General features: G+C 37.9%; 7 protein-coding genes and 1 non-coding gene across 9 annotated transcripts; 4 read left to right on the top strand and 4 right to left on the bottom strand.

Annotated features, from left to right (window-relative positions):
- Positions 1 to 1,057: 1,057 nt before the first annotated feature.
- Positions 1,058 to 4,374, top strand: cd74b (CD74 molecule, major histocompatibility complex, class II invariant chain b). The gene is made up of 6 exons (XM_060891154.1): positions 1,058 to 1,218; positions 2,005 to 2,171; positions 2,608 to 2,684; positions 2,870 to 2,894; positions 3,307 to 3,506; positions 3,993 to 4,374. The coding sequence occupies exons 1-5, from the start codon at positions 1,151 to 1,153 to the stop codon at positions 3,504 to 3,506; spliced, it is 537 nt and encodes a 178-aa protein (XP_060747137.1). The 5' UTR covers positions 1,058 to 1,150; the 3' UTR covers positions 3,993 to 4,374.
- Positions 4,375 to 5,487: 1,113 nt separating this feature from the next.
- LOC132860322 (SLC35A4 upstream open reading frame protein) lies at positions 5,488 to 9,110 on the bottom strand. The gene is made up of 3 exons (XM_060891489.1): positions 9,040 to 9,110; positions 7,776 to 7,874; positions 5,488 to 6,532 (listed from the first exon to the last, which is right to left on the bottom strand). Exons 1-3 carry the CDS (start codon positions 9,052 to 9,054, stop codon positions 6,338 to 6,340), a joined length of 309 nt encoding a protein of 102 aa, XP_060747472.1. The 5' UTR covers positions 9,055 to 9,110; the 3' UTR covers positions 5,488 to 6,337.
- Positions 9,111 to 10,885: 1,775 nt separating this feature from the next.
- Positions 10,886 to 33,508, top strand: apbb3 (amyloid beta (A4) precursor protein-binding, family B, member 3). The gene is made up of 12 exons (XM_060890826.1): positions 10,886 to 11,623; positions 20,576 to 20,763; positions 20,939 to 21,012; positions 22,762 to 22,813; positions 24,630 to 24,776; positions 24,982 to 25,109; positions 28,071 to 28,185; positions 28,400 to 28,487; positions 28,637 to 28,720; positions 30,965 to 31,080; positions 31,351 to 31,530; positions 31,669 to 33,508. The coding sequence occupies exons 1-12, from the start codon at positions 11,575 to 11,577 to the stop codon at positions 31,891 to 31,893; spliced, it is 1,446 nt and encodes a 481-aa protein (XP_060746809.1). The 5' UTR covers positions 10,886 to 11,574; the 3' UTR covers positions 31,894 to 33,508.
- A 2,941-nt stretch (positions 33,509 to 36,449) lies between these two features.
- Positions 36,450 to 36,521, bottom strand: trnac-gca (transfer RNA cysteine (anticodon GCA)). Its single transcript has one exon. It is a non-coding gene; the product is annotated as a tRNA-Cys (tRNA).
- A 227-nt stretch (positions 36,522 to 36,748) lies between these two features.
- pomp (proteasome maturation protein) lies at positions 36,749 to 39,419 on the top strand. The gene is made up of 6 exons (XM_060890886.1): positions 36,749 to 36,825; positions 37,251 to 37,351; positions 37,465 to 37,525; positions 38,696 to 38,797; positions 38,929 to 39,022; positions 39,234 to 39,419. The coding sequence occupies exons 1-6, from the start codon at positions 36,823 to 36,825 to the stop codon at positions 39,299 to 39,301; spliced, it is 429 nt and encodes a 142-aa protein (XP_060746869.1). The 5' UTR covers positions 36,749 to 36,822; the 3' UTR covers positions 39,302 to 39,419.
- A 96-nt stretch (positions 39,420 to 39,515) lies between these two features.
- On the bottom strand, positions 39,516 to 43,093 carry ccdc82 (coiled-coil domain containing 82). Of its 2 annotated transcripts, XM_060890885.1 has the most exons (8): positions 42,992 to 43,093; positions 42,223 to 42,822; positions 41,116 to 41,362; positions 40,942 to 41,034; positions 40,548 to 40,672; positions 40,273 to 40,443; positions 39,957 to 40,163; positions 39,516 to 39,852 (listed from the first exon to the last, which is right to left on the bottom strand). In XM_060890885.1, exons 2-8 carry the CDS (start codon positions 42,778 to 42,780, stop codon positions 39,787 to 39,789), a joined length of 1,467 nt encoding a protein of 488 aa, XP_060746868.1. In that variant the 5' UTR covers positions 42,781 to 42,822; positions 42,992 to 43,093; the 3' UTR covers positions 39,516 to 39,786. The 2 variants fall into 2 exon arrangements, with proteins under 2 accessions (XP_060746868.1, XP_060746867.1); XM_060890884.1 differs by having other exon boundaries at positions 42,223 to 43,016.
- Positions 43,094 to 44,622: 1,529 nt separating this feature from the next.
- On the bottom strand, positions 44,623 to 46,365 carry LOC132860069 (sperm-associated antigen 16 protein). Its single transcript, XM_060891130.1, has one exon. It carries the CDS (start codon positions 46,363 to 46,365, stop codon positions 44,623 to 44,625), a length of 1,743 nt encoding a protein of 580 aa, XP_060747113.1.
- Positions 46,366 to 48,840: 2,475 nt separating this feature from the next.
- On the top strand, positions 48,841 to 52,931 carry arxb (aristaless related homeobox b). Its single transcript, XM_060891607.1, has 5 exons — positions 48,841 to 49,024; positions 49,841 to 50,327; positions 50,969 to 51,014; positions 51,906 to 52,201; positions 52,666 to 52,931. The coding sequence occupies exons 1-5, from the start codon at positions 48,841 to 48,843 to the stop codon at positions 52,904 to 52,906; spliced, it is 1,254 nt and encodes a 417-aa protein (XP_060747590.1). The 3' UTR covers positions 52,907 to 52,931.
- The last annotated feature ends 6,483 nt before the right edge of the window (positions 52,932 to 59,414 follow it).

The following is a 59,414-nucleotide window of genomic DNA, read 5'->3' on the forward strand; positions in this document are numbered from 1 at the left end:
CAGGCCCAGGGTTAGGAACATGAGGTTTAAAAAAAACACTTGATTACTATTTAAAAAAAAAAAAATCTATTCAGTCAGGACTGTGGTGAATCCTTAAAAAACGACAGAGAGAAAGAAGAAAAGTGAGCGGGAGAGAGATAGAGAGATAAAAAGACAGAGAGAGAGATAAAGAGAAAAAAATAGAGGGACAAAGAAATACAGAGAGAGAGAGAGAGAAAAAAGACAGAAAGAGAAAAAAGACAGAAAGAGAGAAAGACGGAGACAGAGAGAAAGACAGAAAGATAAAGAGAAAAAACAGAGAGGGAAAAAGAAATACAGAGAGAGAGAGAGAGAGAGAGAAAAAGTCAGAGAGAAAGACAGAGAAAGAGACAGAGAGAGAATGACAGAGAGAGAGACAGAGAGAAAGACAGAGAGAAAGTCAGAGAGAAAGACAGACAGAGTCAGAGAGAAAGACAAAGATAAAGAGAAAAAACAGAGAGGGAAAAAGAAATACAGAGAGAGAGAGAGAGAGAAAGTCAGAGAGAAAGACAGAGAAAGAGACAGAGAGAGAGACAGAGAGAAAGACAGAGAAAGAGAGAGAGAAAGACAGAGAAAGTGAGAGAGAAAGACAGAGAGAGAATGACAGAGAGACAGAAAGAGAGACAGAGAAAGACAGAGAGAAAGAGACAGAGAATGACAGAGAGAAAGACAGAGAAAGAGAGAGAAAAAGACAGAGAAAGACAGAGAGAGAATGACAGAGAGAAAGACAGAGAAAGAGAGAGAAAAAGACAGAGAGAGAATGACAGAGAGACAGAGAGATAAAATGATAAAGTTAAACCTTTTGCTATATATATTCGTGTCACACTTAAAGTCACGTTTACAGAAGCCTTTTCATTATAAATTATTTTATTTTACTAAAATAAACCCTTTTTTTTTTAAAGAAACACTTTAATTAGCGCTATAAAAACGGTGCTGATTGAATCCGGACTGCTCCTAGCGACCGATGACGTAGTAGCCGCACAGCCAATCAGAAAAAATCAACGGCTTCATGAATATTAATTTATTCAAATTTGGGACTTTTCCTCTTTTGTGTTGATCAGTTCGGCTTCAGTTCTACAATTTCTCTTTGTCCGGCTGTCGAGATTTCCTCCAAATTCGATCTTTATCCAAAATGTCTCAAGAACAGCTAGTTTCTGCTCAAAATGAGCAGCCTGCCATCACTGGGAGATCTTCCAGAGGGTGAGAAACTTCATTTATATAGTCATTTATTTGTATTTATAAATCTTTATGTTAATTTTATTATCTAATTAACCAAAAAAAAGTCGTTTTTTTCTATTATTTTGAGCAGAGCAATTTCAGAATGCTCAAATAAAAGAATTATAATAAATATATACTAAACTCAAAAAAAGTGCAAAAGTTTGTTTATAGTTGAACTTCATAAATTCATAAATTTAAAAGACATGATTGTAGAAATATATTTAATATTTCTTTAATCATAGTCTAATGACTTTTCTCCACCTATTACTAGGTTACTTTTAAGTTTGAAGACCTAAACAAAGATAGCTAAGGAAATGAATATCAATAAAATAAAATAAAAAAAGTCATCTATTTATCATTATGTATTGTCTTAATAGTATAAATGTAAACTAATATGAATGTAAAAGCAATTTCAGGTGAATTATTTATGCACATCGGTTCGACTTCCTGTCACAGACGACATAAACATAACACAATACTGATCAACTCTTCAGGCCTCTAACACAAATGAGAGGTTTTCTGAGTGTAGAAGAAAACACTAAGGTGCATTGAGGGGACGTCCGAGATATGTGATGACATTTTATTCAGCTATGACATTTTACTCAGCTATGACATGTCTACGCAGTTAGATAGTTAATGGTTAAATAATAGCTAGAGCAGGCTGAAAGGAAGGGGGGAAATGGTATATTCAAAAAATGGTATATTTTGGTTAAGTTGTGTTCACATTCACAATTCTGTGATCCTAATTCTTCCTTTTTCCCGTCCCAGGGGTTCCAATAAGAAGGCACTGGTGGTGGCTGGAGTGACCGTGTTGGCCACCTTGCTCATTGCAGGTCAGGCCTTCACTGCCTATTCTGTGTACAAGCACAGCGAGAAGCTCAGCATGCTGGAGAGACGCTCGGATCGTCTGCAGGAAATGACTGTCAGGGCCAGGGGTGAGTTGGCCGTGTGCGAGACACGTCGTATACCGAGCTGAGGTTTTTCTACTGCTCAGTTATTACTGTAGTGGTGTTAAAGGATCGATACGCAACATTCCCCAATTAACTTCTCTTTTTTATTCAAGGAACGGATCCAATATTACTTATTTCCCTTTAATACATTTTGGTATTTTATATGTCTGATGTGCTAAATAAAGTTAAATAAAGCTAAAGACAAGCAGGAATTTTAAAACGCGTTTGAATTAAAATAAAAATTTGATATTTATTCGTATAGCGCTTTTAACAATGGACATTGTCTCAAAGCAGCTTTACAGAACATAAGACAAAAAGTTTAATATTATACAAAGATTAATATAATACAAATTCAAGATGTTTGTATTTATCCGTATTTATTCAAAAGTATTCATCGTCTCACTTCCTCTTCTGTATTCAGTTAATCAAACCCCAATGAAGATGGCCGTACCCATGAGCGCCGTGCGGTTGATGGCTGCTGACTTCTCCGACAAGAAGGTAAAAGATACTTCACCTGAAATGTGTAATGAGGAAATTTAGCCAGTATGTGGCAGGATTGAACTAAAATCCTCTCTACTGAGGAAACAGGCTGTATCCCAGTCAGACAGCTCCCAGTTCTATCTCCAGTCTAACATGCATTACACAGTAGAAGCTTTGATTTGATACGCTGATGTATTTTCCAGGTGGAGTCCACTAGTCCTCCTAAAGGTAAGATAGACAGTTCCTACGTTTCCTTTCATTCTTCTGCTCATTCATATTTTTAACCCTGTGAGATTTCATGATTTTCTCGTTGATAAATGACACGGCAAAAATCCTAATGAATCAAACGACACGGGCGTCTCTTCGTCAGTCGGTCACGTGACACGGATTGTTTGGATATAAGAAAACAACCAAGCTATAGTTTATATAATTATGTAATATAGTTTAGTGACTTTATTCTGATCAGATTGAACATCATTTATGTAATCAATGTCTTTCCATATGGACTATTTGGATTTATTAAAAGCAAAAAAAAAAATGAAAAATTTAACTCTTAATTCCTGCCATATAAAACTAAATTAAATAATCACATAATTTAGTTTTAAGGTTCAAGGTTAAAATGAGAGTTGTTTTTCCTCAGCACCTCTGACTAAGTGCCAGAAGGAAGCTGCAGGTTTGGCTCAGGTCTCTCTGCCATCGTTCAAGCCCGAGTGCGATGAGCTCGGTGCCTACAAGCCTGAGCAGTGCTGGCAGGACGTGTGCTGGTGTGTGGACAAGAACGGAGTCGCAGTGGATGACTCTATGGTGCATGGCCCTGCTCAGTGCACTGCTAAGTTTTAGGTAATGCAAAAGAAATCATCAATCAACACGAATGCTTTTAATCAAAGCTGTGTGTGGAAGTTGTACCGTCACAGATCTTCTAGAACAGAGGTTCGTATTCTGCAGAAAAAGAAGCAGCATAAGAAGTAGTGGGTCATACGTAGCAATTTATATTTTTATGATTTCATTTTATTTTCAAGTACAAAGCGAAACTCACGTATGAAGCTCGTTTCCATTGTGAACCGTCCGACATCCTCTATCTGAGCCCAACCCTCCCACTGAGTGACTCCGAAGTTGTTTTATATTATATTAATCTTTATCCGTCAATCTGAACTCGAAGCGTAGTGAGTAAGAGGGTAGACGGGGTCACAGAAAACGGGTCACACTTGCAGAAAAGGTTAAGAACCTCTGTTCTAGAAATTACAGTTTTTTTTTTTAAACATTCACTGTTACATTATTTTACTGCTAATATTTTTCTCTGTATAAATGACTTTCTAATCTTTCCAGATTCTACCCGTAAGAACGAGGGATGAATCCGAACCTACGCGAAGATCCTTCTTCCATTTACTTTTTTCTGCCTTTCAAAAATTAAAAGTGGTGTGAAACTTTATTATTAGCAGACATTTAAGCATTAAGAGCATTCTTGGGTTAGTTAAAGCTTCATAAGCGTCATCATATAACGATAAGTATAACGCACTGTCTTGGTTAGTTGGTCATGTTTCAATAAACTGTTCTCACTGTTATTATCTACAGATTATATTCTTTAACATATATATGCTCACTTATCTGCTACTTTTGATTTTTTATCTAAAACGATGAGTAGTGCCAGAAATGAATGAGATCTATGTAAAAATTTGGAAGAGGTGAAAATAAATTTGTACTAACAAAACGTGTGTGTGTTTTGTTGTTTTTTTTTACTGTGCACAAAACCAGTATATAATGTGTAAGATTTAATGTTCAAAACGAACAGGATGCTTTTGAGTCAGTGATGATAAAAAGAAATGAAAATAATTGGAAAAGAAAACTAATAATATAATTTTAAAACGATATTATAGCAATTGGATTTTATTCACATATATTTTTGACACTGCATAAAAAATATAATGAGACACCACCATGACTGGCATTTAAATCAATCCTTTTTTAATGCATTTATTTTAATATATATTTAATAACTGATGCCAGATTTGCAGATTAATGGAATATTTAATCTTATACGTGTAAAGTTGACTCTTGAAGTTAGTGGTTAGTGTGTATCTGATGATTAATGGTTTCTGTAGACATGATATTGGCGTCTCTGAAGCCGAGGCGTAAACTAAAGCTTCGTCTCAGTGGATCTGTTTCAGTGCCGCACATCACGTCGTGCAGCACGTTAACTGCTGGAGCTCAGACAGAAAGACGTCACAGTTCAGTATTTAAACTCGTACACTCTTGAGCTATAACCGCAAACCAGAAGTGTGCCAGCTCAACGTTTAGTGAAGAGGAATTGGAACAAGAACAAGAAGTTCGACAGGAACTTTCAGGAGGAACTGCAATTCCATTCAAGCTCTTGGCTTTGTTTGACGAAAGCAAAAACAAATTTAGAAACTTTTGATTTCTTGTGCACAGGGTTGCCAGGTCTTAGCTAAATTTCCACTCCAAATGTAGTGCAAAAAGCCTGAAACCAGCCAAATACCAGGAGAAAGAGTAAAAAAAAAAATCAGGAATAAGAGCTGCATTAAACTTATCTTCTTTTTCTAGTCTTTGCTTTGAAAACAAGTTCACGTCGTTGCATTTCTGCCTTCCTTAAACAAATCGTGCTACACCATCATATTGATGCTGACTGACTTTTTTGAAGAATTCTGAACAGACAGAATTGCCTCGTTTTTAGCTGGTCATCAATGAGAACTCGTTTGACATCCCACGTATTCTAAGCTTCAGGCATTTAGTTTAAATTTATCCCACAGGTTCTGATTAGAATACTGCAATTTTTAAGACAGATTTTAAGAAGTGAGACGTATCAGAAAGTCATTAACAGTTTTATTAAAGAAACAGCCATGAAGTAAACAAAATGCCTCCTGAAAATATCTTACCTCTAAATGAAATTATAGGCAACGATAAAGTCGACGAAAACGATGTAACAGAAAAGAAACGCTTGGCGAGATTTTTAAAACAAGGCGTCATTCAAAAGAATACGCTTAAAACTTGGCAAAGCAGTAAAATGAGTTCTTACTTTTAGCCTAGGAATATGAGATGCATGATGAATGGCAACGTCCACTGGTTTGAACCCTTATAACATATTTGGTATATGTAACTGTTTAATGTTCTTCCATTTTTCTACAACCAGCAGGGATAATGTGCAAATGAGCTTCCAGCATCAGTGTAGTAACGCTTGTGCACAGCACTCACATGCCTGGACATCACCCCGTCTGCTGCTACGCTCAGAGGCTCAAATCAGCACCGACTGTGCTGTAATTACACCCTGGAGACACAGTAGATGCTGTGAATAATTCAACCAGTTTGCAGTACAAATTTCAACAGAAGCTGACTGGAATGTTAGGGGGAATAAAAGGAGAAAAAAAAACCCTCTCTACTAGTCAGGTTCCAGTGAAGCTTCATAACATTTAGTTCACTGTCTTAAATATCAGTGAAAGTGCTGAAAGTGATACCGGCTTGATCATCGTGTTACATCGATTTAGGAAAAAACAGCCCTGAGCTTTAAGTGTATGTTTCTTTCATACTGCCAACCAAGTAACGTCTTTTTAAAGGTGCTTTAGAATTGCAAGTCGCTCTAAAACACGATGACTGGATATTTGGGATACAGAACTTCCTGGAAAGGCATTCGAGGTTGCGTAATCTTCCCCGGTCGGCATCTATTTGCTTTTCCGAAATGAGCTGAGATAGCCCTTGATGGTCTGTGCGACGTTGGGCATGTTATAGTTCTGTGCAGCGTAGATGCCAGTGCTTGTTCCCACGAGCACGCCCATGATGGCTGACGAACGCAGCTTCGCTACGACGTATCCAGCCAGGAAGCCTTTGAGGAAAGGAGAGCCCAGAATACTCCCACCCTGAAGAACAACAGTAGGTTACATTAGGTTCAGCGTATTTTATTCCAACCTGTGTACATGCATTGGTTTGTACTCATCCTAATTCAGCACTATAATGAATTTACCCAGATTTTATTATGGATTTCAGACAACAACAAAAAAAAACAACATAAAAACACAACACTCAGGCAAGGACGGGCTTGATAAATACTTCTAATGACCAACAACAGTTTCAGTGTCTTTAAAATTGTTTTGTGAATTATTATTGAATTGAAATATTTTACACCTGTTATCAGGGGGCAAAATAGAGAAATAAGTTTGGAGTCATATCGCATAACACGTCATTTCTAAACCCTTAACCAGGATAAAGCAAAGTAAATGCCCCTTAACTTGGAATTCATCCTCAGAGAAACTCTAGATGGTCTCTTCAACTTTGAGTTCCTCCAAATTCACCAAGTGACATCAAATAAACTCAGCAGCACTTCGTACCTTTAAATAAGTTGATACTCATGAGTTAATCGATACTGTTTATACTAGTGAGTGATTTAGATAAATTAGCATAGATATATTTGCTTGTATAAATCTGTTACACTGACTATATAGCTTGCCATTTTGAGGAGATAAATGTGCATAAGTAATCAGAGATAGATTGTTCATGCAATATTTTTTTCCAGAATTTCGTTGTTTAAATAGAAAGACTTCGGAAAGGACATCGTTTTGAGACACGCAAGTCGAATGTAGCCTAAAATATAATTGCTAAGATATATAATTTTTCATTAGCAAGCCGCTGCTCACATAACATGCATTAGATGTTAGATGGACATGATGTAGAGGTATCGCTGATGTGTTACTGGTCTACTAAACTGATTTTTGGTCTGTTACTTTAAAAGAAGTTTGACACCCCAGGCTTAAACAGGTTAATTAATTAAATAAGTAACAGAACAAGAAGCATAAAAAAAGAAGAAATGTATTAATTGTTTAGTCCCAACTGCATGCTAAAAGATTCAGATTGATTAGATACACTTTCTGATGTTATGTGGTGTAGCCTACATTCTTTTATTCATTGTGGTGAATTAAATATGAAGAGAGTCACGTTCCTCTGATGCGGACCTCACTAATATTTTCTCCTGGTTATGGACCAGGCTTTGAGAGTGCAGAGATGAAGCACAAGGTAAACTTTTGTACAAATTGTGTACTCAGGAAAAAATTATACAACAGGCAGAGAATGACGTCAGGTCCGAAGTCACACTAGTGGTCGGTTTACCTGAGGAACTCCATCCTGCACCTCGCTCTCCACTCGCCGCCGAATGTCATCCAGCTGGCCTTTAAGCAGCGTCAGATCCTTCAGCTGCCTGAAAGGGTCCTAAAACACAATATGACACCGATAAGCTGGGAAAAACCCTCCAGGAATCAGAAAATTTGCTCCAGACATCAGACCTGCTGTTACTTTTAACAAAAAACACTACAGCTTCAATACAGAGAAGTGACAGGAAGATATTTATAACTAACTTTATATGATATTATATATTTATAACAAATGTACCATTTTACATATTCACTATATTGCATGTGTACCTTTAAAAATTCAATATCTTATCTATTTGACACAGAGGTTAATCTAATTGATAAAAAAAGTTTAAAAACAAAACAAAAAACACACACAATGTTGAACGATCCGCTCTGAGTTTGATTTAGTTGGTCTAGGATACGTTTTTGAAACGTCACTAAATATTATTCGTTTTTCTTTTGAATGCTCATTTATAATATTTTGATCTTCGAATTCATAATTAAATTGACCATTTTTGATCAATTTATCCACAAAAGAATCACATTCTAAATCGAATGAAGAGGACGATCCGCTCTGAGTTTGATTTAGATGGTCTAGGATCATTTTATGAAACATCTGTCACTAAGATTTATTCGTTTTTCTTTTGAAGGATCATTTATACTTTAATATTTTAATTATATTTATATTCTTTATATTTTGATCTTCGAATTCATAATTTAATTGATCATTTTTTATTCATTTATCCACAAAAATCACATTCAAAATCCATTTATTAGTTCTAAATAGTTTTACTTAGAATATACATATTTATTACAATTAGAAGATTTATTTATTCAAAGACATAATAAATGTTTCATCAACACAACAGGACTGAAAGATGTACACAAACTAAAGTGGAACAATGAGTCATTACAGGCCAAAAGTTTAAAACAATCAATATACAAAAACGCTTTAAACAACATAAACATTTAAACATTTGAGACACTATGGACAGATCTAAATGGACCAACAGGACAAAATGACCTGCTGTTTACACAAAACATCAACTTTATACCCAGAAATCCACACAAACACGTTACTGTGTAGTTTAACTTAATAAAATACGTATTTTTCCCGAATTTAATAGTTTTATAATGTGGCCTACGTGTAACAAAATAGAATAACATGAGCATACACCAAACACAGGAATAAATATTTTATTTTTCAAAAGATTTAAATGCGTTTAAAAACATTTACAAACCTTGTCGTCCGCCATGTTCGCATGTGAGAGATAGTCGGGTTGCCACGTCCGGACAAAACGCGCATTTCTAAACAAGCTGAAAATAAACTAGAGATTAAATATATATAATGATAGAGATTAAATTCGACTTCGAAAATAATAATAATAATAATAATAATAATAATAATAATAATAATAATAATAATAATAATACATACATACTACTACTACTACTACTACTACTACTACTACTACTAATAATAATAATATTATTATTATTATTATTATTATTATTATTATTATTATTATTATTATTATTATTATTATTCCCTCTTTGATGGAAGGCTTTTTTTTTCCAGACAGCCAAAACAGACAGTTTTTTCCAGACAGTTTTTTACAGTAATATCGATTAATAGTCCAAAGCAATAGTTTGAACGTTTAAAGTAACATGTATACTTTCTAAATTATTATGTTTATGTTATAAATTTCCTGAGAACATCGATAGTAATGAACAATACAATATAGAAGTGTATGTGCAGGATATAAAAGAAGTGCACTTTTTAGTGCATATAATATTATAGTGACACTACAGTCTACAGTCAGAGGTGTAATTGTTCAATAGTTTTAAAGCAGCAAGACTGATAAATTTGATACACAAAATAATAATGTTTTATGTTAGGAATTATTTATGTGGTGTCATCACAGAGTGGTAACAGAATCATATTCATTTCTGCAGTAGTGATAGAGTAATTGCTCTAATATTATGTACTTATTCTAATAGTGTGCAGTTACTGTAGAATTATTTCCACCAATTCACTATATAGCATGTGTATGTGTGTGCATGTCACTAAATATTATTATTCATTTTATTTTTTAAATGATCATTTGTAATATTTCGATTTTAGAATTCATAATGAAATTGATCATTTTTTATTCATTTATCCACAAAAATAATATTTAGAATAATAGATGGTGTGAGCTAAATAAGGTGGGTGGGGGCGCGCTTCAGATGAAGCCGCCGTTGCTATGGCAACCCAGTGACGACGTGCATGATGACGCAAATGGAGGCTGGTGCATGTCGGACCTTGTGACGAGTTAAGGTGGACCAGGGCGCGGGCGCGCGCACACACACACACACACACACACACACACACACACACACACACACTATAGAAATAGGAACTGCTATCTGAGTCATTTTGTTTCTATGCATTTCGTATTAGAGTCAAACAGCTCCAAATATGTCATTACTGTTCTTCCAGAGTTCCAGATATCCAAGTTGAGGGACATGAATTGGGAACAGGAAGGACAGCACCTAGTGATGTAGAGAACAAAACTGTATTTGCATAATATCTGATTCATTAGTGCAAAAATCAATGGTGCCTTTACTGTCCTGGCTTCATAGCTGCTTTATTTCATAATACTTGAGAGACCAAAACAAAGGAAAGATATGATATGAGGTCAGAATGTGTACAGATCACCCATGTGTCTACACACACCCATGTGTTCTGGACGTTCCACATAATCATTTGCATTCAACATGTGTTCCATATGATATTTGGACTATTTTTTATCACACACACACACACACACACACACACACACACACACACACACACACACACACACACACACACACACAAAGAGAGATACTAAGGATCAAGGTTTAAAGAGAAGTAAAGAGGTCAGATCCCACAGTGCACAATTTGACAGATGGAGGTTACTCTCTGTCTCTGCTCCTCTACGTGTGGGTCAGATAAGAAGTCATTAATCCCCATAACAGATGAGATTAATGACCTCAAATGGAAAGTTCAATCCCAATTACCTTTTCTCCCTCATAGACTACAAGAAGGCAGATACAGTACAGTGCAGTTAATATTTAGCTCTAGGATTAAAGATTTCAAATTTAGAGTCTTATTTTTCTCATTTATGCCTCATTCACAGGGGGCTTTTCTAGTGAGTTTTTCTTTTCTGACTGATGCTCTGATGCTCAGGCATCCTTAAGGCATCACCATGACCACCATGGAGACTGAGAGAGAGAGAGAGAGAGAAAGACAGAGAGAGAGATGGGAAAAGGAAGAAGGGATGTCAGTGCTGCAGGATTTAATGAACACAATCACGATAAGGTAAAGAGAGGAGGGGCTGCGATACCTCAGGATCTCACCAACAGCCTCACTTTAATCTCAAACAGAAAGAGAGAGCAGCAAGATAGAGAGAGAGAGAGAGAGAGAGAGAGAGAGAGAGAGAAGAGAGAGAGAGAACAGAGTAGAGAGAGAAGGAGGAGTCAGTGAGTCAGTCAGTCAGTAAGACAAAGCTGTTGTGGTTTTGACTGCTGTTATTGAGACAGTGCAGGTGTTGGACAAAAAAAATTGGATAAAGACTAAGAGAAAAGGGTAGAGTAGAAAAATAAGAGAGAAAAAAAGGGAGTCCTGTAATCTGCCTGGCATGCGACCGTGTCCCTGGCTTGCGTGTAAGTGTGTGCAAATGTACGGGACATTTTGGACTGGAATGTATCTCAGCTAACCTCAGGGGACCTCCGAGAACATATACCTCACCATGCTGGGAAAGGATTACATGCTCGCCATCATCATAGTCAATTACGAAGGTGAGTGCCCTTCTCCTTCTCTCTATTCTTTTTCATCCTAGAACCTGAGATAAGAAAAGGAAAGACAGTGTTCACTTTGTTCTGCTCTGCAGGTGTGTGATTCCCTTTGCACTAAACACTGATGCATTATTGTCCAGACTCACATGCAATCAGTAATCACTGGCAAGTTTTGTGAACAAGTTTTGGATATTAACTGGTAAGGTTTTTGCAACTCTGCATGAAGTCCAAACACGACTACATACATACAGGACCTGAGAGTTGTCATTATAAAGTATTAATCATGGTTAGCTTGATCACTGATACGTCGCTGTGTAATACCCTCGAGGGACAACAAGCAGTAATGTACCAAGCAGTAGCAGTAATCAGGAGATGGATACAGCAGTCACGTTGCCTGTATTGCAGGTAGTCCCTAGTCCCTTGATTTGTGCTGTCAGCTTAATGCAATTTCCTGACTCTATACACAGCAATCCTGGATGTGGGTGCGCATTAGCTCTCACAGATGCCCCCTCATCTAACCCCAATACTGTCTCTTTTTCTTACATCAGCACACATACACGAGACAATGCGAAATGTCAAGAGATTCATTTAAGGGTGTGCTTTAAAACCTTAGGGACATGCAAGCATTTGGTTGCACATTGTACAGAGATGGGTTGTCTAGGTAACTGTTGCCCCAAGGATGATTTGCACTGCTAAGCAAAAAAACCCTTGGAGGAGTTGCCTGTTGTGCAACAATGGAATTTGCACTGATATAAAAATATATGTTAAAAACAAAATTCTGTGAATGTTGAAGTTGTGTAGTGACATCATGTAATGTGATGCTCATGAGATGTTAATGTGTGTCAGGACTGTAACTTACACCTCTCTCTTTCTCACTCTCTCTCTCTCTCTCTCTCTCTTTTTCTCTTTCTCTATCCATCTGTCTATCTTTCCACTACGGTCCCGGTGCATGTTCCAAAAACAGTGATGTTTTTAAATAGTGTTTTAAAAGATTTTAACATAGTAACATCCTGTACTAATGGTCATTATGCTATTTTAGCAAGGGTGGAAAAACTTTATACGTATGTGAAAGTATAGATATAGATAAAGTCCCAAAAGCTTAGTTTGGAGTGGAAGGCAAAAAGAAGTCAAAACGTTGTTACTTGGCCGGTTTAAATATTTCTAAGTGATAGACTTAACTTTACCGTTAACTAGAATTGATTTGCTAGTCAGTAATGTTAGCGGCTGGAAGGGATGCTATTCTAAACTGGTAGTAAAGAAAACATGCTAAAACGTATATATTTTATATAGCAAGTTAAAGGTAGCAGATTAGTGAAACTTACTCATCATGCTGTTTGATATTAGAAAGAGTTCATGCTTTCTATGGAGGTAAAGGACATGACTCGTTTAATACGGCTTAAGTTCCACACTGCAGTCCTGTGGTTTATTCATCTTCAAACGCACATGGACAGCTTCAGCTTTAACGACAGTTAGTCAAAGGAAGATGATCAATTGTTATGAATCTTGACACTTTTCTACACCGATGAACTCGTCTGGATGAGTTCATTCAATTGACCTGTAATGTACATGTCATTGGCTAGAAAAAGGAAAAAAAGTTCTTTGTGAAAAAGATGTTCAAGATTTGTAATGAGTACTTTGACGATCTAAATAAAACTTGTGGAACAAGTTTTCTTGGAAATGCAATGAAGTAAGAATACAGTGATTCAATTTCAGTTACAATCAATTAAATATTCTAAAAATTATACTTAAGTATAGTAACAGTGTACAATTACTCAAGTATTTTCCGGCTCATGGAGGTTAACGTGATAATGAAAAGTCAAGTCAATAATAAATGCGTGAAGCCATCATGCTTATTCAAATTGGCTTTGTGCATTTAGGATAATGTTGCAGTTTTATGATTATAGAAATGAACACAGAATCGAGCAAACTCTGCAATTTTAGAAGGAGCTGGATTTTTTTCCCCCTAAAATGACCGCAGATTTTCTGAGATTTTCAGATTTTCAGACACATTAAGAGATGCCAAAGAATTTCATTCATTTTCGCTGAACATTATATAGAAAGTCATTATTAACATGTCTTTACTATTAGGAGTTTAAAAGATGTATCCTGTGCTATTTATCCGTTTCAAATAGTTTCCTGCAAAAAAACCCTAAAAATGATGCAAGTTCAATCACAAATTCTTTTAAGGTTTCTTTTTTTAGCTTTTTAGGCTAAAAAACAAATTCCTAAACTACTTTATAAAAAGCTAGAAATGTAAACATTTAGAAAAACAGATGGTATTTGCATTGTGTTTAAATACATTCTGATGTTTTTGTCCATCTCTATCTACGTACATGCTTGTGCTTTTGAGTAAATTTGCTTACAATTAATTGTACCAGCATGACATCATACCCCAGTAGTCTCCATTTTAGCAAAGCAAAGCTTCTAAAAATGACTTCCATTACATGCACTGAGGGAGAGACAGTTAGACAGTGACCTAGGATGGCAGTTCCTCTGAGAGTCTTTCAGGAAGAACGCATCCACTAAATGGCGGAGTCACCTTCGGTTTACGAGCTTTCTGTGCCGCTCGTACGTTTACATCCGTACATATAACGGCGCTTCTTTCTTTCTTGCCTAACTAAAAGCAGATTTGATTCTGATCCTTAATCTCCCTCATTTGCTCTGGCTCCATGACTGCCACTGGGCTTTCACACTCCTCCAGACAAAAGTCACATCAAGTGATGGAAAAGCTTTCGTCTCATCTCGACTTGTCTCGTCTCGTCTCATCTTATCTCATTTTGCAATTGAATCTCCTTCTTGTGCTTTTAATTTTTCCGTCCCATTGCTATCTATTTGTCATAATTTGATATAACATCTTAATACTAAACACTAGGGGGTTTCTTTTCAACCCCTTACCATCACCTCTGTCAAGATTAAGAAAACCTTGACATCTGTGGACGATTGAGCTCTTCTGAGAAGTTGAGAAGTCACAGCTATGTTAAAACTAGCCACCACAGTAGCCGGAAAAAAAAAAATCAAGCTTAAAGGGAACTAGATATCAGAGTCAGAGTCAGAGTCCGTGTCTGAGTCATCTTTATTGGCAATTCTGCTATATACACAGGACATACAGATATACAGAGGAGTTAATTGTGTTTCTCTCAGTTCTACTGTGCAGCAGTACACTAAACATACTAGCTATCTAAATATAAATATATACATACATCTATAAATATGTATAAATATCAATAAAACATTACATGTAATTACATGTAAGTCAAAAATTACACGTAAGATATACAGCGTAGAAATAGAAACATTTTCTATACATATGAAACTGGGGGCATAGAAGACTTTCTAATGCACATATCCCAGCTGAGAAGCTTGGGGTCAGAGTGCAGGGGCAGCTACTGTATGATACAGCACCCCTGGAGCAGGGAGGGTTAAGGGCCTCGATCAATAGCCCAACAGTGGCAGTTTGTCAGTGCTGGGGCTTAAACAATTTTCCAATCAACAACCCAGAGCCTTAACCACTTGAGCTTTGGGTTCAGCCCAGCTTTCTTTTACCATTTAAACACGGTAGAAAAACAAATATATTCATTAAGTTCAATTACAAGCAAAACAAGTATTTATGAATATTATCAACGAGGCTCTTGAGGGGGTTACAATATAAGACACATACATAAAGATCTATACAGTATAAGGCATGACATTGTCCTACCTTAATGGCCTCTAGGTGACACGTCATGCTTAGGTGTGCTTTTAGAAGGTCTTAAGTTCAGCTTGACTAAATTTGTAGGAGGATTGGTTAGAAACAATGCCCTTAGGTAGTGTGTGTGTGTGTGTGTGTGTGTGTGTGTAGGACTGGTTTTCTATGCCATTGTTTTACTACTTGCTCATAGTCTCTTCACAGACATGCACCTCACAACCTGTAAGAGAACACATACATCTTTTATGCATATATGTGTTACATTATATATATATATATATATATATATATATATATATATATATATATATATATATATATATATATATATATATATATATATATATATATATATATATATATATATATATATATATAATGTGTGTGTATACATTCATTTCAGCTTGATAGCATATCTAAAACAATTCAGTCTTGAAGTACATTAGTGCATTTTAGTTTACATGGAAATGCTTGCTAGAGTGGTTGAGTGCATACGTTTGCGTACTACAGGAAAATAATGAATGTGCTTGTGCAAGGCTACTGATTTTTCCTTCGAACCTTCTTTAGATATTAGATTCAATTTGAAAATGATAGAAAAAATGATATAGCTATGTTTCTAATTAACTAGGAATTGAAGAAAGGATGTAAGTATTGATACTTGCTCATTTACTATGATAAAGTAAATGACAAATAAATGATAAAGTTCTACCTTAAAGGAAAAAGATATATTTAGTTGGCAGCGAGAACTTTATGACTATAATGAGGTGAAAGTCAAATGAATGTGTTCTCTTTTCTGACAGTTTAAGCATTATTTTAAGACTCTACTATGCACTATGGCACAAGCCTTATCTGTCTTATCTATCTTTTATTTTATCCTTTACATGCTGCACAACTCAGAATTTAGTATTCACTTCTTGTATTTCACATGTTCACCGTTGAGCTGAACTACTTTCAACCTTCCTGTGAGCTTGCCGGTGCTACACATGTAATATTTATCGTGTACTTTTGACATGCACTTGCAATGATCGTGGAAGAGAAGTGAAGAGATTCCTGTCAAAACTAGGCTGAATCAATCTAAAATTCTCATCAGATTTTCACTGATGTTCTTACCTCATTCCTCTTCTTCTCTCCTGCGTGCTCTAAATCTTCCTGTAATGTAGCTCAGCGTATTGACTACCACACACTAATGACAAACACTTGACAAATGACTTTTTTCTAAGGTGCGATTACTTTTGTCTTAATTGAATAGCTAGTTAAGACTTAGTTTTCTTAATTTCGCTGATGATTGAGCTTCACATACAGCATCACATCGATCACATATTGAGCGTCTTTATATGTATAATTACATGTACAGTAACACAATCGGAGGAAAGGGATATCTGCCCTCTTCTGCATACACAAGCTCATTGATGGCCACGATTAGTTTAGTTCTATGATTGACAGGAGAGAGAAAAAGAGAGAGAGTGAGAGAGAGAGAGAGAGAGAGAGAGAGAGAGAGAGAGAGAGAGAGATCAATTTTGCTCTCTTTCTTCCACAGATCACTGTGAGGTTGTCATTTAAAATTGTGATCTTGCTGATGCAGTAAACTCTTTTCTTTGGCTCACTTGCAGTGTCAAGACTTAAGACTTAAAATTAATCATTAAAAAACCTAATAAAAATATTGTGTGGTCAAAATAAACTTTAATAACTGGAAGGAATAACTACATAATATGCGAGCCTAAATGCTCAAAGCAGTACTTCGCACGTTGTAGAACATTCTACAAGTTTGTCCTTCTTCTATAAGTAATTCAGGCCCGTTCGATGAAACACTGTCGATGTGATCCATTAACAATTAATAAAAGATATTCCAGCAATAAAAGATTTCTTTTGCGAGAGTCTTCACTGTGAATTAAACATTTTAGTTCTACGACCAGGGGGGCACGGTGGCTTAGTGGTTAGCACGTTTGCCTCACACCTCCAGGGTTGGGGGTTCGATTCCCCTTGTGTGTGTGGAGTTTGCATGTTCTCCCCGTGCCTCGGGGGTTTCCTCTGGGTACTCCGGTTTCCTCCCCCGGTCCAAAGACATGCATGGTAGGTTGATTGGCATCTCTGGAAAATTGTCCCTAGTGTGTGATTGCGTGAGTGAATGAGAGTGTGTGTGTGTGCCCTGCGATGGGTTGGCACTCCGTCCAGGGTGTATCCTGCCTTGATGCCTGATGACGCCTGAGATAGGCACAGGCTCCCCGTGACCTGAGGAAGTTCGGATAAGTGGTAGAAAATGAGTGAGAGAGAGAGTTCTACGATCATGCAGAGACTAAGGTTTTTCGAATGTGTAAAGTATGAATATTTATATGTATTTAATTAGCCTCATTTGCATAAATACATGTAGATTTTTGACAATGGTTCCAGCTTTATTCTGGTCAGAGTGGTGGTGGATCATCAGATTTTACTGGGAAGAGTGTGAGAGAGATGTACACTGTTTTACATTCCATCGCAGGCCATCGTACATGCATGCATTCACACGCTCGTTCATGCATGACGTAATTATTCTAGATATTTCTAGCTCCGTCTGAATTCGGGTCACTGTAAAAATCACCTTTATGCATCTGATTGGATACTCGCTCGAATGAGCAGATGTACGAGTGTTCCTAATAAAGTGGACGATAAAGTAAGTGCATGGCTGAATTCTCTTTAACTTTAATCTCTAATACTGCCGTTTCCTCAGGATCACTGTAAGAACTTAATAAGAAATTGACATCAAAACATTTTCTCTATCATGTTGATTATGCATAATTTACGATTCCTTTCTGCTGTCTTCATTTTTATTTAACTTTCTCTCTCTTGTGTATTAATACAGCCTTTTTGAATTATACAGCTGAAGAACTTGATATGTTGCTGGATATAATATATAATTGAATGTCTGTATTACGTAAGATACGTAAATATGTCTGTGTAAATATTTTCTGTGAATTTAAGAATAAAAAATATAGAAGAAATGAAAGAACGCATAATTGTAATAATAACAGTCAGGTTTATCCCAGCATGAAAGAGAGATGAACGAAGATGAATAGTAATTCGATTTAAACCGCTCATGAGTTTGCTGGAATATTTTTGCACTAATTAAAAGAGCATGTTAGCTTTAAAGGGAAAATGTGAAAGGGTGCTTATGCTCAGCAAAAAATCCAAATAAACTGCTCTAAGGCTTCCCTTGCTAATGATGTGTGAGACAGAAGATGTCAAACTGAGCAGCATGACTGTAAACGCATGAATAAGAAGTGGTGTTATTGTGCATTGTTATTGTTCCTTTCTTTAATTTTCCTCCACCAATTTCCTCAAGAGCAAAGCGTCTGATACATACTGTAATTGTGGGAGTTAATCTGCCTGGAGACTTAAGAGTCGATGACTATGAATTAATTCACATTATTTCAGGTTAATCCCGGACCAGGACGGCAGTATGGATTTTTTATCATTACTTTGCTATGCTTTGCTGCGGCTTGCTCAATGATTTAAAATTTCAAAGCAACAACAATGCCTTTTTTTTAAGATGGCTATGCTGAACGTTTCCTTTTCTCTTGGATTTATCAGTAACACGACAAGCTGTTAAACGTTGAACAAACGGAAAAAAGGAACGGTGTGTTGTTCTTGTCAGGTGGATGGAAGACAAATGCGAGTGCTGCCTTTATATTTGATAACGGGCAAAAAAAACAAAGAAAGTCCAAACACGATTCACAAAACAAAGTAAATAAGAACTTGAAGAACACAGAATGAAGCAAACAATGAAAGGTGAAATAGATTTGTGGGATTTTCATATTTTATAAAACAGCTGTCTTTTATGAATATTGGGAAATCATCAGGGCTACAGCACAATGTGAGGTTTTGTCAGGATTTGATTCACAATCTTGGCTCTCATACATTTTTCACACTCTAGTCTTCTTCATCCAAACAAAACTTTGACATGAATAATGTATCTCTCACTGTCAGAAAACCCGGGTGTCTAGGTGGATAAAAGACCCAAATGCAGGACAGTTAAATAAAAACAGATTTATTAAACATAACAAACAAAACCAAAACTCAAAAACCAAGACCGAGCCACGCGAAGACAAAACAAAGACAAAGCAAAGACAAAACAAAGACAAAACAAATAAGGACGACAATTAGACACAGGTGTGCTGAGGCGGGAAGGAATTAGACAAGGGCGGGTCAGAAACGTGAACACAAAACATACTGTAAACCAAAAACACATGTCAAACTCCGAGGTAGATCCTGACACTCGATTTTCTCTCTCTAACCCACTTTTCATCTACATTTATTAGCACACACACATACACACACACACACACACACACACACACACACACAGTCTACTCACACAAGATCTTTGTAAAACCCTGCGCTCTATGACAATGTTTACAATATTATAGACGGCTTTATATAATTTTCACCTATTATTTGACACAAAAAAATAAAAATAAAAGAATTATACGTCTAAATTATACAGTAATCTGCACTCTGACCCCAACCTCCTCAGTTGGGGTATGTGAAGAAAAGAATTCCACTGTGCTGTAATGTATATGTGGTGATAATAAAGGCTTCTATGCCCCGTTCTATTCGATTCTATTCTATTCTAATCTTCATAATCTTTATTTATACATTTTCAGTAAGCACTGCTCAGTAATCTTGGTCAGGGTAATAGTCAAGGTTTGAACTTTCACAGGAAATCTTTGTGTGACATACTGTAAATACACCCAGGATGGGATGCCGTCCACACACATATTTACACCTATAGACAGTTTTAGTGTGCCTGATGCTCTTGGGAGGTGGGAGGAAATCTAAGAACTCCAGAAAATTCGCTCGGTCATCATGCAATGCATGTAGAACTCGGTATAGACGGAAATCCGAGCTCAGGATCGAACCAGGGACAATAGAGCTGTGAGCTGCTGCCTCTAAACTATGAATTATTAAAATGCCTATTGTGTACATTATAAAATTAAAGTATGAAATGATATAAATGAAGTACAAAGCAATGACAGTATGGAGCAATTTATGGGAGCAATTAGCTGTGAGTGTACAGATTGTCATTATAGGAAGTTGAAGGGCTGTGGTAAGCTAGTGGTTAAGGTGTTGGACTACTGATCGGAAGGTCCTGAGTACCGCTCCCAGGTTTATCAATGTGCCACTGTTGGGCCCCTGAGAAAGGCCCTTGAGCAAGGCCCTTAACCCTCAATATCAAAGTCACTCTGTCTGATAAATGGCAGAAATGTAAATGTACACCATTGTGCCTTTGGTCATAGATGATATCTGGAATGATCAGAACCTGACGCTGGATTCAGACCTCCCTCCAGGATGGCGTACTATACGGGACAGCACCGGTACCTACTACTGGCACGTCCCTTCAGGCACCACACAGTGGCAGCACCCTTCATACAGCACAGAGGACGAACCGAGCGTCAGTAACGGACTCCCAGCTAACCCGCTCAAGGTCAGTGTTTTTTCTGAGGTCACACTGTTACTATCCACACCATTGTTATATTTCTGTGCATGTAAAGACAAGATCGATTGCACATCCAACACCATACACTCCTCCAGGAAATACACGTGCACATTTCCAGTTTGTGTTTGTGTTACGCTGACGATTCCCCTGTCTTTTCTGGCAGAGTGTGGGAGCAGATGGGAGGTGTGAGTCTAGAGGGAGGCTAACAGAAAGCCCCATGCATTCCCTCAGTGATGGGTAAATTTTTAATTTCTACATTATTGGCAAAGGAACTGATCATACAGCCCACAATAATTCAACCTGTTACTGTACATCGATACAGCAGTGTCTCAGTGCAACACATTTTTTAATGCAGCCTCTGTGCTAAATATGTGCCCTAAATTTTAAATATTTTAATTGATTAAAACAAAAAAATAAACTTAATAATGAAACAGTGTTTGCGCGATTCATTTAGACTCCTCACTGTGGTTCACATTAGGTTCTAAAAATTCAGGCATACTGTAGATAAACTCAACATATCAGGCCAGGATTTTGGTAGTGTCCAGGGTTGCCAGGTCTCAGAAAATCTCAAATTCAACTATATCTAAAAAAAAATAGATAACCGAAATGAACCTAAAATGTTCAAAGGAGTTCAAATCCTAGTACTGCGCTCACTCCAAGACCCTGCTTATAAATGTAAGTCACTCGTTTATAAAGGGTTTATAAAGGGTTTATAAATGTAAACTATACCCATTTGGCGTTTTAACCCTTGTGTGACTCAAATGGAGAATAGGTTTATTTTATTTTATTATAATTTCTTTATTCCTTACTGATTATGAGCTTGATTAGATTATTCAATGTGATTATTCAATATAAGATTACTGCTGCTTTGCAACATGCACTCTGAAACACATTTTGTAATTGTCCTTTAGGTCGTCCAGCTTTTGTGTTTAAGACCACAGTAGCAAAGTAGCTTTTCGCTACTTTGCTGTAATTAAGCGACTGACAGTAAATCCCACTTGTATGCCCAAGAGAAAGGACAGAAAACACCTGGTGCTCCAGTCAGCAGATGTCCTCTCAAACGGCTAATATAGCACCAGAAGAAGAATCTTATTTTAGACCGATAGTCTGTGTGTGTGTGTGTGTGTGTGTGTGTGTGTGTGTGTGTGTGTGTGTGTGTGTGAGAGAGAGAGAGAGCAAGAGAGAGAGAGAGAGAGAGAGAGAGAGAGAGAGAATAAAAAACAATCATCAGTTTTGCTAATGGCTCCAAATGGAAAATTTTTATTAGGTCTTTATAGTTCATTATATATTACAAATTATTTCACCTTCCTATAAAAATATTCTCCTTTAAACCACGGTGCATTTGGAATCTCCAATTAAGAATGAAGAAAGGTGTCTGTTTATTTTTATACCAGCAGCTCAGACAGTAGTTCTATCTGTCGGTAACATAAATCATACGATTGCATTAACGTGGTCCTTTTAATAGCGCATTCGCACATACAGTGACAAAGCGAACAAAATAAATTTATTTGGAATGTTAGTGGCTCCACCCACTGATAAACGTTATCACTATGGCAACCAGTAGTCGGAACGCCTACCTGCAACCTCATAGTGCAGTGGCTGGTGACTTGCAGTGATAAAATCAGTGTGGTATATTAATAAACCTCTAAAACACCAAAGTTGTGTTGATTAAATACACATACACCATTTCCAATTGTCCGTAGTTCGTTGATATCCTGCTTTAAATGATCTTTCTTTCAGATTCAGATGTATTATTAGCTCAGCTGAGGTCTAGTTTACTGAATCTTTGCTATCTGCTTGAAAGGAAAGAAAGAAGCCGTTGGATGGAGATCCTTGACGGTCAGCTGATAAAAGCACCAATAATCAGTACATGCTACACGACCCCCATGCCAATTTTTCTCCTGATAAAAAAAAAATATCGGATTTATGGCATAGATATCACATTGTAGTAGATTAAAGCCTAATGCTTTTCTCCCTCTCCATTAGAGCGTCCTGGCAGGAAGAATACTTCTGTGCAAACATGGACCCAGACTCTAAGGTACCATTCTAATGCTAAACATTTAAATGACTGTTAATGAAATCCTGAGATGAAAAGCATTTTTCATAAGACAGACAGTAGGAAGGTGAGATTAAGGGCAGAGGCCAGATCAGCTTTTGTTCCCTCATTGGAGACGCTATTGATGTGTGTGAAAGGTGTGTATTGTATATGTGTACTGACCCCTATCGAGATATGAAAAGGACTACTGAGGGCGTTGTTCCATTAAGCTTGTGTAAGAGGATGCAGGTCACTGCAAAGACAAACACAAATAGGTTCAATAAATGCTTGTATCTCATGAATTGGGGCATTTTTGAGGGAAAAAAATACATGCATAAAGGTGACATTGGATTAATTGCTAAAATACATTTAAATACATAAGATATTAAATTAGGGGGCATGGTGGCTTAGTGGCTTAGTGGTTAGCACGTTCGCCTCACACCTCCAGGTTCGGGGTTAGATTCCCGCCTCCACCTTGTGTGTGTGTTGTTTGCATGTTCTCCCTGTGCCTCGAGGGTTTGCATGGTAGGTTGATTGGCATCTCTGGAAAATTGTCCCTAGTGTGTGAGTGCGTGAATGAATGAGAGTGTGTGTGTGCCCTGCGATGGGTTGGCACTCCTTCCAGGGTGTATCCTTGATGCCCAATGACGCCTGAGATAGGCACAGGCTCCCCGTGACCCGAGGTAGTTCGGGTAAGCGGTAGAAGATGAATGAATGAATGAATGAATGAATGAAGATATTAAATTATATATGCAGTTGAGTGCAAAGACTCCTCTGTTACTCATACATATCATTTTAAGCTGTTTTTCTCTTTTTTTTTTTTTTTGCCTTATGCTTTGCACCATTTTGCTCCCCAGCATTACGTTACCTAAAAAGAGATGAAGAACATATGCTTACTCTGAAAAAAAAAGCCGGCCATCTTCATAAACTGTTACAAGGCAGCCAATCGTCCTATATTTTGGCTTCTGCCTACCAAATATGATCGACGGGGAGAGATTATGCCCCTCCCACCCAGCTAGCACAGCTAACATCTTAGAAAAACATGCTCACAACTACAGGAGTCCAAGCATTGGCTTTTAACAGAACGGGGGCATTGAAGCCTTTATTATTGCCACATATACATTACAGCACAGTGGAATTCTTTTCTTCACATACCCCAACTGAGGAAATTGGGGTCAGAGTGCAGGGGCAGCTATGATACAGTGTCCCTGAAGCAGGGAGGGTTGGGGGCCTTGCTCAAGGGCCCAGCAGTGGCAGCTGTACATATACAGTACATATATTGTAGGTCTCCAAGTCTAGAACAGGAATTTTCAGATTTTCTAGATTTTTTTAATACATTATATGGCTAAATATATGTGGACACCAGACCATCACGCCGATATGTGTTTTTTCCTCAAACTGCTGCCACACAACTGAAACCAGACAGTTGTATAGAACGTCTTCGTACGCTGCAGCATTACAATTTCCGTTCACTGGAACTAAATCGAGGACGAATCATGTCCAGCATGACGATGACCCTGTGCACAAAGCAAGCTTTATGAAGAAACGGTGTGTTAAGGTTTGAACTTGAACACTGACTACACCACAGGCATCATTTACTGATCTCACTAATACTCTTGTAGCTGAATGAACACAAATCCTTACCAACATCTAGTGGAAAGCTTTCTCCCAAAAGATTGGAGTTTATTGTAACGTCTATGGAGGGCATGTCATCTTGAATGGGACGTTCAACAAAAACATATAGGAGTCATTGGTCAGGTGTTCACATACTTTTAGTAGACTACTGCATGATATTTAATGAGGTCGTCGTGTGTCCCAGTGTTTCGCGGTACGCTCGCTGGGATGGGTGGAGATCCCAGAAGAGGAACTGGTTCCAGGAAAGAGCAGCCTGGCAGTCAATAACTGCATCCAGCAGCTCTCTCATAGCAAAGCTGAGGGCCGTGACGCCGTCGGAGCTTGGGGAGAGGTGAGTACGTCATTGTGAGTATGTAAAGGTTTGGCATCTAAGAGATCTTAATAAGCCCTTGATATTTATTATAGCTTTTTATTTAGAAGGTCGTGTGAGCTATAGGTTAGTGTTAAAGGTATATTGTTCCTGAACATTTTGATGTGTATCTTTATATATGTGTGTGTGTGTGTGTGTGTGTGTGTGTGTGTGTGTGTGTGATAAGGGTCAGGACATGATGATGGTGCTCAAAAAGGATACTCTAAGCCTCCTGGATCCCATAGACCGCAGTCTTATCCACTGCCAACCCATCGTCAGCATTCGAGTGTGGGGGGTAGGCTGCAACAACGGCAGGTCAGTAACAGTAATGAATGTGTTTTTTTTCTCCTCCTTTTTTAGCCACTCTGTGCCACTAACTTCATTTCAGTCCAAGTATTTGCGCCAGTGTCAATGCAATCGACCCTCGCCTTTAAAACGGACCTGCTTATACAATCCAGTGCTTATGCAACTCATATATTTTATATTTCAATAGCAAAATCAGGTTCTTGATCCGAGACATGCTTTCATTCGATATGTCTCCATGGCTGTGGTCAAGCTAGCTCTATACACTTGCTGATGATACGATCAGGTGCTCATGTGGAGTTAATTTAAGTCCTGCTATTTCTGGTTACACTCAGCAGGGCTTCCGGGAAAAACCAAGCCCCATAGTCTGATTTATATTTATCATCCGGACTTAACCTGCTCTTATTTTTTCTCTGCCTGGAAAAAATGTGTTGTATCTTCTGTGAATATTTTTCAAATTGTTAGCAATTCATGAGTGCCCACAATCCGTATAATTGTTCATGATATGTAAGGTGTCTACAAATTAAAATAATTATGGTAATTTTTTTAGCATCCTTTAACAATTCTTTCTTTTCTTTTCTTTTTAAATCGGCACTCGTGAATACAGAGACAGGTAATCACTGCACCTTTTTTTATTTTCTTAACCAGATGATATAAACATGTCGTTTGTGGGATTGGCGTCTTGCATCCCAGTTTATTACTCTGTCATGTATATTTCATGTCATTTTTAATTCTTCATCTCATTTCCTGCCTTCTCTCGTCTAATCTGTTGGCTTGTTCATGTTCTAAGTAGATAGATGGATTTCAGAACGGTGCTGTTGCTGTCTTCCTTTTCTTTCCTATGCATGAAGCACATCTTTTCTCGTCCTTTCCGTTACCTAAAAATGTAGAAATCTTCATGCTTCATTCAACCAACAAATGCATGTAACGGTATTTTCGACCCTGTCCTGAAAAATCAATAACAGTTCCAGCTTGAAATATTTTGTAGATATAATTCATTATGGGTCAGGCCGACTGGGACACACTGGGCCATCATTAATCCTGACAAATCCATGCAGATTTAATTACAAACCACTGATGAAATCCCTACAGAGCAAAACACAGAACATGCTGATGTGTAAATTAATTGAACCAGTTTTAATTCGGGGGTCCAGTTTGCGGTTTCAGACGAACGGATGAGGAATAGCTTGTTGCTAATGCGTCCTACTGATAGCCCTTGTTGCATAATAGAGTCAAGGTCAACATCCGTGTGGGTGTGAAATAGCTGTACTGTATAATTACTGTATATATATATATTGTTTTTCTCCTAAAATCTCCAGATTAGTGCTCAGAGGGAAAATAAAAAACATTTTTAAGAAACCATGGCTGTTAAACAACAGCTATAGATTGATTACTGGGTTGTGCATGCAAAATGTATAAAAGTGGCAGCTTGCATAATGGTAGAGATGAGTCATATTGTTTGCAAAGCCTTCACATCATGCCAGGAAGCAATGTCATATCTGACAGCACACGGCATATGAAATGTCTAACAAGATTTATCTGTAGGTTCTTCTTTTCCAACATACTGTACTGTAGTTTAGCTGAATTTGCAAATCAAATTGACCTCACTGGCTATTTCATATTTTAAACATCTTTCTGCATATTCAGCATGCTACATAGACGAAAGCGTACCATATACCTTATCCGGATGAAGGTCTTATGAAAAATAAATGCCGTACTTATCGATCATTTGAGTCTGACGTTTCCTGTTTTACACTTCTGGTACCTGGGATATGTTGCCTATAAGGTAGGAACTATACTCTGTGCTGCATCAAGGCAATATTCATAAAAAACAGTGACTTATTTTATACCTGAAAGGTTCCTCTGTTTGCTTTAGAATCACAGTAAAAGATGATGGGGATGTGGTAGACTAGTGGTTAAGGTGTCGGATTACCAATAGGAAGGTTGTGAGTTCCAATCCCAGGTCTACTAGGCTGCCACTGCTGGACCCCTGAGCAAGGCCCTTAACCCCAAACTGCTCAGTTGTATAAAATGTAAGTCACTCTGGATTAGGGCGTCTGCTAAATGCTTTAAATGTAAACGTATATCACCGAACTGTCAAACATCAGCAAGAGATTATAAGAGAGGTCTTCACAAATTTTTAATTGTCTTGAACATCAGACAAAAAAAGGGGTTAAAGGAAGAGAATTCATGAGTGAGTCAGTGTTATAGAGCTGTAACTCAGATGCAAAATAGGAAACACAAGTGATGGAATGAAAAGAAAGGCAATAACAACTGTCTCTTCTCTTCTCTTTTCTTTTCTTCTCAACTCTCTTCTCCTCTCCTCTCCTCTCCTCGCCTCTTCTCTTCTCTTCTCTTCTCTTCTCTTCTCTTCTCTCTGTCTGTCTATCCATCTCAATGTTTTCTTATCTCTTCTATGTCTTCTCTTTTCTGTCTCCCTTTCTTTTTTCCTCTTCTTGCTGCCTACCCATCTCTTTTCTCTATCTTTCCTTTTCTGTCTTTTCTCTTTTGTTTTCATTTCTCTCCTCTCCTCTCCTCTCCACTCCTCTCTGCTCCTCTTCTCTTCTCTTCTCTTCTCTTCTCTTCTCTTCTCTTCTCTTCTCTTCTCTTCTCTTCTCTTCTCTTCTCTTCTCTTCTCTTCTCTTCTCTTCTCTTCTCTTCTCTCCTCTCCTCTTCTTTTCTCCTCGAGAGAGAGAGAAGTCTTGATGAACAAACTCATCCTTGTTAATGTACATTCATTTCTACTGTTTAATAAGAACCCACATTAACCTGCTATTTCACTTGAATTAACAGTATTAAAGACTGTTAGTGAAGAAATATATAAGATATTCTCCTTTAAAGCTACTCTTTAGAATAGAGTTTTATATTTATCATGAAGTGTGTTATATTTCTTAAGATTACTCCTGGACCATAGATGTAGTTCTGTGTGTTTGGAGTAACAAAGTTCTGCCCTGGTCTGTCATCCTGCTGTAGGGACTTTGCCTTTGTGGCCAGTGATAAGGATACGTGCATGCTGAAGTGCCACGTGTTCCGCTGCAACGCACCAGCTAAGACTATAGCCTCTGCCCTGCATGAGATGTGCTCCAAGGTGAGAGCTTGCTTCTAATTCTTCAGTGTTTGGGATTTGATCTTTCATTTAAGGAACATGCAGGAAATACAGGGTTAAAAATAAAAAAAAACTTCAGGGAACTTATTAACTCGACAAACAAAGAATACGTTCTGAAGATAAAGTGATTCGAATGAATTATAATGATCCATTATGACAGTGTTGTTATTGAGTAATTATTTGTACATGTTTGCAGATCATGGCAGAGAAGGCGGCAATGCCACCATCCGTGCCACGATCGCTTACAATGGAGAGCATTTCTCCTGAGGATCTGCCTCACCAAGGTAAAAAACCCAGCCTTGGATTTATATATCTGTTTAAATTAGTGATGTTTGACATATTGCTATGGTTTTATTTTAACCAAAGCATCCATTATATACATACATACATACATAGCATTCTTTAATTTCCTGGTTTATGTGTATTTTTTTAGTCAACTTTTTAGATGCAGTGAGGCAGAGGGTTCAGAGATTTGAGGCTGAGTACGTCGGAAACCTTCCCGTCTCCAGAGCGATGGGTGAGTGGTGCATTTCTGTAAAAATCCATTACTGTGATCAGATATTAAATCGATTCACTTAAATTTTATTTCAACCGTGCTTTTAACAATAGGTCAGTACCTGTTTACACAGCACTGCGGAAGCTCCGATAAGCTAATGACACTTTAATCTCCAAAGAGAATTCTTTATTAAGGGAAAACAAAATCCAAACCTACATGGCCTTGTGTGAAAAAGTGCTTGCCCCCTAAACCTAATAACTGGTTGGTCCACCCTTAGCAGCCAGAACTGCAATCAAGCGTTTGTGATAACTTGCGATGAGTCTGTTACAGCGCTGTGGAGGAATTTTGGTCCACTCATCTTTGCAGAATTGTTGTAATTCAGGCACATTGGAGGGTTTTCGAGCATGAACCGCCTTTTTAGGGTCATGCCACAGCATCGCAGTAGGATTCAGGTCAGGAACTTGACTATACCACTCCAAAGTCTTGTTTTTTTCCATTCAGAAGTGGACTTGCTGGTGTGTTTTGAATCATTGTCCTGCTGCAGAACCCAAGTTCGCTTCAGCTTGAGGTTACGAACAGATGTTGCACTTTGTCCTTCAGGATTTTTTGGTAGACAGCAGAATTCATGGTTCCATTTATCATAGCATCTCTTCCAGGTCCTGAAGCAGCAAAACAGCCCCAGACCATCACACTACCACCACTATATTTTACTGTTGGTATGATGTTCTTTTTCTAACATGCAATGTTACTTTTACACCAGATGTAATGGGACACACACATTCCAAAATGTTCAACTTTTGTCTCATCAGTCCACAGAGTACCAAAAGTCTTGGGGATCATTAAGATGTTTTCTGGACGAGGCCACTCCTGGGAAGGTTCACCACTGTTCCATGTTTTTGCCATTTGTGGATAATGGCTCTCACTGTGGTTCGCTGGAGTCCCAAAGCTTTTGCAATGACTTTATAACCTTTTCCAGACTGATAAATCTCAATTACTTTCTTTCTTATTTGATCTTGAATTTCTTTGGATCTCAGCATGATGTGTAGCTTTTGAGGATCTTTTGGTCCACTTCACGTTGTCACTCAGGTCTTATTTAAGTGATTTCCTAATTTCGAACAGCTGTGGCAGTAATCAGACCTGGTTGTGGCTAGAGAAATTGAACTCAGGTGTGATAAACCACAGTTACGTTATGTTTTAACGAGGGGGCAAACACTTTTTCACACAGGCCCATGTGGGTTTGGATTTTGTTTTCCCTTAATAATAAAAATAATAATTTAAAAACTGCATGTTGTGTTATCTTTGACTAATATTTACATTTGTTTAATGTGAGACAAATGTGCAAAAAAATAAAAAATCAGGAAGGGTGCAAACACTTTTTCACACCACTGTGTGTGTGTATATATATATATATATATAAATATATACACACACAGATGTACAATTCTAAAAGATGTACAGTACTAAAAGAGGTACAATTACGAAGCTGAAAAGACACAGTGGAGGGAAAAGTGATGCTGCAGAGCAAGGACAATGCACAGGCACACAGCTTTGTTTGTCCCAGGGTTAGTGTGTCATGAACGCTCTCAGAGAGAACAAGAGAGCTTTCATCAAATACTGTTAAGAAGATTTATCTATCATAGCTCCCTGGAGATAGAGGCAGCTCTGTAACGGCTAGTGTTGTCCCTTTAAGCACCGACTCTTTATAGAGAAAACATGGCACAATGTCATTGGCCTTTGTTATCTTTACAGGAGTGCTAGTGGATTTAATCTTCTATGTTTTGTGGTCACCTGATGATCAGTGATTTTTCTAGAAAATTTTCTGCTATGCTTTCAAGGCATTTTCCTTCTCTTTCTTTCTTTCTTTCTTTCTTTCTTTCTTTTTTTATATTAATTTTACTCTTGTAATTTAGTTTTTGCCAATTCCCATCTATAATGAGGATGGGCACCTACCAATCCACATAGATGAAACCCACAGCATGCTTCTAAAACATGTGATGCTATAGATATGAGCTTACTGATATCCTTGATTAGCTTGATAAGTTTCAAAAGTATCTTCCCCTGATGGATGGGAGCCACGGGTGGTTTTTTTTTTTTTTTTTGCACATTTTGGTGCCCTAATACTTTAAATAAAAAAATTGGTACTGTGTTTGAAGGAGGGCACCAACTTTATATGTTTCTTTTCATAATTCTGGCCACAGGAATGTGGTATGTTGGAGGCTGTAGGATTTCACTTTGTTCCTAATGTTGTGTTTTTGGTCCTGCCAGGGATGGAAGTGCTGAACAGGGCTATAGAGAGCATCATGCACTCCAGAGACAGAGACGAATGGGAGCCGATTGTCATTCACGTGTCAGACAAGGTGCTGTCGCTATGGAGGGGAGAGGTACGGAAGGATAAGTGTCAACATCGATCCATAGACAAGGATATTCTGACTAGAAATCTCTCGTTTAGTCTCATCAGCTGGTGAAACAGAATACAGTAACAACAGAAGCCCTATAGGTGTTAAATATACGCTTGAGTTGATCATGGCCTAGCCTTGGTAAAGAATAAAAATAGGATCGAATTAATAAGGACACTGGTTCTCTTTTATGCAGTTTATATTAGTGACTCGGTAATGATGGTATAATCTCTCTGTTTGTTGTCTTTGCTTTAGGATGGCAAAGACCCTTTTTGGGAATCCCAGGTACGCTATCTGACCTTCCTCGGGGTCGGTCATGACACACATACCTTTGCAGTGATAGTAGATGCCGGCACTCAGCGCTTTGAGTGTCACGTGTTCTGGTGTGAACCTGACGCTGGGATCGTATCCGAGGCAGTCCAGGCAGCATGTATGGTAAGTTGTTTTAAATGTACTGCAAAACCTTTACTACTATCCTACAACTTTTACTTTTTGAGTAAAGTAATGCACTATAATCTATACTCATGCTATTAGGCTTACTCAAGTCTAGCATCCATTATGTTTGGTATTCAGGTCCAGTACCAGAAGTGCTTGGTTTCCCAGACACCACCTTTGAGGTCCAAAATGTGGCGAGCCGGCTCCAAAGTCAAACGCGCCAACTCCATGGATGGCTCCAGCTTCCCTCCATGCCAGCATGGATACACACAACCCAAAATGGCTTCGTCTAGCATAAAGAAAGGCATGCTGGCTTTTTTCGAGACATTCCGAAATAAACCTCCTGTGGTTCCTGCACCATAGCAACAGAGATTGGGAGAGAGCATGGGGAGAAAGTGTTGGGCTTGGGCGGAGGCAGGCTGAAGGATGTAAAGAATGAGGAAAGAGATGAGTGTAAAAGAGCAAATAAAATACTTATTATTCCCCAGACAACCTTAAAAAACATGGCAAAGGAAAACCGCCTACACTGCAAGTACCTTTAGTGCTTATACATATCTGACTACAACAGGTTAACAACTGTTAAATGAGAATCCTGAGGTGCTGTGCTCTCACATTCCATTCTTGTACTGAGGAGCAAATATAGATATACACCGATATAAGAGTTTTCCTATTAATAAATTAGGACAGAGATCACCATGACAAACCATAATCTATTATGTCTGATGTTACAGTAGGTCAGTGTAGGTGAACTGGAAACTGGAGAAGCGGAGAATGTAGAAATGTATCCCAGTGTCAAAATATTCTAGATCTTTCTCCTGGGACGTTCAGGATAATGTGCAATAACGTGTCTCAGCATGTGACTTTTTCTTGATATGTATTGATGTACAGTATAGGATAGTGACCTTATTCTGGTACGACAAGTGTTTAGAGGTTAGACATGTTCTATTTAGGCCACCTGTGTTCAAATAGAAGAAAGGTTCACTTTCACCCATCATCCTGGTTTAGTAAAAAAAATAATCAATGGAAATGTTCTGACACTCAGATGACTAAAGGAGCAAGTCAGAGAGAGAACATATCTGGATATACTTTAGACATGAGCACACATTTGATGTACTCTGTTAGAATTAGAATTACACCAGGATTAAAACTGGTTTTCAAAACTGAAAGAGAGGAAGAAAGATATTCGTAAATGCCAAAAGCCAAAGAATACAGAATACATTGGCTATGCTCTGTGATCCTGGAAGCTTGGTGAGACAGTTGCATGCATTTGCTAATGCTTGGGAATGAAAGGCTTTGCTACAGGCACATTTATATTGGGAAAAAAAAAGTTTGGCCAAATCTTGAGTATGTTAAAAATAATTGATCGTATTCGATGCAAATAAAAAACAACAACAACACATTACAATAACCAGGGACAAAGTGCATCTGTGATAGAACGCTAACCTTATTACAACACGAAAAACAGCGAATAAAGAAGAACTGTATTCAAAATTTTTATCTTTTTTTTTTTTACCGTCAACAAAACTGAATGCAGAACAATAAGCTTTTGAAACGTTACAGCGCATGTCGATTGGCCATTGGAATGGCATTAGGAGAAAGTCCTATGACGCTGCAAAAAGATATGCAACCGCTCCTTTCCCTTAAGCATGTATTATAACACCAAAACACTCAGGTTTCCTTAAGACACCAGTGGAATCATGGGTAGGAATGGAATACACTTTCAGCATAGCCTTTCTTCACTGAAACAAGCATTTGTGGTCAAAGATACGGTCATAATACTGTTCATGTAGCACCGTTCTTATTTTCTGCTCTTTATACTATGTAAAGAAATCTTCTTTGTATATACTTGCAGTTTGTTAGCACAGAAATAGGATGTCATGTAAAATGAGTTTTTTTTTTCTTTTTTAATTGTTATTTATATTAAGTTGATAGTATTGTTGCATTATGTATTGAAACTGATTCCACTTGTGGTTTTGAATGGGACAATAAAACTGCTCGAATCTCTCTTGGTTTCTTCTGCTGTGATCTATTTATAATATACAAATCAATTTTATAACCAGCTGTTTTAAGGAACTAGTTTAACAAACACTACGGCAAGGATTTTGTAAAATTGCTATTTGTCTCATACAGTTTATTCTGATGTTCCTTTGATTTGCTCATCTTTCTAGATGTTGCGCAATAATGGTGCTGGTTTTTCATTGTCCCATTTATAGAGTTAGTATCACACCTAGTGGTAAAAAATGTAAACTGCAACAAAGGCCTGTAATACCTATTGGTTAAGAAGAAGAAGAAGAAGAAGAAGAAGAAGAAGAAGAAGAAGAAGAAGAAGAAGAAGAAGAAGAAGGACTTATTATTGCCTCTCATTACTGCAGAGTGGAATTTGTATCTCCCATTTTTTGGTGTTGAAGTCGTGTCACAGGGTCGACCTTTATGCAGCACCCCTGGGGCAGCAATAGGGCAGGGGGGTGCAGTGGTGGCTTGGCAGTGCTGTGGCTTGGACTCCAATCTTCTGATAAACAACCCAGTGCCTTAACCCCATGGGCCACCAATACCCCCAATTTGCAGCAGAAATGAGCCCTTAACACCAGTTCATCACAGGGCATTTACATTTACATTTATATTTACAGCATTTGGCAGACGCCCTTATCCAGAGCGACGTACATAAGTGCTTAAATCTCTAACATTGAATACATTAATGCTGGCTCACTAAGTTACATACTTAAGATACCATGATTTTTTTTTTTTTTTTTTTAATGCAAAAGATAAGGAAAGAAGTGCTAGTTGAAGTGTTTCCTGAATAAGTAGGTCTTCAACCGTCACTTGAAAATAGCCAGTGACTCAGCTGTCCGGACCTCTAGGGGAAGTTCATTCCACCACCTTGGTGCCAGTTCAGAGAAGAGTCTTGTAGTATACTTGCCTCTTACCCTGAGAGATGGTGGAACCAGTCGAGCAGTGGTGGTAGATCGGAGGGTGCGGGGTGCAGTGTGAGGAGTGATGAGGGCTTTGAGGTAAGAGGGAGCTGGTCCATTTTTGGCTTTGTAGGCCAGCATCAGTGTTTTGAATCTGATGCGTGCAGCTACCGGAAGCCGGTGGAGGGATCGCAGCAGCGGGGTGGTATGTGAGAACTTTGGCAGGTTGAAAACAAGCCGTGCAGCTGCATTTTGGATCATTTGCAGAGGACGGATTGCGTTCATCGGTAGACCTGCCAGCAGTGCGTTGCAGTAATCCAGTCTAGAAATGACAAGAGACTGAACAAGTACCTGAGCAGCATGCAGACTCACACTTGGAGCAAAGGATAATGACAATAATGACCTAACCCTAAATCTAACCCTAACTCAAAGTGCTAAACCTAATGCTAACTCTAAACATATTTGGTATTGCCAAGGTACATATCATCATGCTTTATGAGGTGTGAGGAAGCCAGAGAAACCCACACAGATACAAGGAATACATGCCAACCCCACATATACCCAGCTTAGTGGTGAACCATGGAAACATTACAGCATCATTATTATAACTTCAAAATCTCCTGAAGTACTTTGGGAATCTGTTGTTCTGGAGTATATTTGGTGATCTACTCATCCATCCAACCACAGAGAGAGGAAATGTCTCTGTAAATCCAGAGTCTTTTGTATATAAATACACAGTGTCTACATGCTACATACTACAGTATATACAGTGTTCGTATTTGAATTGCTATACTTTACATAATATAGTAATATAGTACAATATAGTAAATCTCCACAGCCACACTCTAAATTCTATAGGAAAGCCCAGAAAAGTGGATATTATTATATCAGAAAATGGAGACTAAATCTGGAATGGGATGTGAAGAGATCATTTGTCAAATCAAATGAAATAAAAAGATGAATCAAACTTCATTCCAAAATAACCAAGATACACCATGGGTTGTGGTTTACGCAGTTAAAGGATTGAGTCCAATCCAGATGATGCGTTTGGTGAGCTTAATTAAATGGTTTGCAGGCAAACAGACAGTTTTTCATCTCCTGGTCCTTGTGCCCAACTTTCTTGACAAAACGTAAAAAAACATAGGCCCATCCAGGTGCATTCTGGGCTGCCACAACCGAACCCCTTTTATCCCCTAGGTGCACATGGCCTAACCCAATAGAAAAGAAATACTATAAAGTGCTAAACCAATCAAATTAGCAAAATACTAAGAAAAGTAAACATTCTAATTAACATACAAAATTAACACAAAAGACCAAAAAATAGAAATTCCTTAACAAATAAACTAAATTTTAACATTACACAAACAAAAATAGACAAATAGCTCCTACAGGATGTTCAACAAACAACACATTCGTTGTGATGGTCAGGTGTCCACAAGCCTTTCTATACAGTCGTATGCAAAATTTAGGAACCCCTGACAATTTTCATGATTTTCATTTGGGTGTTTGGATCAGCAATTTCATTTTGATCTATCAAATAACTGAAGAACACAGTAAAATTTCAGTAGTGAACTCATTACAGTCTGTAGGAAGCGTCTAGAGGCTGTTATTTCTGCTAAAGGAAGCTCTACTAAATATTGATGTGATTTTTTTTTTTTTTTTGGGGGTGCCCAAATTTATGCACCTGTCTAATTTGGTTTTAATGCATAATGCGCATTTTCTGTTAATCCAATAAACCTAATTTCACTACTGAAATATTACCTTCAGTTATTTGATAAATCAAAATGAAATTGCTGATCCAAACACCCAAATATTTATAAATGAAAATCATGGAAATTGTCAGGGGTTCGTAAACTTTTGCATACGACTGTATATATATACAGTATATATGTATGTATATTAAACAACAAAAAAAACAGATTTTTTTTAATACTATCAAGAATAATTAATGTGGTGAATCTTTACTAATTGGTTTTATAAAATGTATTAACAAGATAATTTATGAAAACAAGGGGGCACCCGGATTTGAACCGGGGACCTCTTGATCTGCAGTCAAATGCTCTACCACTGAGCTATACCCCCACGCTCAATGCCATGGAAATTTACCGTTTATAAAGATTATTATTATTGCAATATTCGTGGCAAATTATTTATTTAAATTTTTATATTTATACTTTTTTGTTCTAACGTATAAACTAATATCGGTTTCTAACACATTAAACGGAGAAGGATAAAATAATGACGCCATGACGTAAACACCATGCATCGTCTCATTTTTTTTTTTTTAAGTAACCGGAAAAGACGCCATTTTAGCGAATCACTACAGGCACGTTTCCGGATTTGTACAGGAAGTGGTTTAATATCGAAGGCGCCCGGCACTAAAATGGTATTGTAGATGTTTCTACTCAAATATATTCATCTTAGTTTTCTTTATTGTAGTAAATTCAGTTTTCTATTTTGTTTCCAGACTTATTAGCTTTGTTTTTTGGTGTCGTTGTTATAAACCTGAGCTAGTTATTGACGAAATAAACGACTTAAACGCACGTAAATAGAGCGTTTACATCATTGTTTATGTTATTGTTTATGTTTATGTTTATGTTTATTCTTTTGTCCAATCTATCGTGATGTTGTAGTTTTATGAAGCTGTTTTAGCTGATTGTGTTAGCTTTAGCTGTTTGTGATGTGTCATTGCTTTGCTAGCTGTGTTTACTTTCTGTTTCGGTCCCTTTTCATGTCATTTGACTTGAATTGAATTGATCAATCGGAGTCTGAATAGAAATAACAACACAAATGTCTTGTTGAACTTTACAGAACACTCGAGGTCTTCGCTCTCAGCTCAAAGACAGCGTCCCTGTAGCAGGTCTTTGTCCACAGGCAGGATCTTATGGTGTACCTGATACCCTGAGGAGAGGGTAAACATCCTTAAATCCTCTTCATTGTGCTAATTTATTTATTTATTTTATACTTTACCTTTTGTATCGTCTTATTGAATCCTTTATTAATGCTTGTATTATTGTGGTTTCAGTTTTTCCAGCGTCAAAAATGAGCTCCTTCCTTCTCATCCTTTAGAGATTTCAGAAAAAAATGTGAGTTTTTGACATGATTACTCTCTCTCTCTCTCTCTCTCTCTCTACGTATATATATGTTGTACTCGTTTGTTTATTAATTATTCATTACATTTGTATACATGATATAAATGTAATACATAATTAATAAACAAACGAGTACAACTTATTCGGCATTGGCATCGTTTATCTGAACAACCGAAGAACATCTGCACCGAACCTCGTACTCAGAAAAATCCTCACAGCGGAACGAAGACGCAGTTCTGTGGCCGATCTCTTTCTAGCCGAGACCATAATGATATTTTTCATGTGGACACCTGACTGTTACGCCCATGTCGGAAGCACACAGTTGTGCTTTTTTGTTTGTAGCGTTACAATTTCCCTTCTCTAAAACCAAGAAGCCCGAACGTGTTTCAGCATAAAAAAACTAGCTCCATAAAGACATGGCATGGCGTGTTAAGGTTAGTGTAGAAAATATCCAGTGTCCTGGATCGCCAGTGTCTCGCTACATCTCTGTTTACACCCGGCATTTACTAGGTGTCCTAGGTGACCAGATCGCCAGCAAACAACGCAAAATACTTGTTAGAAAAAAAGATTATAGTTTTCACACTGCAAATTTTGCCATTATAGCATCTAAAAGGCAACTGTGGTTTCTTGGAAGAGCAGCTGGTTTTTAATGCAGTGTTAAATTGACTCGTACCAGCACCTTAGCTTCTTATGGTTGCCATAGAGCTCCCAATCGTATGGAATATAATAATTGTAGTTTGAGTGCAAAATGCATCTCAGTGAACCCTGGACAGCGATGAAAGTCTAGCTAATTGACTGCATCGTTACCGTAGCCAGAAAATATGTAATCATTGTAAAGACTCTGAAAATCAAGCTGAACCCACTCCACCTCCAGGCTAAGGGGTAAAGACCACACTATAAAAGCAGAGACAAAAGCAGCACTTTTTCATAACATCTGTTATAACGGGTTCCGCAATTAAAACCGGACGTTTCAACCCCGGAAATAAATGGCCAAATCCACCTACTAGACTGGAGCTTATTCTAACAGCAAAGATAGAATGTGATGTTCAACAAGAACATATGGGTGTGGTGCTCAGGTGTCCACATTAATGCATTTGGCACATGTTGTCTAATCGGGTTGAATTCTGATAGAGCAATAATTTGTTTTGTGGTTTGTACCTACAGTTTCACCTTAACCAGGAAAAGATGAACTTTTCAACGTTAAGAAACATCCAAGGACTTCACGCCCCATTGAAACTCCAGATGGAGTACAGAGCAGCCAAACAGGTGGGAACCGGGTAGCTCCGCATTTACACGTCCTCATAACGTCCAGTACGTTATACTCATGACGATTATATCATGTAGGTTGTAAAGATGCACATTATATAGCTCAATTCTCAAGCTCCTGTTTCTTACAGATTCAACGTTTGCCTTTTCTGCCGAGTTCCAATCTGGCCCTCGATACACTCAGGGGTGTCGATGAGACCGTTGGATTCGAGGACATCCTTAACGGTAAGAGCACATTTACATCCAACAAGTTAACAGATCAGTAATGGCAGAATAGTTCATAAGACACTGCATTGATCCTGTTTGTCTGATTGTTACACCTCTACTAGAAGAGTTACTCTTATATACACATTAGTATTTAACTCTTTGATTTATTCTAATTAATATGTTTGTCTTTTTGTGTGTGTGTGTGTGTGTGTGTGTGTGTGTGTTTCAGATCCTACCCAGTGCGAGCTGATGGGCGAACCTCACATCATGACTGAGTACAAACTGGGTCTGATGTGACCTTTAAGCTTTAAATTTTTATTAAAAACTGTTTTCTGGTCATCGAATGTTTTGACTGCATTGAATGCAATTCACATTGTTTTTTTTCTGTTTCTAATAAAAACTTCAAGCAATTAAACATTGAAATTCCTCAAGCATTCTGATTACAGATCTTTAAATGAAAAATATTAACCCTGGAAATAAATATTTACAGGAGAAGGTTTATTCGCATATTCTTTTGTAATTTTTTCCAACAACAAAAAAAAGGTTATGAGCATTAAGAATTTCTTTTAAAATATTACAAACTTGAGTTAACAAGCTTAAAAGAAAATGTGTGATTTAAAAAGGAAAATAAAAAAGCAATCTGTAAAGTAAGAAGTAACTTTGTGTGTATATATATATATATAAAAAAAAATTGAGATCAGACTGATTTAGTAATGATTATGTTTTTGCTGTTAAATAATGCAAACTTTTTACATGTACTGTCTAAAATCAACTTGTCCACTTCAGTCCAGCTTCTCTTCTTGGAAGAAATCTGCAGCGTTGAGGCGTTCCTGAAATTCGTCAAATTGCTGCATAGAGAGGAGAACAAACACATGCATATAATATCCATCTTTATGCTTTCATTTGTATTAATACAGAAATACACACACCTCTCTAACACACACACACACACCTCAGTAATCCAGCCTTCCTCCATCAGCTTGTTGAACACTTTCATCACCGTCTCCTTCACTGGTTCATCTTGGTCTCCTTTCTCTGTCTGTTGCTCCTTCTGATCTTCCAGAGCAGTGCGACAGCGCACAAACAGATGGTACTTGTAGTGTTTAAGTGCGTGATACACCTCAGTCCGGCTGGCACAGACAGAGCCGACAAAGAACATCTGCACAGACATTTAGATTTTTTTATTTGGACTGGAATGGGGGTGTTAGAGTAAGGGAAGGGGTTTGAGAAGGAGAGAGAGAGGGAAGGAGGAGAAAGAGGTTTGTTACCTGCGAGTCATCAGGCATGAACTGGTCCTCCTGCATTGTGTGGTTGTGATACAGCTGCCCGGACAGACGCACACAGAAGCGACCGTTTCGGTGGAGCTCGCATGCTTCGCAGCCCTTATTGCGGATGTTCACCATACTAACTCGCACTTTGGGATAACACTCAACTCGCTCCTTATATAAAAGCCCACAGAGTACATTTTTGCTTCATTTTGTACACAATCCGTGTGATATACAGTACTATACAGACAAAAAAACAGTGTTTTATTTATTCCTACTTTGTAGCGGTCTTTCCAGCGGCTCCTCTGCTTTAGATTTTCCAGCCGTGGGAGCACAAGTCGCTCGTCAAAGTGACGCAATGACGATTTCATCTCTTCGGCATAGCGCTTTGTCCGCTCTCCATCTGCAGGGACGAGTAAACGAACCTAAATCTTATTGAGCTTATAATAGCATTATTTCCTGTAAGCTCACGTCTGGATGAATACCAGAAAGGCTTCTGTGAGTAAACTTATTTTGGTTGCTAGACGGAGAGAGAAGATGTCACTACGGGTTATCATGTAGACCATACTTGGCCTTTAGCACCTGTAGTCCCACATATCTCTGGGATCAACAAGACAGAGCGTACAATACCATCCCTTCTAGTTAGAATGCATGGCAGAGTGAAAACCATACCATAGAGTGATTTGAGGAAGGACGTGTCCAGTGCGTTGATCAACAAGGCTTTGACCACCAGCTGAAAGTGTGTGAACTGAGATCCGGTGATGACTACAAATAAAACAGAGTCAAAATATCATAAGTGCAAACAAATAACCAAATGTACATAAGCGTAGATACATGAAACCTTACACTCGCGTGGAAGGTGAGACCGGAAGCTCTTTTCATCTGTTTTAACCCCTTCATCCTCTTCCTTTCCCTCTTTCTGCTCTTCATCCTCTACGATGAAGTCCTTCAGGCTGTCGGTGTCGGCCTGTTTTTCTTCTTCGCTGCTGTCTACCAAGCGAACTGGTTCCTCTTCGCTAGACTCATCTTCTGAGGTTTTTGCTTCTCCTTCGCCTTCAGGTTCTTTTTCTGCAACTTTGACCTCTTCCGTTTCCTGAACGACAAAACGTTCTGAACCGCTTAATGATGTTCTGTGGCCGCTTTATTAGTTACACATTAGTTCCAGGTTTTACCAAAAACCAAAAAAACCAAAAAATCTGAGCACATCACTCCAGTCCTCAGGTCCTTACACTGGCTTCCAGTTACATTTAGAATAGATTTTAAAGTATTGTTACTCGTTTATAAATCACTTCATGGCTTAGGACCGAAATACATTACAGATATGCTAACTGAATATAAACCAAGCAGACGACTCAGATCATTAGGATCAGGTCAGTTAGACATACCGAGGGTTCACTCAAAACAAGGTGCGTCAGCATTTAGTTATTACGCCACCTATAGCTGGAATCAGCTTCCAGAAGAGATCAGATGTGCTTCAACAGTAGACACTTTTAAATCAAGGTTAAAAACAGATCTGTTTAACTCTGTATTTACTAAATGAGCACTGTGCTGCTTCACAATGACTGCACTTTTTATCCACTTTTACTCCTGTTTTATTCTTTTTAACATATTTTAAACTGTTTTTATTGAAATCACATTTATTTTCTTTAATTGTTCTTTGTTTTTATTATGATTTTATCGTGTGTCTCTTATTTTTACATATATTTTTTTTCTCTCTCTTATAAACTGTTTTCTAATTTCTATGTAAAGCACTTTGAATGACCTCTGTGTATGAAATGTGCTATACAAATAAACTTGCCTTGCCTTTACACTTGTAAGTCTCACACACACACACACACACACACACACACACAATCTTATCAGCTGTGTCCTATTTTATGTCCTGCATGGCAATAAATGTACACTAATTGTATGTATTGTATGTTCTGCTCACTGATACATGTGGGTTCTTACCAGAGTTCTGCGCCTGCGCAGTGGCGTGCCTGACTTTCTCTTCTTCAACAGCTCCATCAGTTTCTTTTTCCTGTCTCTCCTCTTGGCAGCAGCTTCTTTGGCCTCCACTTCATCGTCCTTAACAGTTTCGCCCTCGGAGTCAGAAAGCCTAAGTCGTTTTTTCCCCGATGCTTTCCTGACAGGTTCAGTTCCGATGTCGCTGTCGGAGGAGTCGCACGAGCCGTCGTCGTCGTCCAGGATGCTCGCGCTGGCCGAACGCTTACGACGTCGTCGTGACACGGCGCACTTCTCGTCGTCCGTCCCACCGCTGTCGTCGTCTCTCGTAGCCACCCGTTTGGGCGCAGGAGAATCATCCGAGTCGTCGTCCGAGCTCCCTGAGGCGTCGTCAGACTCCTTGTACTCACTCCCGGAGTCGTCGCTGCTCGTCGTGCTGCGGTACGACCCTTCGTCGCTGTCCTCGAGCATCTGCTCGATCGCGTTCATGCGCGTCTTTGCGCGATCGATACGTGACGCCGACGCCGACGCCACGCGTTTTCTCCGCATGAATACGCTTTTCATTGCCTCCACGACAGCACGACGGGACGGATCAGCTCGAATCGGCTGTGAAGCAAAACATGGACGCGGTTACTTCAGTTCATACGCACACAGATTTAAACACGAAAGCTAGCCTCAGTGCAAACAACAACAACAAAATATTCAGCGTGAACGAGCAGAAATTACAAACAAACTCAGCAACTCTGTCTAAAACATTCAAGAAGTTTACAAAAACCTGAATTTCGTCCAGAACCGCACTGTAAAACCGCTGGTCCCGCGATTTTTAAGGGGGTGTGTTTGTTTTGTTTTTGCTGCTCCTTCATATCTAGCAGGAAAAAGTGCGCCGTCTAGCGGTGTGGAGAACGCTGTCTTCCTGCGTCACACTGAGGACATGATCTAAAAGTTTAAATACTTTCCAACAAATTAATTTCTAATCTAAATTATAATTGTTTTAAACACCATATCTTTCCACAAGCCATCATACTCCCTAATAACTGAACTTAACTGTACTGAGCACAACATACACAAGCACTGTATGGACTGCACAGACCTACGCTAAATACACACACTTCCGATACACATCCATCAACCTGTTTACATGCTGTTTTTGCACACTTTTTGCTCTTTACACATACTGTTTCACATTTCAATAGTTTGCTGTTTTGCACGATCCTTTACAATATCTCAGGGACCTGCTGCTATTACACTGTTAATTCTAGTATTTCTGCACATGCGATATTGTTGAACATACAGTATTTACACTGGTCTGTGCTGTTTTTGTGTAATGTCTTTTGTGTATTGTCTTATGTTTGTTGTTTGCACTGTCTTTTGTCCTGCACTGTCTTGTTTGTCTTGCTTCTTGACTTGACTCTTGACTTGACCATCATATAGCTAGTCTCTGTTATTACGCTAGTAGGGCCGTAAACACAGGGCCATTAACACTGATACAATACATAATATGGCTAAATGTTTGTGCACAAATACCTGAACATCACACCAAACTGTCACAAATTTGAAAGCGTACAATTATCTGGACTTTGTTTGTATGCTATAGCATTGCAATTTCCCTTCACTGGAGGTAAGTCTTCAAGTAAGAGGCTCAAACCTGTTTCAGTTTGAACCCCTGTGCCCAAAGCGAACTCCATGAAAATAAGATTTGAAAAGTCTTGAGAGCAAGATCTCAAGTAACTTACACAGAGCCTTGATCTCAACCCCGCTGTTTAATTCAATTAAATTTAATTCAAATTTACTACTACCAGAAGTCCTGAGTTTTGTGATCTCAGCGAGCGTGAAGGATTGTAGCGTGTAAGAAGACTAGTTAGAAACATGGAAGCTAACCCATTAAGAGCCTTGTACGCAAGCCTCTGTCCACCTATGCAATGAGAACTGAAACACTAAATACACCCCAGTCTTTCTTGTGCTAAATCACTAATGCTCTTGGTGTCCACAAACATTTGGCTATGTGTTGTATGTGATTCTTCATTAGCAAACTAAAAAGTCATATATAATCCATATGAATGCCAAGTCATTTAGAATATTTCCCAGTTAAGAGCATTTTAGTCTTGGGTTTTAACAAAATATGAAAAGGGGTGAACGCTTATGTTCGGCACAGTATGGCAGACCCGTAAATTAAAAGATTGCTGTTCTTGGTAATGAATTGCATAAATCTTAAATAAATCTTGAATTGCATAAATCATAAATGTCTACTCTATAAAGTTTTGTGACGAGTTACAACATGAATAAAATCAAGAAACAAAAATCTAATTTCAGTACATTTTTATTATACAGTGAAGTCCACATTTTTTTGGTTAAGTGTACATACTATATATGGGATGATACATATTTTATGAACAATCATTTCAAATATTATGACCAGATGAAAATTTCACCATCATATCCAGCAGATAATAGGTGTTCACCTTTATGGTCAAAAATAACACTCTCAACAGCATCATTATGTCCTAAAAGACTGGACACGTGTGAAGACGCCAATTCCACCAGCTTCACCTCATGATCGTTGCTCGCGACTGCTAGCACCTTCCCATTTGGACTGAAGGCCACTTGGTTGCTAGGGTGTGGTCCTGTATCAACAGTGGCCAGGGCTGATATGTTCCTTACATCCCATAATTTCACAATGCCATAGGAATCACAGGAAGCAATTGTGTCTCCCAGTGCATTAAAGGTTGCACTGTTGCACGAGTGCCTGTGCCCGTAGAATGTTTGAGCACAGAGTCCAGCACGGGCATCCCAGAGTGATATGGTTTTATCAGCAGAGCAGGTGAGCAGAATGTTAGAGAAGGGCACAAAGCTAATACTGTTCACTGAGTCGATGTGGCCACGCAGCGTGTAGCGACAACGCTCGCTGTAAAGGTCCCACACTTTGGCTGTGTTGTCCATAGAGCAAGAAGCTACAAAGTCCCCACAGGAGTGGAAGGAACATCCCCAGGTGGCGTGAGTGTGGCCTTCCAGGGTCAGCACACAGCAGGATTTGGCAAAGTCCCAGATCCTAACTGTGGTGTCTCCACTGGTCGTGGCCAGATAGTGTCCACTGGGGTGGAAGCTACAGGAAGACAGCCAGTCAGTATGACCCTCACCAGTCATTATCATCTCCCCTTCTCGTATCCCCCAAAGCCTCCAAAGGTGATCATCACTTGCAGTAGCTATAAGCAGTTTGCGCGGATGGATCGCAAGATAGCTCACAGCCATGGTGTGGGCTTTGATGGATTTGGTCAGAGAGAATCCGGATGTTTTGGTGCTTTGAGCAAATAAGGCTTTTATATGGGGCAGGAAGGGATTTATTCGTGTCCTGGCTGGGAACTCGGAATCTTTTAAATGTTTGGAAGTAGCGGTCTTGGCTTGGCATTTGGCAAGGTCAGAAGTTGCCATCTCATCAACTGATGGTTTGGTACCTCCCTTTTGCGAAGAGCACAGAGCACTGTCTAGGTTTTGAACTTGACTGGAGACTCTGTCTCTCTCAATACTGACCAACATCTTTTCTCTCAGAGCTGTCTGATACTTCTCATTCAATTGTCTTAAAGCTGGGCCATAAGACTCGTAGTGTTTCTTTAGTCTTCGGATGTCCTCAATGAGTCTGTTTTTCTCTTGCACAATACGTTTATGCTGCAATCGGTGAAAATCCCGTTCCTTCTGAAGCTTCACAATGGTCTCTCCGGCTTGGAAGGCAGCCTGCTTGTAGCTGTCTCGCTCTGTTTGGACATTTTTCAGCTCGTTATCCAGCAGCTGGTTGTGCGTGTATATATCAGGCACCAATCCCACCAGATTTGTTTTGAGCGTTTCTTTATGTTGCATCCCAAACCATTCTGTCTGGAAGCAATCCAATGTTTTGCTCATTCCCATTTTCACAAGAAAGTTGCGAAGAAAATCATCCACTACTTCAGGGATGGGGCTTTGTAGTTTCTGGGGTGAAGAAAGTACCTGCTCTGGTACAAACTCACTGTCTTCAGTTGTAGTTTCAAAATCCTCTTCTTCAGCCACACTGTCCTCTTCAACACTAATCTCTTCATACTCATCCTCACAATCTTCTGGTATGGACACTTTTTCTAGATAATTTGGTCCCTCAACAGATTCTGTGTCGCATATCTGTGCCATTTTGTCACTTATTTAGCGAGACTGCTTGGTCGTTTATTATTATTATTATTATTGCGTTGTATATCGTTACCATGGAAACCTGCTTGGAGACGACGATAATACCGTAACACCACATAAACACTTCATTAACGTTTTTTTAAAAATGTATATATGAAAATATGTAAATGTATAAATTTATATAAAATGAATAAATGAATAGCTAAACGTATGCTTGTTTATTAGTCGTCTGTATGAAACGTGTTTTTCTATGGATAATCCAGCCGAAGTAGAAATTTGTGTGCGCGTATATACAAGGGTTTAAGGTAACTACGCACTTGGAATCAGAATCAGAATCAAATAGAGCTTCATTGCCAAGTATACTGTATGTTTACAAGGAACAACACACAGACAATAAAAATAAAATACACATATGTACATAAAGATATACAATCATAAAAAAAATAAGAAGAACCGTTCTCTGTAGTCTTAGGGGTTTTTAATAAAAATGCAGTTTATAGGAAAACTTTGTTATTAATTAGTGTAAGTTAAACAAGCAAGCAAATAAATAAATATTATTAAAGTCAAATGTTGATTTTGCATCAAGTAATTGTTGGCAAACAATATTTTTTTTTCTTGTAGGATTTGGCAATAATATTAATATTAATAATAATTAAAAAAAAAAAAAAAAGAATAAGCTCCTTTTAAGCTAAATCTAAATAAGCAGGCAAAATATTTCTTCCATGAGTTTTTAAATAAATTATTTTACCTGATTGCACTTCCTAAATGGTGTCTAGGCTTTTATCCTAATATTTAATATATATAAAATATATATTTTTTAAAAAAGCACTAAAGTAATATCATTTTGTGAGCGACGTTCTCGAGCGAAGCAATAAATTCAGACTAAATTCCATGATAAAACCTGAAAAAAAAAGTCAGCCATAAATGCATTAATTTTGTATAAATAATCTGTGATTTTATAATTTCATTATAGTTTATAGAAGGTTGTTATACCACTGTTTATGCAGCAGGGGGCACTAACACTCCACTATCACCAATATGGCCTCTATGTAGGTTATTAATCAACAAATCTGCACAAAAATGCCCAAAAGTACAACACTTTAAAAATAAATTCATTTCATAAGTACTAGTGAAAATTTTTTTGTCACTAGTATCATTACTTGTTCATTATTTGATATAATGTATGTGATGTAAATATTTATTTTTAATTATTTTGTGCTACATAGAGATATTTTTAAACAATTAAAAATAATTATATGTATTCATTATATTAAATGTAGAATTATAAAAAGATATTTCACATGTTTTTATTGTATAAGGAATGTACCTTATTATATAATAAGGTATAATAATAATAATAATAATAATAATAATAATAATAATAATAATAATAATAATAACAACATTTTTTATTATTATTTGAAACAAATGTGGTTGTGTAGTTTCTCTTCATCATCAGACATGACTTGGCATCTTTTACAAGTAATCCTTCCCCTCTCTGCTTCCTCTATATTCCAAATTTGCATTTTGCAGTGTCTGTTTATAGTAACAGTGTGTGAATGCATGCGTTTGACCTGCAGTTTGTATTGCAAACATAATGGCACAATTTTTACTGTATAAGATAAATGCATATACACAACAAAATAAAAGGCAATTACAAACAGAAAATGCTAGACATAAAAATCTTGGTACTGGAGCATAACAAAAATGATGACATCAAGTGTCTACTCTAAAGTGTCTATCAAAACCCCATGGTCACGAGTGTTTATCATTCAGTCATCATCATAACAATAATTATATTAAAAGTAATAAAGATTACTTTTTCTTGACAATAGGGTGCCATTATATCATGGGTACTCTTTTAGTACCTTCAGAGCTTGATTATTTATTTATTTATTTTATAATATGAATATTATCATAAAAAATTTCAGTATCAGTTACAAATTGTTAGAAAATTTTAAACTATTGTAACACTTAGTGTTTTGGGCATATCTTATTATTTCCCTACACACACACACACACAAACACACACACAAACACACGCACACACAGTGAGAGAGAGAGAGAGAGATAGTGAGTGAGTGAGTGAATGAGTGAGAGAGAGAGAGAGAGAGAGAGAGAGAGAGAGAGAGAGAGAGAGTGTGTGTGTGTGTGTGTGAGAGAGAGAGAGAGAGAGAGAGAGAGAGAGAGAGAGAGAGTGTGTGTGTGTGTGTGTGTGTGTGAGAGAGAGAGAGAGAGAGAGAGAGAGAGAGAGAGAGAGAGAGAGAGAGAGATAGAAACAGACAGACAGACAGACAGACAGACAGACACTGCTGTCCATTATCATCATGAATGTGCTGATTGAAATCGAGCCTTTCTCTCAGTGACCAATCAGAGGAAGAGCAGCGGGAAGCTGAAACAACGGTAGCCTACAAATGTGGGTGAGGACACCAGTGTGTAGAGACACAGAGAGACCCAGAGACCCGGAACATCCTGTCCATGACAGCTACAGACATGAGCGCTCAGGCTAAAGAAAAGAAAATCCGCGCAAATTGCAAGTGCAAGTCGCCTACTTTATTCTCCTCATACTGTATTGAAAGCATACTGGGCAGAAGTCCTCTGAAAGTCAGGCTCCTCGGGATGCAGAGTCTGACAGCAGCACTTCGGACAGAGGACCGTCAAGGTGGGTTTGAGTCAAAGCTGCTTGAACATTAGGTTTAATCCTGATGTTTATCCAGATGTTAATCCGGATGTGCTGACTGTCTTCTGCAAAAAACTTTTTTCTATTCAAAACAACTACACTTTTAGCCAGACGCAGACCAAACTAAACAATGGACTACAAAGTTCTGAAGGATTATATAACTTTATTTTATATATATATATATATATATATATATATATATATATATATATATATATATATATATATATAAATAACATAATTTAAATTAAGCTGTCTGTTACTGTACACGTACACCGCAGCTACCGCTTTAGGGATCGTCATGAAACTACCGTAATGTTCCTAAGCGTGCAATAAACTAGTGAAAGTTCTTGTGACGTATTTCCTCCATATCTCCACCAGGCGTTGTATTGTATAAAAATTACATTTAAAATAAGAATTTCATATCTATATTAAAGTTACATAATTGTATGGAAATGACAAACTAATTAGGCTTCTTTTTAATTTGTCTCTGTTACTCCAATTGTCAAAAATTAAAGTAATCATTTGTCTTGACTAATTGTGAGGTTTTTATGGCAACAATTTCGTTTCTAGGTTTAACCATCTTGAAAAGTCTTCCAGTCAGCGGTAGACGAATAAATAAACTTTAAACTAAGTTTAAAAAATCCCCAACATTCAATACTTGTTACTGCGTAATGTTTTCACTGAGAGGGGGGTTTTTATCTCTGAATTGTATATGTAATTAGAAAAATGTTGCCATAATGGTTATTCGAGTTCAGTTGTGAAAATAATTAAAAAAAATAACCAATCTATTTTCAGCTGGGCCAAATTTGTCTCCTCACACTGAACCGCACCTGTTACCCAAACTGCGGCCCCCGTTCAATCCTCGGAGAGAAGATGAGCTGGAGAGCGCACATGGAGACGAGCTGGAGAGCGCACAAGGAGACGACCTGGAGAGCGCACAAGGAGATGAGCTGGAGCTCAGAGCAGGTCTAAACTCTTGCTACCCGGAAAATGAACTCATCACTTCCCTAAAGAGCCGCGCTGCTCAGGATAAAATAGACCCGGATAAGAGCAGACATCCTGGAGACGCGCGTCTCTCCCCGGGACCTGAGGACGAATTGAGAGAGAGAAACACAAACACAAAGGACAGCGAGGACGGTGTGTACGTGTCACCGAGTAGTGACGCCGAGGACGGGACTCTGAGACGCAAACAGAGGAGATACAGGACTACATTTACAAGTTACCAGCTAGATGAACTGGAAAGAGCTTTCCAAAAGACGCACTACCCTGACGTGTTCACAAGGTACATACCTAAAGAACTTATTTAAATCTGCATGCAGCTAAGAGAGATTTAGTATTAAATCAATAATTACTAAATAATTATAAGTACTAATATTTAAACATATATATATATATATATTATTATACACATATATAGTTATGGAAAACCCATACCGCTAAATCTCCAGAGTTAAATCTTAAAACTCAGATGGGCAAAGATGAAAAAATAACTCAACAATAATATTGTGCTGTGATTAATTATATGAATTATAAAGCATAATAAAACATCATTTTAAATATGTAAATATGAGCATCAAATGAGTGCGAAAGCTCACGACTCATATTCAATGTCGTTTATATATTTTTTTTTCCAAAACGAAATAGATATTTGTTTAGCGAGCAGAAAATTGCGAGCAAAAAAATATTTGTCATAAATATTTGTAAATCGTGAAATACCAATTTGGTATTTAATTCTAAAATAGCATTATGGATGGTCTTATTGTATTATAATGGGTTTAAATAAATTCTTGATTATATTAAGCAGCAACAGGCAAATAATTCATGCGTGTGAAAGAAAAAATATATATAAATCGAGTTTGTACATTGTTTTAATGAGTCTAATCGTGTTTTTAACAGTTTATATCTGTTTTATTTCATTTTCAGAGAGGAATTAGCCATGAGACTCGATCTGACGGAAGCGCGTGTACAAGTAAGTTCTGTTAAGTTTTTATTTCATTCTTTTTCTTTTTTTTCTCCATATATAGCCGAAATGTTTCACCATGAAAATATAAAAAATATATAAAAAAATAAAATAATAATAATTAAAAAAAAAACATGTACATAAAACAAAACAAAACAAACAAACAAAATAAACGTGCTTTGGGAACCATGCAGCTGACTTCAAGATCATTGATTAATACAAAAACTTACAAATTTAGAAATCCAGAAATCTATATGTGTAAATGTTATTTCATGTTTACTTAAAGTTTAGCTAGAATATCTAAATAAACTACTAGACCATGGTGCTAAGTTTAGGGATTAAAGAGTGTTTAATATCATTGGCTATAAATTTGAGAAGTCAGTCCTGGATTATGGGATTATAAATCAGAAAATTAATCCTAGTTTCTGTTTAGCTCTCATTTTATTGTCCCATTCTCCTCTCTGCTCTCTCTTATGTAATATCTGTGTTATTTATTTTACTTTCTTACCTAGCCACAAATATTTTGTTTAATAGAGTTTAATTAATACAGTACATAAAAACACAGGAATTACGAAGTTTTGGATTTGTTTTTAGCATTTCCTGCTCCTGAAACACACTGAATATAACTGATAATATTTGAAATGTTGTTAATGAGATAAACTATAAAAATATATAAAAATAAAGCTGTCTGTGTAAATCACAGAGACCTTGTGCTATTGGAATAGACTGACTAATAAAACTACTGATTTATGTTTGTCACATTAGACAGTCCACTAGTTGTAATGCGTCGGGGTGGGTTGGGGATATTTATTCACACTTGTCCTGTGCTGTGTTCGAAATGCGGTTTGCTAAATTATTTATTAGATGAAAACCAACCAAATCATCTGTTCTCTACTTTAGGTCTGGTTCCAGAATCGGCGTGCAAAATGGAGAAAAAGAGAGAAGGCTGGGGTTCAGCCTCACCGTCTAGGACTTCCATTTTCTGGACCCATCACTGCAGCACAGCCTCTATGCCATTATCTGGGTGGGGGTGCATTTAGCCCCAACCTGCACCCAGGCATTGAGTCAGGGTGGCCTGTCTCCCTCCATGGATTTGCCCAGCCTATCCCAAACCCTGTTCCCCCAAACCGAATCTGCTCCCTGCTTGGAGCAGCAATGCTCAGACACCCTGCACTTATTAGCCCTTCTTTTGGAAGGTGAGACTTGTTGAATAATGCTTCATTTGTCTACACTTGTAACTCTGAATTTCCGATCTCTGACTAGAAAAAAAAAGAAAGAAATCTCCTTTTCTGTTTAGAATTCCCAAATCTCTTCAAACTACATTTCAGGACATGCCATCACATAACAAAAATGGCTGCTAAAAAAAGTAGCTTTACATTAAGAAAATTGATACATAGTCGTTGTAGTTTGTTCAATCAGGCCGAACAATTTCACTGAAAACGTACATCAATTTTCATAACAGTTAGATAGCTAGATACAAAAGACAAACATGGAACATGGCATCTATGTTTTTTTTTTGTTTTTTTTACTTATTTTTTAATTTCAGGGTTAAACTGAACACTGTATGAGTTTCCTTCCAGAACGCTGTACTATATTTTTTGTTGTGTCTGAGTTTTGTCCTGTTTTTAAACCAATAACATTTCTAAATATTCATTCACAGATTCTTCACCCCGCTGGCACTTCAAAGACTGCCTGTTCCCACCACAGAGAATCAAATCCTGCCTCCCCTTCACATTCCTGATCCTCCTTCCTCATCTTCATCCACTCTGTGTTCCACTTCCTCGCCCGTGGACCGCCGTGCGTCCAGCATCGCGGCTCTGCGGCTCAAAGCCAGAGAGCACTCGGCTCACATCGGCCAGCTCAGCGTCCTCACAGCCGGTACAGGTGAAAAAGAGGCCTAACGTCTCTCTCCCTACACACCCAAGACATGAGACCAAAGCTAAAGTGCACTACAGCATCAAGAATCCTTTTGGAATCCCACAAGGAATAAACCTCTACTGACTACTGAAGCTCCATGATGGCTTTAATTGATGGAAGCAATGCCAAAGGGACTTGAGTCCTGTATATTTCACAATGGATACAAACATTGTGCATTTATTGTATTGATGTTGGAAAAGAAAAAGCTTTAATGAATAGTCTTCTCCTGTTATTAAAAAATCTTTTATATGTGCTTTTTGTAATCTCGTGAGGCTGAAAACTTAGTTCAGGGAAGAACAAACCTGCACTTCCCTATTTAACTGCTAAAGGAGCCAAGAATATGTGAAAATAAAGCTGTGAAGTGAGGTGTTGTGCTGTCTTACAGTTTAAGATGTTTAAAACAAGCAGTTTGGGTTGCCAGATATGCACAATCCCGTACCTCTGTATGTATAATTGCTTTAATAATTACAAAAAATCGCATTAAAGCCTCATGGCTTTAAGAAATCTTAGTCTGGAGGTTTAAAGCTTTTTAAGAAAGCACAACGTTATTTGTGTTGCTGGTATATGCGTGCTGAATGCCAGGATTTTGATCCTCAGCACCTCCTCTGAGATCCATCTAAATTTAGTCTAAATTTCTTTCAGCACCATTCACACACATTAAGAAGCTTATTTTGTTCTCCGGTGTTGCTTTGTCCCTTTCAAAAGGTGGATATCAGAATGAATGGCCTATGCTTGTAAGCCTGGACTTCTTCCAAGCAGCGTAATTCTTCCACACTTAAGTCATCATCCAATTAGTTTGGTGTGTAAAGTGATTTGTCATCTCCTAGATTTCAGTTCAGAGGACAAGAGAAGCGTTTTGTCACCGAAGCGGATTTCTGTCACTAACTACCTTCTTTTACGCCACACCATTCCACAATGCAATGAATAATAGGAACTGATAAATACTAATTCCCTATGAAAAGAGGTCTTACACAATCTTTTGTCCCACACACTATTCAGAGTAGGGCTGATGAAAAGGTGCAGGGATTAACATAATCAAATGAATCGAACTAATCTATTTGGGTGATCAACTTAATGCTCTCTGGAAATAGACATTTTCAGTGGCAGGATATTGTGGGTTAGAAAAGAGCTGATGAGTTATGGTGGGGCGCGAAGGTATTACGGCTCAGCACAGGTGTCTCTCTGTTTAAAGTCTCCGTACACAATGGTACACAATAAACACAATAGTGTGAGTGTAACGGATTAAAGAGAAGTTGCAGAGAAGTTTGGATGATCTGAGCAATGGGAAGGCTGGGAGCAGCCATCACGTTTCAGCCTGAAAGAAGAAGAGAAGATTTGTGTATTTTTTATCTGATCTATGGCAGAAATTGTGTCAGAAACTGTATTAAATGTGGATATCCTTTGAAACCAGGCTGAAGAAGTTGTTCCCCTATTTGTAAAAAAGCTCTATGGGTAGATACTGAACTGGATGATTATGAATAAAGACTTGTGCTAGGGTATGTAATAAAGTTTTTTTTTATACATCTATGAGTACAATGTTTGAAATTAAATGAATTAAACCATAGGAATGGCTTGAAACAACTGAATAACACTGTGGCGAACAATGTAACAAAGGAAAAAAGGAAGGAATTGCATTATGTGGATTTTATTTTAATTCGTATAAAAAGAAACATCAGGATTAGATAATACAGCTTTAGAGAAATGTTGGGAAATACTGTTTCATGAAATTAGCAGTGACAATGAGTTTGAAGAAGATGAATAGAAACGAAAAAACATAAGTGAGCTTAATTACCTTTTGAGCAGAACAAGGACCAAGAATAATAAGGAAGACAACACCTAGTTTTATATATGCTTTAATGGATGTCTGGACTGTATTACAAAAAAAATCGATAAAAAGAAAACGTTAAATAACTTGCTTAAATGCTTGTTATGTCGTATGCACCCTTGTCACGATGCATAGCTCCTGTCTATAATCTGTTGAATCAAAGCCATTTAACTATCCTATCATCTCTCTCTCTCTCTCTCTCTCTCTCTCTCTCTCTCTCTCTCTCTCTCTCTCTCGTATTGATTTCTCACTATTCCCCATGATTGCTTCCTTTGCCTTCCCTCAGTAAAAAAAAAAGTGCGGCTTATTAATTCCTTGTCCAAATTACAGCACTAACAGGTATCTCTCTGTTTGCCTGCCTTGTGAAGAGGAGCAATCAGAGATAATCGAGTGCTTTTAAGAGCACTTGCTTCCATTCAGCTCCAGGCTGCTCAGCCTCTAATCGCCCCTTAAACACACACGCTGTTCGTGGTGCAAATTCCAGTCATAATTCGACTTAAGTATATTTGTAAATCACAGCTCCTTTGAAGCCGAATAACTGAAATCAAACGCCTTTCATGGGTATTGAAATTTCCACATCATCACCCCAATTGAGACAAATTTTTTCAGGAATTTAGCATAAATATAGCCTAATAGTAGCAATCTAGACTGAATGGAAACAGATTAGCAACAACAAAGTATGGTGAACGCTACAGGTTTCTGTGCAAAGATTTCAATATTAATCTGAACTGCTGAGAACTTTTCTGCGAGAACGTACCTGTTAATTTACCGATTTGTTTAGCTTTCATATATAGACGTAACCCACAGACATAAAGATTCTCGACATTCGAAGATTTTATCAGTGGTCTGTTACTGATGGAGGTTTGTATCAAAACTGAATGACATTTAGTCTAAGAAATGAAATTTAAATTGAATTGTTGGGATTCCTACCTCTTTGCTCTTTTACTCACATCGTCAGTAAGTAATAAAACCCAATGGATCGTGCTGTTAGAGGAAATTAGAATCATGTCTTTAAAGGAAATGAATCAATAAAGAACAACGTTTCTTTGACCACCATGAAGTGTTTTATTCCTCTTACACCACAGCAATGTGTCAACAATTGTAATTTTTCATTTATCAACAAATGACTGAATGATTGTTGGTTTAACCATTTATACAGTAGTTACGTCAAGAAGCTTTTATTGTCATTTCAACTACATATCGCTGACGCAGTAAATAGCAAAACGAAACGACGTTTTTCCAGGACCGCTGTGCTACATAAAGCAACACAGAGCTAATGACTTGAGGATCGTGTGTAACCCTAGTGCTAATAGTGCGAGAAAAAAGGCAGTGCAAACAGACAATACAAAAACAAAGAGTAAACAAAGATTGTAATCAAAGAGGGTTCTAAAAATAGTACTGTATATACTTATGTAATACAGTAGATGGATGAGATATTGAAATGCGGTGAACAGTCAGCAGTCTGTATAAGACAAAAATACGGTACCTAAAAACCAGAACTCTTCTGTCCTGAAGACATGGAAAACAGCTACAAATGACTGACCCCTAAGAGGTTTATCTGTTGTTTCAATTTCTGTTTATTATTAGACATTGATCAGCGATATTTACATCAGCTCCTACAACTCTCAATGATTTAATCATTTTTTTACTGACCAAAAATTCTGACATCAATTAAGGCACAAAAATCTGTGAAGTCATAGTTGCATGTATGTACACACACTACAACCCTTAGCAGGATAAAGCGTTTATTGAGAATGAAAGAATGAACAAAAGAATGAACGAGTGTTGCAGACAGGGTGCCTCAGTTAGTGCAGCAGGTAATGTTGCCTACTGAGCTCCTGGGTTCCTGGTCTGATCTGATCCTCCAGTCCCACAGATGAGTAGTCTATGAGTAGTCTATGTAACTGACTGCTCTAAATTGCACCTAGAGTGATTATGGATAAGTGTGTGTGTGTGTGTGTGTGTGTGTGTGTGTGTGTAAGTAGGTGTGTACATGGTGTCCTGTGATGGACTGATGTCCCATTCAGGGTGCTTCAAGCCCAGTGTTCCCAGGACAGGTTGTGGAACCAACGTGGTCCCTGACTTGGATCATGTTCTCTGAATCTCTGAGCCCTTGAATAACATATGAATAACATATGAATAAATGAACATATGCACATATTTATCAGACACCGGCCAAGCATATTCTTCTCATTTCTGATCTATATGTATGTAAATATATATTTGTCTGACCGCTGCAATACAAACTCCATTACTCTGTGCATCATATATTTTGGACTTGATTACACGCCTCAACACAAACTCGGATCGAGAGAGCAACGGAGAGGAGAAAAGGAACGGATTGCGTTGAACGGATAGCGATTGAGTTTTCGATGAGATACGGAGAACATGATTCAAAGTTGATCTACAAGTAAAATTGCAACAGCATTTCCCCAGCAGCAGGCTACAGACATTATCGAGAAGATCATTTGAAACACAGCATGAGGTGTACGTCTTCCTGGAGAAGACCTATACACAATGTCAGCTGAGGTTTTGGATCATTTTCAAGTCTTTTTCTTGCTCCTCTTAGCTCATCCTCCTCCCCATCCTTCTTCTTATTTTTTTTTTTACATCATTTAGTTTTAACTTAAATTTCAATTTGGATTAATTTGCCTTGCTCTTGTTTTTACATTTCTTTGGATTTCCTCATTTTTTGATAGTAGCTACTACATGCTAGTCTTTGAGATGTTTGCATCCAGAAATGCTCCTGTGTTCTTGGATTTTGACATCTGATAATAAAAGATATTTAAATGATTGGTTTTTGGGGCCTAAATTCTAGGCTTGTGCAACAACTCATTGTCCAGTAACTACTTTGGATATGGAAGAGGCTGACAATTTTCTGGTTCATTTCCTCATTTAATCGGAGTAATTACACTTGCACAGTGATAGCTCGAGGTAATTCTATCCTTATAATTAATTATCAGTCAAATGAGTATTTGAATTCATCTGACTATGCTCACTTAATTAAAGCCTTGTTATTTTATTCGTACCATACAGTATGTCACTGGCGATAATACGCCGTGCTATAATAATAACCCATGCTTTCACTTTCTCTGATTCTCACGGATGTCAATTTACACATCATGTGGACATCAGTCAAGTCTAAATTACTCTGTTATTTTTCTACATCAATTAATTCTTCTAACCATCTCTGTAGCTTACCTCTTATCTTTTTTTAAACTAATTTGATTTCTGATATGGTTCGTTCTGTGTTTCAAGCATTCCGTACGACGCTCACAATCATTTCCCATCATGTCTCTCTCTATAAGAGATCGATATCCTTTTCAAAAATAGTCGCAGGATGATTAGGATTAGTGCATAGGATACGAGTGCGGTCACATTTTCGTGAACAGTCTGAGGTGGCTTCTGGTTTTGAGCTTTGATTCCTTTAATTATTTTAACCTCGGAAACTGTGATATGGTGACAGGAATATATGCTCGTTTTAAAAGTCAATGCACTTGATAGAAAACGGTGGCAGAAGGTGGCTTAGCGTTTAGCATGTTTGTCTTATACCTTCTGGGGTTAGAGGTTTGATCGCTGCCTCTATTCTCTATATATGTGTGTGACGTTTTGCGTGTTCTCAATGTTCTTCAGAGGTTTCCTACAGGTATTCTGTCTTCCTCCACAGTCCAGAGATATGTGGCTGATTGCCACCTCTAAATTGTCTGTAGTGTTTGAAATTGTTCCCTGCAGTGGGTTGGCATCCTGTCCACAGTGTCCACCGTTGTGTGCCGCGAGTACCTGCGACCCTGTGTTGGTTAAGCGGTACAGAAATTGGATGAATATCAGATAGAGATGTAAACTATCCCTAACCAAGAATTGTAATTTTAAATGAAAAGTAAAATATGTTGTAAAATATCTGATTTATTTTGTTGTTAACCTGATCATTCCTCGTTATATTCCTCATCATCGATTGAGCACCTACATCAGTTGTTTTTGCAATTACTGTGTGCTATTCCATTATATAAGGAATTATAATGGTCTTTACTTCCAAGTGTCTGGTTCTCACTATTTTTCTATTGGCCATTCTACAGGTTAAATGTCAGCGCCTTATCACCTTTGTGAAACCGTTACACGCAGGGACCAAGGGCAACTGAGCCCTCAACTCACACTCTCTTGCTTTTTCCTCTCAATCTCAATTTTTTTTTTTTTTAAATCAGACTCCATTGTAACAAATGACACCATTTCACCGAGATGGAATCATTTTAAAAGCGATTGCCAGTCTTTCAGAATCAGCAGCAGCAAGTCAATCAGCTGGAGCACTCAAACACACTCTAGAGTGATTACCCCGTGAATGGGGAATTTGCAGGGTTAGGGGTCCCGGCTCGGGCAAGGTTACTTAACACACTACTCTGTTCTGGTTTAGCTCAGAATGAGCCAGAATGGGACAGTGTTGTGTCAGTAGGGGAATTTTCTTCTGAGTTTGCTTTTATGATGACATTTAAAATGCATGAATGTGAGTAGGTTGTATATAAAAGAAAAGTTCAGATGCAACTTTGGAATTGAGTTTGTTTTTGGAAATCACTAATAAACTCAGCCCAGTTGGAGATATAAAAATACATACTTATATAGATGTATAAAATCTACCTGAATTGTGTCCTTTTTGTATTTTTAAAGCCTATTTCAAG

The sequence above is a fragment of the Tachysurus vachellii genome, chromosome 17, assembly GCF_030014155.1.
Source record: "Tachysurus vachellii isolate PV-2020 chromosome 17, HZAU_Pvac_v1, whole genome shotgun sequence".
Taxonomy (NCBI): domain Eukaryota; kingdom Metazoa; phylum Chordata; class Actinopteri; order Siluriformes; family Bagridae; genus Tachysurus; species Tachysurus vachellii.

Excerpts from the sequence above, each read along its gene's own strand:
- cd74b (XM_060891154.1), top strand. The coding sequence starts at position 1,151 with ATGTCTCAAGAACAGCTAGTTTCTGCTCAAAATGAGCAGCCTGCCATC. Across the intron at positions 1,219-2,004 it reads ACTGGGAGATCTTCCAGAGG|GGGTTCCAATAAGAAGGCAC; the intron begins GTGAGAAACTTC and ends TTCCCGTCCCAG. Across the intron at positions 2,895-3,306 it reads GTCCACTAGTCCTCCTAAAG|CACCTCTGACTAAGTGCCAG; the intron begins GTAAGATAGACA and ends GTTTTTCCTCAG.
- LOC132860322 (XM_060891489.1), bottom strand. Across the intron at positions 6,533-7,775 it reads TGCAGGATGGAGTTCCTCAG|GGTGGGAGTATTCTGGGCTC; the intron begins GTAAACCGACCA and ends GTTGTTCTTCAG.
- apbb3 (XM_060890826.1), top strand. The coding sequence starts at position 11,575 with ATGCTGGGAAAGGATTACATGCTCGCCATCATCATAGTCAATTACGAA. Across the intron at positions 11,624-20,575 it reads CATCATAGTCAATTACGAAG|ATGATATCTGGAATGATCAG; the intron begins GTGAGTGCCCTT and ends CTTTGGTCATAG. Across the intron at positions 20,764-20,938 it reads TCCCAGCTAACCCGCTCAAG|AGTGTGGGAGCAGATGGGAG; the intron begins GTCAGTGTTTTT and ends CTTTTCTGGCAG.
- pomp (XM_060890886.1), top strand. Across the intron at positions 37,352-37,464 it reads CCTGATACCCTGAGGAGAGG|TTTTTCCAGCGTCAAAAATG; the intron begins GTAAACATCCTT and ends TTGTGGTTTCAG. Across the intron at positions 38,798-38,928 it reads AGTACAGAGCAGCCAAACAG|ATTCAACGTTTGCCTTTTCT; the intron begins GTGGGAACCGGG and ends TGTTTCTTACAG.
- ccdc82 (XM_060890885.1), bottom strand. The coding sequence starts at position 42,780 with ATGAAAAGCGTATTCATGCGGAGAAAACGCGTGGCGTCGGCGTCGGCG. Across the intron at positions 41,363-42,222 it reads TGCGCAGGCGCAGAACTCTG|GAAACGGAAGAGGTCAAAGT; the intron begins GTAAGAACCCAC and ends TTTGTCGTTCAG. Across the intron at positions 40,164-40,272 it reads TCATGCCTGATGACTCGCAG|ATGTTCTTTGTCGGCTCTGT; the intron begins GTAACAAACCTC and ends ATGTCTGTGCAG.
- LOC132860069 (XM_060891130.1), bottom strand. The coding sequence starts at position 46,365 with ATGGCACAGATATGCGACACAGAATCTGTTGAGGGACCAAATTATCTA.
- arxb (XM_060891607.1), top strand. The coding sequence starts at position 48,841 with ATGACAGCTACAGACATGAGCGCTCAGGCTAAAGAAAAGAAAATCCGC. Across the intron at positions 50,328-50,968 it reads TACCCTGACGTGTTCACAAG|AGAGGAATTAGCCATGAGAC; the intron begins GTACATACCTAA and ends TTTCATTTTCAG. Across the intron at positions 52,202-52,665 it reads ATTAGCCCTTCTTTTGGAAG|ATTCTTCACCCCGCTGGCAC; the intron begins GTGAGACTTGTT and ends ATTCATTCACAG.